The sequence below is a fragment of the Dreissena polymorpha genome, chromosome 3, assembly GCF_020536995.1.
Source record: "Dreissena polymorpha isolate Duluth1 chromosome 3, UMN_Dpol_1.0, whole genome shotgun sequence".
In the NCBI taxonomy this organism is placed as follows: Eukaryota; Metazoa; Mollusca; class Bivalvia; order Myida; family Dreissenidae; genus Dreissena; species Dreissena polymorpha.
Genome location: NC_068357.1, coordinates 57,928,201 through 57,989,148, shown reverse-complemented (window position 1 = coordinate 57,989,148; position 60,948 = coordinate 57,928,201). Strand labels below are relative to the sequence as shown.

The window sequence follows — 60,948 nt, the reverse complement described above, 5'->3', positions numbered from 1 at the left end:
CAGGCGGAAAGTGTCATCCCAGATTAACCCATGAAGATTACAGCGGCTAACCTGGCATGACTCTTTACGCGCATACATTAATCTTAGCTTCAGAAGAACGAGGCTCATATGTTCACCATTGATTCGACGATATAGTGGTCGATTCTTAGTTTTGCCTACCTGGGTAGTGTTTTTGTAACAAAGAAAAAGTTTCCCTCATTAAGCTGGTGACAATATTTCAAATCATACACATATCATGTGACTTTTTGCGTAATAGCGCATGCATTTTCATTCTAGTCTTCAATACGACAACATGTTAACTAACGATTACAGTGCTTGTTCACATTCGCCAACATCATCAACAAATTCTACTTCGTTTCAATTAAGCAAAGCGCATAGTAAGTGTACACCAAATTAGAGGTGGCAGTACATTTTATTTAATTATTAACAGTTGCTTTGGCACAATTGTAAAGCTTCTGTTGAAAAAAATTTTTCGAAAGTATTACTCCTGTAAAATTGGTTCCAGTTCTTCGATTCGCGGAGAACCACTGCGACAACTTCGGCAACATGCGCAAATATAATCCCGAACCACGTCGTCTAACAGACAGAACACAAAGAAGTTCCAGAACCCTTGCCAACTGTCACCAATGCTTTGCATGATGAGTAAAACCTTTTGGGTCAGACTGATTTCCACCGAATCTATGTTGCCACTGACAATAGCAATAAAAAATCTAACGGTACCCCATAATCTCAACATATACAGGCTTATGCAGTAATAGAGGATCTTGTTGTTTTGGGGTCGAATTTCGGAGTTGTCCATGTTTGTAGAATTGCGCGGAGCGTCGTCATCTTGTGCCTGAATTGTATATGAATCAGTTTTACCATGAGAGAAAACATATTTAATATTGAATCGTTTCACCTATGATCATGTATGCTAGCCAGTAAAATTTTGTAAATGAACAGAATTGAAAGGCGTTTCCTCTTTAACAAAACACAACCAAATTGTATAAAAGTCTTTAAACAAAGGGCATGCGTTGGATTAATTAAACAAAAAACACTGTTACTGGACGATTATTTGAAACCACATCTGGTATAACCATCCAAATCTAATTGCTCTGAAAAATACATACATCTAAACTACAAATTAAAACACGACCGATATGCATACCTTCTCGTTTAATTTACAATACTTTGCAATCACAAACACAAGTGCGGTAAGCAAGTAGCAGGCGATTTCCCAGAATTTTCCCGCCAATAACATCCACACTGTCTGAGTGCGATTAGACAAGGAGCTTCTTATCCAGCACCAGCCCCCTGTCCCTACAGAGTTGTTGGCCCCTAGGACATCCATTCCAATGGCCACCGATGTTATAATCACTGCAACGAAAAACTGATTTACTTTGAACCGCGTTTTGTGAAAACGTGGCATCATGCATTGCGTATGGTGCCATCCCAGATCGGTCTGTGCAGTCCGTACAGGCTAATGAGGGACGTAACTTTCTGACTACATGGATTTTCGTTAGAAGAGACCCCCTTGAAAAGAAAAACACCATACAAGCAGAAAGTGTCGTGCCTTATAAGTCTACGAGGACTACATCGGCTAATATGGGAGAATATTTTACGCACATACATCAAGCCCGATTTACACAGAGCGATGCTCATTTTTAAAACGTATCATGAACTCCATGTCCCCACAGAGTTGTTGAACCCTCGCGCGCGCATACCAATGACCATTGTAATATATGCTGATTGGACATTTTAAATGTCCAGTGAATAAATGTTTGTTGAAATGGTTGCCAATCATCCCGGAAGGGATTTTATGATAAATGCTCTCAATGCATCGATGAAATAATAGTAATAACAAAAAGCTAAAAGTAGTAAGCAAATACTATGCATGCCGTGTTTGAAATTCAGTAGTCAACTCCACCAATTGTATTTTGAATTCCAACTTGAATAATTGATATAAATATCGCTTAATGTTAAAAAATAATTGCATGATATGTAAACAGAATAGCATGTTTGTGTTTTTTGGTACTCTGTTTATACAGGGTGCAGAACCACGTGACTTGTGGGGTTAACAATTGAACGCTAATGGATGTAAACTTACCGGTATGTAATGCGTTTCTTTAAATAACTTTGTAATATAATGTTAAGAATTAAAACTATTGCATACAAGACAGTTTTATGCTGCTTATGGCAATGTGAAATACGCCAGAATTACTTTGTTTAATTAGCCTAAGACATATGCACTGACATTCTTAAATCTTAACATATCTGCACACAAAGCATGAGAAACGTCATGTATGCACTAACGAATTTCGCAGATGTATTTCAATAACTTGAGATATTTGCGAAAGTAGAGTTATTAACGGTGTGTTCACATTCTGTCCGACCCGTGTGTAAATCCCTGGAAACCCTGTTGATCCTACACCCTGTATATATACATCTATCAAGTAGATAAAATGGGACTCCTTTTAACACCAGCTACCGCATCGAAAATATGTATTCAGAGATATTTTAGCGTACTCTATATCAGGGTTGTAAACACACAACGGCACTTACTTTGGACAAAGGCATACATAAATACATATGAACCTCGTTCTGAGAAAACAAGGCTTAATGCATGCACGTAAAGTGTCCATCCAGATTGGACTGTTCAGTCGCACAGACCAATCGAAGACCACAGTGTATGCTGTTATGTCATTTTTCGTTTCATGGAAGTCTCTTTTTAGCGAAAGTAAATTTAAGCGGACAATGCTGTCCCTGATAAGCATGTGTGGACTAATCCGGGACGACACTTTACGCACATTCGTAAAATCCAGTTTTCCCTGAGTGATATCATGTATCATTTACAACTCTTTAGTCTGAATCTACACATATTAAGTCCAAGTACATATTTACCTGGAATCCCAGTGCAAACAAGGTTGTAATAAATTAGCCCCATTGCAGACGAGATTCCTGTTTGGACTCTCAGTTGCTGACACAATATGTAAATCGCGATGGCAGAAGTCCAGAAGAATGACGCCATACTTGCAGACGTCGTTATGTAACTCTGTGCTATGCAAACGGCGTCGGAGTGATTGAGATTCGTACACGGGCTGACCGTTCTCTCCAAGAACATGTAGCGGACGCCACCGATCAAATTGCCGGCTGCATTTAAAAAGTCAGCGGCACTTAAGAATAGTAATAACCTTCGTGAAAAGGTTCGAATTACCGGAAGTTTGAGGTACGTCCAGAAAATGACACAACATCCAACGATCGACGAAAAGCAGCTCATGAACAGTAATCCGAATGTGTATCCAGGCACAAAATCCAGACAGTCGTACAGAGCGGATTTGTTTAAAACATCCATGACGAATGGTCAACGGTTAATCGTTGGACTTATTTCCTGTTTATTAAGCTGTTCCTCTGTAACATGACATCCGCCTAAAAGATTAAAAAAATTGTTTAATAGTTAAGCAATACCTTTACATTTCAATACTTAACTTGTATGTCTTCAACCCTCCGCGATAAATGTCCATCTTCATGAAAATAGGACTAAAACAAATTGAGGATAACACGCATTTAACTTTGTTTTTTTATTTATTTTATTTATTAATTTTTTTATTTTTTTTTGGAGGGGGGGGGGTGGGGGGGGGGAATTAAACAGGACACACGTTTTACTAGCAAAAATATTATCTTAATATTGCATACCTGTAACGGGCTGGATGTATGGCTTATCTATAACAAAAATATGAGTGTTTTAAACAAAATACCTGTTGCATTTGCTTAAAACGAGGATAAACATGAGGTTATCGACAGTGAACACTATCTTCGCTTACGAAGGGAAATACAGCACAGCCTCTTAAAACGGAGCGAAAACTACAGCGTTCAAACAAATTAAAATATGAAGGTGGGTGTGTCTTTTCATTGCGGAAAGTCAATACATAATTGGTTCGGGTTTACATTACACGAAGAATGTGAGTTGGTATTCAGCCACTTTTGCAGCGGTGGATTATGAACAGGCTGAGTAGGTATCGGATATCCTCGTTGCTCGATTTTAGGAAATACGTGTACCAAATCTAGAAGAGGTTAGAGTATATTTTAAACAAGAAATATCTTTAAAAAAGATATACGGCGTTGATTGTGGTTGGAGTTTATGGAAGGTAAAGATTTAAATGAATGAGATCAAGGATAGCTAATATCTTTTTCTGTGCAGTTTTTAGCTGCATCAAACGCAGTACGGGATGTTACGCGGAGTTTTCGCGGCTTATTTTACATTATTACATATTGCTGGTCATAAACCTATAGATACAAAAAAGAAAACCAAAGTCAACCGGCCACACGCGAAGTCTCCGTACATATTTTAAATATGTATACGCGCGTTCTTCGAACAAACCTGTTTGAGTGGTTTATCGGGAATTGCTACGTGTATTTGATTCGATTATTAACAGTATCGAGAATCATCGCGCTCATACTTAATACATTAGTCAATATGCTGCAATAATACATTAGTAAATATGATGGAATAATTCTTGTTAATTAATTAAAAATAATATTTATCATGGTATTGTTGAAAACACATTAAGAATCTATTATTGACATGCCATAAAATAATATCGCTGGATATCTTTATTTCACATCTTTCTGGTGGTAAAGAAAATTCTGGTTCACCTAGTTCACGCTATAGCGTCTTTATTATATAACTATTATATAACTGACCGCGAACTCCGAACAGCACAGAAGGTCTGACCTGTATATAAACTCTGACATTCACACTAACCGCGAACTGACCCCTTATACCTCGCGGGTTGAAATGCAACACATTAAAGTGAGGCATCGCTTCCACTGCTCTTTATACTTTTACATATAACATGTTGACAGGAATATGGAAGTCAGTACTAAATATGAGAACATGGCCTTTAAGTACACAACGTTCTCGCGCTGAAAATCCTCTGAAAATAAAAGATGTACGCACAAACTGTATTGATGTCGAGATTGAGTGTAAAACTGTTCTATCTATAAAGCCTTTTTATAAGAGATAAAACTGTTTCATGCTGAACACGCAGTAAAACAGTGTTACAAAGACGCGGACATGTTTCCAATGTTCTAGTGGTATTATCAAATCAGCCAATGCAGTCAATGAAGTGTATTCATCTGTACTTGGCCGCGGGAAGTTTTATTTGAATTCTATTGGACGCTAACAAAGGTCAGGCTAAGGTGAAAAGCTGGCGTATTCAGCTGACGCCGAAAAATGCAGGTCATTGCAACATTTACTTAAAGGCTCTATAAAGGTGAAGATCCGTAATTATTTACCGATTTTTAAATATTTTGTTCATATTTTATTTATAAAGGTTATCAAAAAACAATAAATATATATATGCTATTGGACACTACAATAAAAAATGAGCAATACAACTTGTTTTGAGCTCAAAATAAAGTGTCCTCCAAGTCAATTGTGTTTACAAACAATCAGTTTATTTACATCGCTGTTTACTCGGAAAAGAGAAAGTGAAAGTGACTCAGGTCACCAAAAATATAACGATGATTTTTAACGTTCACCCACAAAGTAGGTCTCTTCTAAATGGTTAAAACGTTTGTAGTGATCTAATAAGTTACTTTCTGCTGGTTAAAAGTTGTTTAAAATAGAATAAAAATTTAATTTTCTTTCGGCTATTTTTAGCATATGTCACCGCTCTGAGGCTACACATCACGTTAGTTGCAAACATTTCTTCCAATTATGAAACGGGTTTATCTTCCATAATTCTTGACAACGTTGTACCTTAGCTGTTTTATTAGCAGTTTTTATGCAAGAGTAACTGAAATCCGGTAAAAATCAGACCAGTTGATATGCATAATAATTGGATTTGTCACCTTTATAGAGCCTTTAAAATCAAAGTTAAGAATCGTGCAATCCAATAAAATTTAGTGACAATCATTGTAGTTGGACCTGACTGCCCCATCAACTATGTACATTGTATACTTTAACCACGAACTTCAAAGTATGTACCATTATATACGATTATACAATTTTACTGTAGGATCCATTTTGTAAACAATTCGTTATGAAACGACTACGCGGATACATCAACTTACCTTGCTGAACCTATACCAGTTTACTATTATATGAACGTTAGCCGCTTTCTGGGCAAACTGGGCTTAATGAATTTGCGTAAAGTGTTGTCCAGGATCAGCCTGTGCAAACTGCATGAACGACACTTTCCGTGTGTATACACTGCTTCGTTTAAAGGAGGTTTCTTCGAAAATCCGTGAGAAAAAGTAGGCGACAAGCCTCGTCCCAGATTAGCCTGTGCTAACTGCACAGAATAAAATGGGTAGGCACTTAAAGCATATACTTTAATCCAAGTTTTCCCAGATTGCTTATTTACTAAGCCAAAAGTACTAAAGTCCTAATAAACATTCAATGACACCCAAAGCGGTTGATCACTATAACAAGTAAAAAGAATATCATTTAACTTTCAAATATAAATAGAAAAACTGTAAAACAATGATAACACTGAATGAACTGGGATTTTGAAATAAACTGTTATAATTTACACTGTCTAGCCACATTTAAAGTTTGTCAAAACAGATCAATAGATAGCACACGCCAGCAACAGTTTATTTGCGCATGCGCTTTACAAGGCTTACAAATACATGATATAGATATATTATAGCCATTTGATTCCGTATAATCAATAGGCATATGAAACTGAACTTTGGCGCGCTTCATAGGAAGGAAGCCACTGTATTACAGTGCTCTTACATTTAGAATTTCATGTCATTGATTTTATTCGTAATCTAACTTCACACAATCGAGTCTCAATCTTAGAAAACCTGATTTTATAGAAAAACATCGATGAAAGGAAGTCTAATCGAAAAGAAAATATAGTCTAGGCCGAAAGTGTCGTCTCTGATTAACCTGTGCGAACTACACGGGCTAATCTGGGACGACACTTAACGAACATGAATTAAGACCTGTTTTCCCAAAGCGCGACTCAAACAACTATTGTCAAGCTTATTGCTGGAGAAGTGAACAGTTAATGAATAGCCGCAAGTTTGAATTTGCAAGACGATCTAATTCTGATATATTAAATTATATAATTGTAATTCGAATATTACCGTTGAAATTCAAATATTACATACAAAATAACAGCATGCGAGTATTGATGTTTCATTCAACAGCATTGAATTCATTGCGATACGCAAAAAACTTATCTACGCAATATATTTGAATTCAGTAGCCAAGAAGCATACCACTTAAAATCGAAAGTGTGCATTGTATTATGTTCTACAAAAAAGGAAAACAATAACTTACTTACCACAGTCATATTACATAAAACAAATATACCGGTAAACGCTTTCCAAAACAGATGAGTCCGCAGTGTACACCGAGTACACACTTCAGTTTTATACATCCCGCGTTAAAATTAGATAGGACAAAACCTAAACCAACATATTTTTAGGTAAGGCCCAACAATTAAAGATGTGTTTCTGGGGATGAGTGAATATACATCGTGGCAGGTTCTTTGACACTTTTTGTATATTGCAAGCTTGAGGCATGTGACGGGTGTTTTGTTTACACATATTGTGCAGATATGTCCCGTATTCCTCTTGGTATGTTTGTGAATGGCGGTGGGGGACATGCATAAACTGTAAAAACTTCTACATTTGAGCCTCGCTCTGGTAAAACGGGTCCAAATACATGTGCTTTAAGTGTCGTTCCAGATTAGTATGTGCAGGCCGCACAAGCTGACCAGAGACGACACTTTCGACCTTTATGGCGTTTACGTGATTCGTTTGAATGTAATCGAGTTAATCTTAAATATGCAAATAATTTCATCTAGTTTTTGTTAATAATATATTTCTATGAGTAAGGATGACAGTTTACATATAATGTTGACAAAATGGTTGATGGCACACTTCAAATGTCGAAAGGCTGAAAACAGAAGTGTGATCTGGGTTACACGTACATCGGATTTCCATCGCCCGCCACAACAAACACCGGAAACCATGTCTTATCTGTTTATCCTTTAAATTAACTTTCGCCGCAGTCGAGTTTAAATAAATTTAAATTCCGTTTCAGCAACATGAATAGCTCTAATGTCAAGTTATAAATCATCGTTATGCTAAAGACGTTTCGCTTCATATCACATCGATGTCATGGGCACCTAGTTTAGATAAAGCACGTATGCGCATTTCGGAATCAGCCATGTATTGTATACATTTTTCTTCCGGGTTCCAGAGGTCAGTGTTTCTCTATTGCTAATGAGCATGCACAATGTGAGACACTAAGGGGTCTTTCGAATGGCCTTGTCGTTCAAAATGTAGAAATACAATGAATCATCCAATCTCGTTTTTATAATATTAAAAATATATTATTATTAGTTTCGAAGGAACTTAAGTTTCAAATATGCGAGTTAAAGGGACCTTTTCACGTTTTGGTAAATTTACAAAATTAAAAAAATGTTTGAGATTCGCAAATTTTCGTTTTAATTATGACATTTGTGAGAAAACAGTTATACTGAACATTTACCATGCTCTAAAAAATGCATTATGTGCATCTTTTGACGATTTAAAAACCTGAAAATTATAAAGCATTGCAATGCGAAACGATTTAATAATTTGGAGAGTTCTGTTGTTGTCGTTATTTTTTGCGATACTACGAGGATTGCTTAAATTAAGTATAAAATACATCAATGCTGGTATGAGCACGGATGGCCGAGTAGCCGAAGCGTTAGATTTTTACTCCAGGGGTCAGTGGTTCGAGCCCAGTTGAGGGTTACTTTTTTTCTTTCTTTAATTTTATTCTTTTTTTACTGGAGCTTTTTAGATCGATTTCTTACATGTATCAACGTAAAGCATTTAATGACAAACGACAATACATGCCAAAATCTGTGAAAAAGTTCCTTTAAGAGAAAAACAAACAAGACTTCGATGAGGAGAGATAATATGAGCCATGGAAAAGATGGGCTAAATGCATGTGCGTATACATGTATTGTCGTCAATATTAGCCTGTGCCATCGCAGATATGAATCAGGGACGACACTCTCCGCTTTTATGGAGTGTTTCCTTTACAAGACATTTTAAACAATCCAGTTTAGACGGAGTGTCGTCCCTTATTAGCCTGTGTGGACTGCACAGGCCAATCACGGACGACACTTTACGCACATGCTCTAAGCCGTCTCCCGGAGCGTGGCTCATTTTATTGGACGGACATTTAGTAAATAAAAGGAGTCAGCAATGCATGAACATATGGATTAGATAGCTAGTGCTATACAGATCATGAGTACAGCTATAAACATTTTAAGAAATGTCGTCTTAAAACATATAGAGGAAATTTGTTGAAAGCGGTGGATTATCGATTTGAATTCACGAGTGATCATAGAAAATAATATTTTCACGAGTGATCACGTTAAACGCAAACAGGACAAATCTGTGTTGTTAGTTGTAAAAATCCTATTTGTTTATTGTACTTATAAATGCGGATTATGTTCGGTAGCTGGGGTATTTCAATACTTTTACTCTTGTAAAAATCGGCACTGAACGTTCGGTCAGACGAGAGCCGACCTAGCATTTCTACGAGTTCGAGAAGTGTTTTTTTGTTGTTTATGTTGGCAAGTACCCGTTCGTGGTCATTTTTCGTCACGAGGCAACCTTTCCCAACAAATTGGTACATAGCTTACGCAAATCGACCGCCATTTAGGCACTTAATGGCTAAAAATGTTGATGTCGGTGATTTTCCTGTGTCAAGAGATACCTACCTTGTATATATATTATATCAGATTTTTTTGTCAAAATGATGAAAATCTTGTTTTATATCATATTGATAGTGTTAAAGTTACTTGGCGACGCGCAAAACACCTGTGGGTTCTCTACTCCATAAAGGAGTACTGTAGTGGCTGCACGGTTGTATTGAAGAGCCTAATCTTGGTGGTGTCAATTGCGCTGGATCCCCTGATGTTTTTCAGCTGTTGGAAGGCTGCTCGTGCTTTAACTATGCGGATTCTGACATCTGCATCGGTTCCACCCTGGTTGTCCAGAATGCTGCTGAGACAGACGAAGAGGTCCAACTCCTCCAGCGCCTTGCCTTAGACAGTGATGGGTGTGTTGTGCGATGCATTGGTCCTGAACACCTTGCTCTTCCCTCTGTTGATGGTGAGACCCAGTCTAGCTGCGTTGTCCGCTACCATGTTTGTCTTTTCCAGCATATGTTGTTGGGTGTGGGAGAGAAGAGCCAAATCATCGCCAAAGTCGAGGCCTTCCAACTGTTTCCAGAGTGTCCACTAAATTTCATTCTGCTTCTGCTCCGTCGATGTCTTCCATTACCCGGTCAATGGCCAGAAGGAACAGGAAAGGTGAGAGTAAGCAGCCTTGCCTCACAACGGTTATAACTCCAAAGGCATCCGTGAGGTTTTGCCATGAACGATTCTGCAGGTCATTCCCTCATAAGACTTCCTGAGGATGTTGGTGATCTTTTCTGGCACTCCGTAGTGTCTCAGAATTCTGCAGAGGGACTCCCGGTCAACGCTTTCGAACGCCTTCTTAGTCAATCAAGTTGACATACAACGGCGAATTCCACTCCAGAAATTGTTCCAGAATGATGCGCATGGCTGATATCTGATCCGTACACGATCTCTCCTTTCAGAAGCCTGCTAGTTGGTCACCAAGATGAGAGTCTACTGCATCTTTCTTTTGGTTCAACAGGATGCGATTAAACACCCTTCCTGTGATGGACAACAGTGTGATTCCTCGGTAGTTGGAGCAGGAGCTGAGGTCGCCTTTCTTGGGAAGCTTGATGAGGGAATCATCTTTCCACTCTGTTTGAATTTCTTCTTCCCATATGTTGCTGAAGAATGGGTGCACTGGTCTCCACGTCAGCCTTAAAAGCTTTTGCCGGTATGCTGTCAGGTCCTGCAGGTTTGCCGTTCTTCAATTGCTTGAGTGCGCTGCTGATCAATTCTTTTGTGGGAGTGCAGCATTTGATTGTCAGATCGCTAGTAGCTGGCAGAATCTCCGGTGGGTTCGCAGTAGCTGACCTGTTGAGTAGCTCCTGGAAGTGCTCAATCAACCTCTTCTTCTGCACTTTGTAATCTGGTATGACTCCTCCATTTTTGTCCCTTACTGGCCTCTCTGGCTTGGCAAACTTTTTTGCTAATCTCTTGTTAATGGAGTACAGATCTTTGGTTATGTTCTGATAGGCCTCTGTTGCAAGTCTCTAGGTAGTTCCACTTGTCTGCACTAATACTTTTCTTGACACTTCTATTTGCTTCGGTTTACTCTTCTTGTACTTTCACTTTCGCGGCACAAGTTCTGCTAATGTTTAATCTTGCCTCCTTTATCGTCTTTCTGAAACCTTCTGAAGCATCTCTGCTAATATCCACTCTTTGTGGATGTAAGACTTGGTGTCTAGCACTTCTTGGAATGTTGAAGTCACTGCTCCTTTCACGTTCTGCCACTTATGCTCTATCGTCTCTTCTTCAAGAATCTTCTCTATGACTGGAACTCGTTGGAGAGACGTTCATGCTTCCAGGTGTCTTTCAGTAAGCAGTATTGTTCCGTTTGCGTTGGCTGGGCCCAACCCCCCCCCCTGCCCAACTCTTCTTCAGCTATAGTTTATCGGGTGACAAGGAGATGTTGGTCCAAAGCCAGGTCTGCTCCTCGCTTGACACGTACATCCTGAGGAGAGCGACGAAACATCCTTTCGATGCACAAGGGGTTCTCTGTTGACAGGTCTTATGACAGCCAAGCTGCCTTGTGTATCCTTCTGTGATGGAAAACACTTCCTCCAATGACCAGGTTACTTGTGGCGCACAGGTTGTCGAATCTCTCCCCGTTGTCACTAATCCTTGCTCCCCCATGATCTCCTAATATCCTCCGTTGTCACTTCCGATCTTGGGGTTGAAGTCACCCATTAGAATGATGATGTTTCTCTTTGGTCTGTCTACATATCTAAGTGGTACTGGGTTAATGCATTTAAGTGTATAGAAACTGTGTTGTATCAATAACTCTGTATTGAAAGTGTGTCTTTCTGGTAGCTACATTATTAACAGTGTATAGATGGGATGAGCTTTTGAGAAGAACGCACATACAAAGCAGACAAAACATTTGTCTGCTTCAGTTATCGCTTTAGAGCATATTTACTATCAGCAATTGCTTAAAAGGAATTTATTTCACAAAATAAACATGTTAACTGCATAATCTTTAACAAAAGTATTATATTTTCAAAACATATGAAATAACTAAGTCAACTTAACATACACAATTATTTTATTCTTTTCTCCTATGCTTATACTTCTGTCGTTTCTTTCTGCATGCGCTTTTTTTAGCTAACTCTGGTTGTATGTTTGCACTCACTGTCCACATTGTGGTTGACCTTATTGCACTTGGTAAACAACATGATACCGAGGTTGAGTCTTTTATATGTTTGAATGTCATTACCATTGATTTCTGCTTACCATTCACTTTACCATTAACATAACGTTCATGTACACCAACAACATTATCTCCTATTTCAAAATCCATGTTTTTAATTTTATCTTCTATTGATAAGTCCATGGCGTTGTTTTTAACCATGTCATCTCCTGCATGTGTCTGCCAACTTTTCTTAATACTTAGCTTGTTCCTGCGTTCAAAACAAGCCACAAAGAACCCATTGGTCAGAGTCTTGTCAGGTGACATTCTGACGCACAGAGAACCATGCTGGTAGGTATCGAGCCCTCTCACTGGCCAGTGGGGCATCACGTGACCGATTTCAAATCTGTCACTCACTTGAGAGATCACTTCCTCAACTACTTGTTCATTCTCCATTTCATGGATTGAACACGTGGAGTAGACGACCCTTCTGACGGCAGGGAATCTGAGTGCATGTTTTAGTATGGAGATTTGGAATTTTGACAACTGTTGCAGCCGCTCAACTGATGTTGTGGAATTCTCGTCTGTTCTTTGCAACATTCCTGATAAATATATATTATGCAAAGTTCTAATCAAATAATTGTTATATTGTTTGTATTATATTGGCTTATAAACTATAAAATAGATCTAGATTAGTTATTTCTGTGATGAAACTTATTTTACTTGTTTATAAATACCATTTTTTTAACATTTATTTTCTGCTGTTACACAAAAAAAACGCTTATAAGATGCAGTTTGTGAAATACACATGGTCATTGATTGCCAAGAAAGAGATCAGGGCTCGACATTAACTTTTGAAGCCACTTGTCAAGTCGGACAAGTAGACCATAATTTCACTTGTCCTGACCAAAAAGCAACTTGTCCTGACCATTATATCTTATTCTGCCCAGTACTTTGCAAAATAATGAAATAATACAAAATGCTCAAATCATAAAGACTTGAATCGTTCAAAATACATGTAAACATAATTGTAGGCAATTTCAATACAAAAAGAACTGACTAGAATAACAGGAAAACTCAAGATTATTGATTTTTAAACATTATACAAAGCCATAATACCTGACAAAAACTTGTGTGTTGCCAACTCAAACAGAAAATGTTAAAAGTGATGTATATGTACAGTACTTAACTGATATTTAAAAAAAAATTAATCATTCTATACATAGAGAGGACGTCACTACGTTTATTGTCTGTAAGATCGGTGTGTACCGGTGTCGTAAAATGCATATTATTTACAAGGGAGAATATTCTTGTTATCTTGGCAAAGAAAAAAATGTTAAGGGTTGCTTCCCTTGTGAACAGTACAGTGTAGTACATGTATCACATGGAACTATCGGAATATCTCGGGCTTCGACATTGTGTACACACCGGTCTTACTGTGTACTACAATAACGTAGTGACGTCACCATCTATGTATAGAATGGGGCTTCGACTATTAAACGTATACAACATATACTCGGAAAAAGTTGAGTGATATCTCCACAGAAGTAATGGCTTTAAAGGCATTTTTTCTAAGTTATACAATTATAATGACCACTTGTCCCATCGGACTAGCAAATTCTTTATTAACTTGTCCGGACTAACCATTTGGTTGTCCCGGACAGTCGGACTACCTTTAATGTTGAACCCTGGAGTTGCAAGATAAACAAACCAATTTTTGTATGACATTCTTTTAATTACACGTGAAATACATGATGTGACTGTTAAGTGGTATGGAATAAAAGATAAAAACAAGGGCTGTTTGTAAAACATGCCTGCCCCCCATATGGGCTGTCAGTTGTAGTAGCAGCCATTGTGTGAATACGTTTTTTGTCACTGTGACCTTGACCTTTGACCTGAAAATCAATAGGGGTCATTTGCCAGTCATAATCAATGTAGATAGAAGTTTTATGATCCTAGGCCTAATTATTCTTGAGTTATCATCAGGAAACCATTTAACTGTTTTGAGTCACTGTGATCTTGACCTTTGACCTAGTGACCTGAAAATCAATAGGGGTCATCTGCCAGTCATGATCAATTTACCTATGAAGTTTCATGATCCTAGGCGTAAGCATTCTTGAGTTATCATCCGGAAACCATTTTACTATTTGGAGTCACTGTGACCTTGACCTTTGACCTAGTGACCTGAAAATCAATAGGGGTTATCTGCCAGTCATGATCAATGTACCTATCAAGTTTCATGATCCTAGACGTAAGCATTCTTGAGTTATCATCCGGAAACCATTTTACTATTTCGAGTCACTGTTACCTTGACCTTTGACCTAGTAACCTGAAAATCAATAGGGATCATCTGCCAGTCATGATCAATGTACCTATGAAGTTTCATGATCCTAGGCCTAAGCGTTCTTGAGTTATCATCTGGAGACCATCTGGTGGACGGACCGACCGACATACCGACCGACCGACATGTGAAAAACAATATACCCGCTCTTCTTCGAAGGGGGGCATAATAATGTGCAGCCCTCAAACATACAGAATAAGGTTAGTTCCAGCTTCAGCAATAGAAATGAGATTTTCAAGGATAGAGGGTTCTTTTCAAAACAAGGACGAAGTGAAAAGCTGGATTAGTCTTAATCCTTTACCACTAATAGGGGTTCCTTTACCACTAATAGGGGTTCCTTTACCATTAATAGGGGTGTGATTGAGGCAAAGTCAGAGGGGAGGAAAATTCTGTCGACCCATTTTGACTACGCGAATGGCGCGCATAACACAATGGCAAACCTTAAAACAGACATTAAAATAAACAACTTCTTGAACTTCATAACAATACTTCTTTCAAAAAAACCCTGTTAAACTTCACATTTAACATACCAAGGATGCAAAGTAAACAGCAATTATTGTGATCAAAAGCAGCAGTTTGTCAATGTATTGAATTACAGTAAATGGACTAAATATAAACAAACACATTTGAGTGTTCTTCTTGTGTTAATGTATTAAACTGAGTTAAATCAATATATTTAATTTGTTTACCATTCAATATCTTGCATTTCACATCTTCAGTTCAATGCTATGTCAGTTATCTGAACAGCGTGACAAACATAATAAAGCAGAATATGCATATGAATCTGATTATACACAGATCCACTAACATATAAATCAAATCATGTTTGTCTATTTCCATGTTCGAACGATACTCTTCTATATTGTTTTTACTTCGCGAGTAGACTGAACTCCAATTTCCAAACACTTGTTGTTTCTGTGACACAAATTCACTGTGCACATTTCTAAACAAAATAGGTGTTGCTTGGATCTAAAACGTAGGCTTTTTCGTTGACAAACACATTTCATTATTCCTATTTAACTATATGATGTCAGTCGTTAATTTGATTGCTATTTGTCATTTCAATAATCTTAAATTTCGCTTCAAAACTGAGCCATTTGCAAGCGGATCAGCTTGGAAATACCAAACACATTTTAAGAAACTGATTTTAATTGGAAGATTGGGAAACGACAGCCAATTTTATCGCTCGTTTTAACAAGATGTGTTTGTGAAACACAATGTCCCCCTATATGACGTTTGACCTTGAAGGATGACCTTGACCTTGACCCTTCACCACTTAAAATGTGCAGCTCCATGAGATACACATGCATTTCAAATATAAAATTGCTAGCTTCAATATTGCAGAAGTGACATTACATGAGCAATTTTGACTCAAATATTTGACCTTGAAGGATGACCTTTACCTTGACCCTTCACCACTCAAAATGTGCAGCTCCATAAGATACACATGCATGCCAAATATCAAGTTGCTATCTTCAATATTGCAAAAGTATTCATAAAATTAGCGATTTGAGCCACATACATTTGACCTCTGACCTTGAAGAATGACCTTGACCTTTCACCACTCAAATTGTGCAGCTCCATGAGATACACATGCATGCCAAATATCAAGTTGCTATCTTCAATATTGCAAAAGTACTCATAATGAGCGATTTTGGCCACATATATTTGACATCTGACCTTGAAGGATGAACTTGACCTTAACCTTTCACCACTCAAATTGTGCAGCTCCATGAGATACACATGCATGCCAAATATCAAGTTGCTATCTTGAATATTGAAATACTGCAAAAGTGTACATTAAATGAGCAATTTTGACCCATATATTTGACCTTTGACCTTGAAGGATGACCTTGACCTTGACCTTTCACCACTCAAAATGTGCAGCTCCATGAGATACATATGCATGCCAAATATCAAGTTCCTATCTTCAATATTGCAAAAGTTATTGCAAATGTTAAAGTTGGCGCAAACCAACCAACCAACCAACAGACCAACAGACAGGGCAAAAACAATATGTCCCCCACTACTATAGTGGGGGACATAAAAATGCTAAGGCAGAATCTACCAGTGTAAAATGCGGAGAGATTTTGCGCCCCGCGGATATTTCGGGCCGCTTATGAAATACGTCCGCGGAATCGGTGGTACCCCCTCCCCCCACATATTTTTTTAATGAATTTACGCGAATCTCATAAGTGAACCCCGGGACAACCCGATCTGTGGAAATCCGCAGATCCTAGGAAAAATCACACCCCTGAAGTCAGTCAAAGATACGTATTTTCACACATTTGTAAACCCTTTAAAAGCTACATTTAATTAAAGACTTGTCTTACTAGATTCAAGTATTTAAGGCTTCATATCCAATCCTAAGATACTGATGAACAGCAAACAGCATAAAACCTGAACAGAATGCAAGTAAATCACAGGTTGTTCTGGTTTTATGCTGTTTGGAAATATTCACTTTGCTTCTGAGTGGGAAAGGGTAAAATCATTTTCCAATAATTTGCTAAGGTCGCCGTGGTGTAAAAGATATGGTGTCCGCCTAGCGACCGGGAGGTCACGGGTTCGATCCCCACCGTTGGAGCGTTCTTTAGATCTCCCCCAAAGACACCAAGTACTGGTTCTAGGCCCAGGAAACAGACACGAGAGCGTTTATATAAGCCCTCGGCTTTCAATGCAATTGAGCTAAAATAAATAGGTTTAAACCAATATTTTGCTAAAAACATGAAACTTGTGCCGGCAAGTCTTCCACATGTAATTACTTTTTTCAAGAATGGAACTTTGAACTTGTGAATAATCTTTGCACAAATGAACTTATTTTCAATCAGACTTTTTCATTCCAGAACTTTGTATAATGTCAAAAACTTAGCCCTTACCTGACCCACTACAGGAGGGGTCGACCAGAATGTATTCAACATCCTTAAACTGAGCGTCTTGTGGGTCGGTGCGCAGGAAATCCAGACAGCGAGGGATGACACATGTTGCTCCTGCCTTACCCACCATCTTCTTTAGAATGTCCAGTCGTTTGGGATCCTTATCAAAGGCTAATACCTTCCTGAAACATGGGAAGAATAGTTCATTATTAAAATTATTATTGCAAGATTGGCTTGGGGCAGCCTCCAAAGAACGATGTAGTTCTCATGAGCTGCCTGAGTGTTTGGATATCGTCGCGGAAAATTCACATGGAATATATTGTGACACAAAAAAACATGAGCAGTACATGTATGTATCTCATTAAATCTATGTTACCATACCAAATCTAGCATTGAAATTTTGGCTATTGCTATAAGGAACACTGATTTTTATGGGTTAATTTATTTTACGAAATATTTGTTGATTTTGAGTTCATGTATTTATGTGGCTTTGATATAAATATATATATATGCATGCCAAATATCAATATATATATTATATATATATATCCATTTATTTATCTATATTCAGATACATTAAACTATGGCAATTTTGAAGTCCTTGGTTAATTCCATGCTTCAAAATATAGAATGCTAATAAATAGAAATATATTCCCACCCATACTTGTTGAGCATGACTATAATTATGCAGTGCTCCAGCTAGGCCTTAATCGAAGGGCGCCGCGCCCTGCCCTCCCGAACCTCCGCCCTGCCCCCCCCCGAACCTGCCCCCCCCCCCCTAAAAAAAAAAAAAAAAAAAAAAAAAATTTTTTTTTTTTTTTTTTACATATGATAATTTATAAATCTATTACTTTAGTATTACATTGTAATTAGTTTAATCCTCATTGTAGACATTATATTTGAATGGTTTAATAGTAATGGGAATAATACAATTATTTATAACATATAAATTAACATGCAATAAGAAGCATTCCAGAAACACCAGCGCGCTCGAACGTGCCCTTTTTACAAAATACTGCGCGTCAAAAGTGCCCTTTTGACAAAATACTGCGAGTCGAAAGTGCCCTTTTGACAAAAAAGCCCCCCTGCCCTTTTCAAATCCTAGCTGGAGCACTGATTATGTGTATTTATATAAATATATTCTAACCCTTTGTTGTTGAGTATGGCTGCCAGGTGTGTGGTTTTATTCCCCGGGGCAGCACAGCAGTCTATCACCATGGAGCCAGGGTGTGGGGATAACACATGGGCAGGAAAACAGCTAGCCTGCAGTGTTAAAAAGTGAAGCTAATCTGATTTTGGTCAATAAATTAGGGACACAAAAAGTTATAAATTAACCTTTTAAGCTACTAGTACTGTATTTAAATGACTTACCATGTTAATTGAAATAATAAAGAAGTACTAAAATATATTTTCAAGCCTTTTACATTGATTGTACATGACCTGTCTGCTAAAATGAAAGTAAAATAACAGCTGCTTGCCTTATTCAGCTAAAACAAGTAAGCTTTAGGAATGCCAACACTCAAAATATCTCATTAGTTTTTTCAATAAGATACCCAAGTTAAACAAAAGAAAAAGCCTTTTTTAATGTAGAATAAGACAATTTACTGTATATATATATATATAGACTGCATCAGCAAAGGAATCTTAAAATAGCATGAGGTCATTTTTATGCCACTTTCGGGGTTTAACAAGCAAATTTGTTGAATTGATATCAACCGCCAATATGCTTCTGGACACAAAAGTATTAAATTTGACCATCAAACAAGATGTGTTTGTGAAACACAATGTCCCCCTATATGACCTTTGACCTTGAAGGATGACCTTGACCTTGACCCTTCACCACTCAAAATGTGCAGCTCCATGAGATGCACATGCATTTCAAATATAAAATTGCTAGCTTCAATATTGCAGAAGTGACATTACATGAGCAATTTTGACCCATATATTTGACCTTGAAGGATGACCTTGACCTTTCATCACTCAAAATGTGCAGCTTAATGAGATATACCTGCATGTCAAATATCAAGTTGCTATCTTCAATATTGCAAAAGTATTCATAAAATAAGCGATTTGGGCCACATATATTTGACCTCTGACCTTGAAGGATGACCTTGACCTCGACCTTTCTCCACTCAAAATGTGCAGCTCCATGAGATACACATGCATGCTAAATATCAAGTTGCTATCTTCAATATTGCAAAAGTACTCATAAAATGAGCATTTTTGGCCACTGTTATTTGACATCTGAACTTTAAGGATGACCTTGACCTTAACCTTTCTCCACTCAAAATGTGCAGCTCCATGAGATACACATGCATGCCCAATATCAAGTTGCTATATTGAATATTGAAATACTGCAAAAGTGTAAATTAAATGAGCGATTTTGACCCATATATTTGACCTTTTACCTTGATCTTTCACCACTCAAAATGTGCAGCTCCATGAGATACATATGCATGCCGAATATCAAGTTGCTATCTTCAATATTGCAAAAGTTATTGCAAATGTTAAAGTTGGTGCAAACCAACCAACCAACAGACCAACCAACCAAACAGACCAACCAACAGACACGGGAAAAACAATATGTCCCCCACTACTATAGTGGGGGACATAAAAAGCATTTTTTCACGATACAAAGGGCCATTACTCCGTTACTAACAGATGGTGTACAAAGCATTTTGGCGTGCATCATCCTCTTATCCATATAAATATTCATACCAAGTTTCAATGATATCCGCCAAAGCACTTCAAAGATTATTGCTCTGACCACACAAAAAAAGCATTTGTTCAATATACAAAGGGCCATAACTCTGTTATTAACTGATGGTGTACAAAGCCATTTGGCGTGCATCATCCTCTTATCCATATACATATTCATACCAAGTTTCAATGAAATCCACCAAAGCACTTCCAATATATGGCTCCGGACAGACGGAAAGACATAAGGCTGGACAAAGCCAAAACAATATCCCTCCGCCTATGGCAGAGGATAATAAGTGTGCACAAAGTGTTTTCCCAGATTAGCAGTCTGCAAAGGTTACTGGTACATGTACATGTAATCAGGAACGAAACTTTCAACTTTTTATAATTTTTTTTTACAGGAAGTCTCCAGTATAGGCACAAAGCGCTGTCCCTTGTGAACATGCATTAAGCATAGTTTTTCCAAAACGATGTCCATGTATGGATTGTTGGGAGAGAAACCAATTGCAAAACAATATGACACACAACACAGATAACAATCAGGACGCAAATACAACAAACCCAACAAAGGAATAAAACTGGTCATCACCTTGGAATAGTTTATGCAATTCATTGGAGATTAAAAGCACTTTAAATAAGTTCCAAACCTGACACCTGGCCCAGAGTTTTAAATCTCATAAATCAGTTTCTTGCTCAAAACCAAAGTAAAAATGGCTATATGAAACTCGCCTGTTCATGTTATATGCTGCTTGCTGCTCATCAATATCATAAGGTTTGAAATGAAGCCTTGAAAACTTGAATCTAGTAAGAAAGCTCTTTAATTAAATTTGCTTTTCAAGGGGCTACAAAAGTGTCAAAATGAGTAAATAAGTGATAAAATGTTAAAATGCATATAGAAGTGAGAAAGTGTTAAAATGCGTATATAATTGGTAAAGGGTTAAAATGTGTATATAATTGGTAAAGGCAGTGTTCTAGATAAGCTGCATATCAGCGTAATATACGCATTAGAAATATCAAGATACGCTAAATTTATCATTTCTGTGCATACATTTAAGCAAGCCAATTTTGGCTTACGCAAATGATGTATGTATACTCTGTATCATCTAGACGCATGGTACATTTAAATAAGTATTGATTTGTTTAAAAGACAATCAAGCTTTTAAATGTGTTTATTAAATTACATGAAGAGATCAGCATGGTTTATTCGAAAACAAAAACAAATTACTTCTCAAAGTAAAATTGATTATTTTTTATACGACAAACGTTGTATCAAGTACAAACATTGTGCTGCCAATACTGATTGATTTTACTTTCCTCTGTTTTCAGATCAACAAGATGTGTTTGTGAAACACTATGTCCCCGTATATGACGTTTGACCTTAAAGGATGACCTTGACCCTTCACCACTCAAAATGTGCAGCTCCATGAGATACACATGCATGTCAAATATAAAATTGCTAGCTTCAATATTGCAGAAGTGACATTACATGAGCAATTTCGACCCATATATTTGACCTTGAAGGATGACCTTGACCTTTCACCACTCAAAATGTGCAGCTCCATGATATACACATGCATGCTAAATATCAATTTGCTATCTTCAATATTGCAAAAGAACTGATAAAATGAGCGATTTCGGCCACATATATTTGACCTTTGACCTTGAAGGATGACCTTGACCTTTCACCACTCAAAATGTGCAGCTCCATGAGATACACATGCATGCAAAATATCAAGTTGCTATCTTGAAGATTGAAATATTGCAAAAGTGTACATTAAATGAGCGATTTTGACCCATATATTTGACCTTTGACCTTGAAGGATGACCTTGACCTTTCACCACTCAAAATGTGCAGCTCCAAGAGATACATATGCATGCCAAATATCAAGTTGCTATCTTCAATATTGCAAAAGTACTTGCAAATATTAAAGTTGGCGCAAACCAACCAACCAACTAACAGACCAACAGACAGGGCAAAAACAATATGTCCCCCACTACTATAGTGGGGGACATAAAAAGGACACACTTAAACTCTAATAAAACAACTGTTGAAAGTTGGCAAAAACGTTTTGCGTCGCTCACGGTGGTGGAAGCCTATAAACCAAGAACAGTTAAAAAACAAAAAACACTTTATGAAACCTATTTCTATGAAGGAATACACATAGTTAATGGTTAATTGTGTTTAACAAGATTAAAGTAGTGTTTCTGTACCCCGGCTATATTCTTCTTTTACTTTTAGCAAATCATCCTTCAAGCAAGGCAAAATTTGACCATTTACCCCCATGCTTTGAAAAGTGGGGTTATTTGCCCCCATGGGTAAAAATTATCTATAACACTGTAAAGGGTTAAAATGCATGTATAAGTGGTAAAGGGTTAAAATGGGTATATAATTGGTAAAGGGTTAAAATGCGTATATAATTGGTAAAGGGTTAAAGGGGCCTTTTCACAGATTTTGGCATTTTTTGTAACTTATTAATTAAATGCTTTATATTGATAAATGTAAATATTGGATCGTAAAAGCTCCAGTAAAAATCAAGAAAAAAAATAAAAAAAGGAAAAGAACATTGCCCGGAGCAGGTTTCGAACCAATGACCCCTGGAGTCCTGCCAGAGTCCTGAAGTAAAAACGCATTAGCCTACTGAGCTATTCCGCCATGTACACATTCCGGACGTATTTTATACCTTATATAAGCAATCTTAGTAGTTTCACAAAATTTAACGACAAAAACAGAACTCTCCAAATTATTCAATCGTTTCGCGTTGCAACGCTTTATAATTTTTAGGTTTTAAAATCGTCAAAAGATGCATATAATGGCTATATTAGAGCATGGTTAATGTTCAGTATTACTGTTTCCTCACAAATATCATAACTAAAACGAAAACTTACGAATCTGAAACAACTTTTTTAAATTTTGTCAATTTACCAAAGCGTGAAAAGATCCCTTTAAAATGCGTATATAATTGGTAAAGGGTTAAAATGCATATATAATTGGTAAAGGGTTAAAATGCGTATATAATTGGTAAAGAGTTAAAATGCGTATATAATTGGTAAAGGGTTAAAATGCGTATATAATTGGTGCAGAGTTAAAATGCATTTATAATTGGTAAAGGGTTAAAATGCATGTATAAGTGGTAAAGGGTTAAAATGCATGTATAAGTGGTAAAGGGTTAAAATGCGTATATAATTGGTAAAGGGTTAAAATGAGTATATAATTGGTAAAGAGTTAAAATGCGTATATAATTGGTAAATGGTTAAAATGAGTATATAATTGGTAAAGAGTTAAAATGCGTATATAATTGGTAAAGGGTTAAAATGCGTATATAAGTGGTAAAGGGTTAAAATGAGTATATAATTGGTAAAGAGTTAAAATGCGTATATAATTGGTAAAGGGTTAAAATGCGTATATAAGTGGTAAAGGGCTAAAATGCGTATATAATTGGTAAAGGGTTAAAATGCGTATATAATTGGTAAAGGGTTAAAGCAGATGTTGTTACCTTATCCTGCAGGATGATGGACCCGTTCAGATAGAGGGGGTGAGTGTGCAGGTCAGTGCCAGATGGGAACACCAGCACATTGGAGATGTGGGGGTCCTCTATTACAGTCCCAGGGTGTAGAATAGCACGCAGACACTGTGGGCTGATGCAAACATGATGAATTTTTTTATCATACCACTACATTGATATCTACCTGATATAACACTGCCTCATATATTTATTTCAGGCCCTGTGGGCTGAAACAAACATAATGTAATAAATTATTATAAGTCACATATAACTACAGTACATGTGGAAAGTTTTTACCTATTTCAACTTATTTGACAATCATGGATTTCAATTGAAACAGAAATCTCTTTTTCCATGCAAGCATTTAGCAATTTTCTCTCTTTTGACTCCTGCATCATTTTGATGGAAATGTAACAATACAAATCATGTCATTTCGCCAAGTGTTTGAGTGAAATATTAAGAAACATTTTCTTAAAATCTTACTAGTATGCACAAACAATAACTTTGTACTTCAGCATGTTTACCCTTTTTTTCAGGGGTTTGTTTGAATCCTGGCTTCCTAATCTATCAAATTCCCTAACGTTGTGACGTCACAATTTTTTTCAACATGGGACAAGTGTAGGAAAACTTCTCAGAACAAATCTGTGTCAGGGGTCAGATTGATGCTTAGACAGACTACCAGGAAGATCCCAGCAGATCATCTTCTACTAAAGCAGGTACAGGAGAATAGTGCTTAGAAATGGAAAACTGGGTCAATAACTACACTAATATATATTGAATCTTCTCCATAATAACATACCAAACATTAAAATCTAAACACCACAGATGGATTTGTTGAAAACGTAAAAAACTCTTTTGAAGACTTAATAGAATCAAGATGGCTCTAGTTCGCTCACCTGAGAGGAGTCGGTTCATTTAATCTTTACCAAATGTCAAACTTGACCTAGATGTTGTCCAAACAAACATCCTGGTCAAGTTTCATCATTATTTCATCTGCGAGTCATGATCAATATACCTATGAAGTTTCATGATCCTAGGCGTAAGCATTCTTGAGTTATCATCCGGAAACTATTTTTCTAAGTTGAGTCACCGTGACCTTGACAGCCATTGTGTTAATACGTTTTTTGGCACTGTGACCTTGACCTTTGATCTAGTGACCTGATAATCAATAGGGGTCGTCTGCGAGTAATGATCAATATACCTATGAAGTTTCATGAACCTAGGCATAAACTTTCTTGAGTAATCATCCAGAAACCATTTTACTATTTCAAGTCACCATGACCTTGACCTTTGACCTAGTGACCTGAAAATCGTTAGGGTTCATCTGCAAGTCATGACCATTGTACCTATGAAGTTTCTAGATCCTAGGCATAAGCGTTCTTGAGTTATCATTCAGAAACCATTTTACTATTTCAGGTCACTGTGACCTTGACCTTTGGCTTAGTGACCTGGGCCCGTATTCACCAAACAATTCTTAGACTAAGTCTAAGAATAAAGAAAATTCTTTAAAGTAGAATATTCAAGAATTTCTTTAATTTTGAGTCAAAAACTGCAGTAAACATCTCTATCTATATTATTTTTCATATATAATATTTTGTTAATGACATAATGACCAGTGGAGGCCTGTATATATTCAAACACTGAACACATTTTCTTGGTTCTAAGTCTATTCTTTATTCTTAAGTCTACGAATCGGTTGGTGAATATGGGCCCCGAAAATCAATAGGGATTATCTTCGAGTCATGATCAATGTACCTATGAAGTTTCATGATCCTAGGCATAAGCGTTCTTGAGTTATCATCCGGAAACCATTTTACTATTTCGGGTCATCTGACCTTGACCTTTGACCTAGTGACCTGAAAATCAATAGGGCTTATCTGTGAGTCATGATCAATGTATCTATGAAGTTTCATGAACCTAGGCATAAGCGTTCTTGAGTTACATGTATCATCTGGAAACCATTTTACTGCTTTGGGTAACCGTGACCTTGACCTTTGACCTAGTGACCTGCAAAATCAATAGGGGTCATCTGCGAGTCAGGATCAATGTATCTATGAAGTTTCATGATCCTAGGCATAAGCATTCTTGAGTTATCATCCGGAAACCATTTTTTTATTTCAGGTCATCATGACCTTGACCTTTGACCTACTGACCTGAAAATCAATAGGGGTCATCTGCGAGTCATGATCAATGTACCTATGAAGTTTCATGATGCTTGGCATAAGCGCTCTTGAGTTATCATCCGGAAACCATCTGGTGGACGGACGAACCGACATGAGCAAAACAATATACCCCCTCTTCTTCAAAAGGGGGGGGGGGCATAATGAGAAAACTGCCCCATTCCCAGCAGCCATGTTATTCAACTGACCGGAACCATTTTTGAACTCATTTCTCGTATCAAGGAAACAAATGTTCTGAGCAAATTTCATGAAAATTTTGGCTAAAAATGTGACTTCTACTGTGTTCACATGTTTTCACTATATACATATAGAGAAAAATGCCCCGCCCACTGGCGGCCATGTTTTTTCACCGATCCCGACCATTTTCAAACTCGTCCGAGATATCAATAAAACCAATGTTTTGACGAACTTTTATGATGATCGGCCAAAAATTGTGACTTCTAGAGTGTTTACAAGGTTTCTCTATAGCCAAATAGGGAAAACTGGCACTATATACATATAGAGAAAAATGCCCCCCCAAATGGTGGCCATGTTTTTTCACGATCTCGATCATTTTCAAACTCGTCCGAGACATCAATTGAACCAATGTTTTGACCAACTTTCATGATGATTGGGCAAAAATTGTGACTTTTAGAGTGTTTACAAGGTTTCTCTATAGCCAAATAAGGAAAACTGCCCCGCTCACTGGCGGCCATGTTTTTCAACGGATCGGAACCACTTTTGAACTCAACCAAGATAACAATAAGACAAACATTTTGACAAAGTTACATTAAGATTGGGCATGAAATGTGACTTCTACAGTGTTTACAAGGTTTTTCTTTTTTTTGACCTAGTGACCTAGTTTTTGACCCAGCATAACCCAGTTTCGAACTCGGCCGAGATTTCATTAGGACAAAGCTTCTGACTAAGTTTCATGAAGATGGGACAAGAAATGTGGCCTCTAGAGTGTTTACGAGCAAATGTTAACGGACGGACGGACGGACATAAGACAAACAAAGACCGGTCACAAAAGCTCACCTGAGCAATCAGGTGAGCTAATAACATTTTTTACAATATCCTCTTATTTTATACAATATAAAGCATATAGCATATAAAGCACTTTATAAAGAAGCAAAACAACAAGAGCTGTCAGAAGACAGCGCGCTCGACTATTCGAGTGCTTGACAGTATTACGTAAGCCATCATTGGGAAATTGTTCATATTCAATAATTGATTATACATCTTTCAAAAATAAAAAAAAGGAAAAAACAAGATATGTGTTTGTCAGAAACACTATGTCCCCTTTTGCGCCGCTTTGAAACTTTATATTTGACCTTGAAGGATGACCTTGACCTTTCACCACTCAAAATGTGCAGCTCCATGAGATACACATGCATGCCAAATATCAAGTTGCTATATTCAATATAGCAAAAGTTATTGCAAAATGTGTAAGTTGGCGCAAACCAACAGACCAACCAACCAACAGACAGGGCAAAAACAATATGTCCCCCACTATAGTGGTGGGGGACATAAAAAAAAATGTTTGGGGGGGGGTTGAGAGGGGATATAATGTGGGGTGTGGTCATTTATTAGACCATCTTTCAAAAATAAAAAAGGAAAAAAAATTATGGGGGGTAGGGGGGAGGGGGTAAGAGGGGGTTTAATGTGGGGTGGGGTTATTTATTAGATGATGTTTAAAAAATATATTTATTTATTTATTTTTTTTTTGGGGGGGGGGGGGTAGGGGGGTGGGGTGAGAGGGGGTTACAATGTGGGGTTTGGTAATTTATTAGATGATGTTTAAAAAAAAATGGGGGGGAGTTTGGGGGGGGGAAGGGATTCTGGGTAGGGGCGTGGGGTATTGTTTGGGTGGAATCCATTGTGGAATTCAGGTAAGTGTTGTTTTGTCAAAGTAATAATAAAATGTGATCATAAATAAAGAAGTTATGGAAATTTAAGCAAAATGTTCAGTTATCTAAGTGTAAAAGGGGCCATAATTATGTCAAAATGCTTGATACAGTGGTCTGCTCTTATTTAGAGGTTGGGGTCATCTTGGTAAACAAGTATGCAATATAAAAAAAGCAATATGTCAAAGGATATAGGAAATATTTGGGGTAGTATGCAAACTTTAACATAGATTTATTAATAATATGCATTATATAAGTATAAAAGGGGAAATTTTATGACAAAATGCTTGATAGAGTTGTCTGCTCTTGTTTATAGGTTGGGGTGATGTTGGTAAACGAGTATGCAAAATAGAAAGCAATATGTCAAGGAACAATAAAAATAAATGGGGTAGTATGAAAACTTTAACACTTGCTGCATATTCTAAGTGGAAAAGGGGTCATAATTATGACAAAATGCTTGATAGAGTTGTCTGCTCTTGTAAATAGGTTGGGGTCATGTTGGTAAACAAGTATGCAAATTATGAAAGCAATATGTCAAGGGACAATGAAAATAATTGGGGTAGTACGAAAACTTTAACATTTGCACACTAACGATTACAGAACAGAACAGACACACAGACGCCGGGGTGAGTAGGATAGCTCCACTATATATATATTTCATATATAATAGTCCAGCTAAAAATGCGTTACATTCCTCCTTACACAATTCTTTACATTTGGTTCTTCTGAAGTACACTCAGAAAAGTGTGACACATTTAACAATGAGCCCTATCAAATCAGAAACACTGGAACAATTTAATTGAATGCGATGCGATAACAATGAGCCCTATCAAATCAGAAACACTGGAACAATTTAATTGAATGCGATGCGATACGTCCTTAAAGTAATTAAAGTGAGTAAACAAGAGCTATGTTTGTGAAACAATGCCCCATACGGCGCTGCTTTAAAGCCATATATTTCACCTTTGACCTTAAAGGATGACCTTGACCTTTCATCACTAAAAATGTGCAGCTCCATGAGATACACATGCATGCCAAATATCAAGTTCCAATCATCAGTATTGCAAAAGTTATGACCAAGGTTAAAGTTTTGGGACACACACACACATACAATGACAGACAGACACATACAATGACAGACAGGCCATAAACAATATACCCTCGATCATTCGATCTGGGGGAATAAAAACAATTTCTGTGTACAATGTACATTCAGAAGATAAAATGCAATAACCTGAAATCTTGAAGGTCCATTGACTGGAACTTGTATTTGGCCTCAAAGGCTTTCTTCACAGTTGTAAGGTCACTTTTCAATGTATTGATACGGACATACTTGGGTAAAGTGTCTGAAATATAAAAACAGTCACTAAAAATTACTTAGCCTTGTGCCAAGACTCATATTGTGAATAAGCTCATTAAAATTTTCTGCAACAGACAAAATGGACCTTTCCACTACATGTAATGTCAAAAATATTTAAACCATTAGCACTATCACAAAGTCATCAAATTTAATATGAAAGTATAGCCTTTTATGGGTAAAAACCACCTCAGATGAGGAAAACGCCACCACCCCTTACAGGGTTCAACTTAACTATTCATTTGTACATGTTTATAGATCCAGAAAAATTAATTAATATTTGTACAATAAGATTGACAAAAATTAAAAGGGAAGAAATCAGCTGTATGGAGAAAAATAACACCCTGCACTTTTTATTAACTATTTTTGGCAGGCTCTTGAGCAAATGAAGAACAGATCTCTTCTGAGAATAGAGCAAAAAGGGAAAAACAAAGAAAGGTTTAGACGTATGAGAACTCTTTGTTACGTAATGTAACTATAATGGGGTTTGATTAACTGTGTGCTTACTTTGTCCTCTTTGGACTTTGGTCTACTGGATGTATCGTTTAATTAAACCTTGTATAACTTTGAAACTTTGAGAAAAACAACAACTTTGAAACATGTTTTGTTTCAAACTTCAACTATAGTTGCTTTTGATCAATTAAACTTATTGCTTTCTAGGCTCCCATTAAAATAGCAGGTAAATTTCTGATCTGTCTATAATCAATTATATTTACAAAATGTACCAGTACATGTGCATTACCTTCAGGTTGTGTGTTTGTTAAGAGCTGTTTGAGATCACTAACCCCTGCTTCTATCTTCAGTCTCTCACATACTGCATGAAGGCCCGTCTTGTGTCTCGCTATAATCACCTGAATTTCAACATCAACGGTCACCTTTAATGCTTAGTCATTCAACCTTTTTGTTGAACAAGCAATTAAGTCATCAAACTCAGAATGTACATTACAAGTGTATATTTACACACTGACATGCATGTTAAACAATATCAAAAACAAAAATATAATGTATATAATAAAAATTTTCAGATCTTTAACAGTTATATCAAAGTTAAATTAAAAAGCACAACTTTATGCTGTATGCTTTCAGTTGGTTTATTGGGAAATATGAATAACGTAAAAATGGTTATTTACAGTTTCTTATAGAGAAAAGTTGCTTATGAATACCAGCTTATGATCATAGGAAAGAAATACTAGCACTTGTGGCTGTGTAAAATGTGAAGATTTTTTGCACTTGATCATTTGTGAATAAAAAATGTTTTTTTTAACAAACACATGCACTATGTACACTAATTAAATTTTCTTTAATAGAACTACATTCCTTTGCCATGCTCAATTAAATCGATATATTATGAACAATAAGAAATCTGAAATGAAAAACTTGACCAGTTTTCCATAAAAAATTAATTAGTAACTTATGGTTTATTAATCAAGCTTCACTGAATTGTTTTCAGACAAAATATTAAATAATAAATTGCTTAAATTGCAACTGGCAGATACATATAAGCTATTGAAATGGTCCTCAATTTTCTAAGTACCTTGAATCTGCCCCGCACTCCCCTACCAAACATGTGTTCATACAGCAGCACCAAGGCCAAGTGTTCGTCATGTTTAAGTTGCTTATCTCGCAGAAAACCCTCACACTTGCCAGCAATCTGCTTCAATATGGGGGCATTCTTCAACACTTCACAGACAACTGCATACAGTGCTTTCTTGTTCTAGAAATAAATAATCTTGTATATATTACAATACATAGCTCTATCATGTGCATCACTCATATATATAGGATCTGGCACGAGTTGTCATATCATACCATATTTTATTAAGTGAGTTCAGGAATTTTGTTTGTAAGCGAGCCTTAAGCGAGCTTACTAACAAATTTCCTGGATGAGTTTAATAAAATATGGTATGATATGACAACGAGCGTCAGATCTTTTTTATCACATGCTTTTAAATGAGCAAAATAAATAAATATTCTGGCAAACATAATGATATTAAATGAGCAAAATAAATAAATATTCAGGCAAACATAATGATAAATCCCAAATGTTTTTTAGAAAGAATTGTCTTATGCGTATGTTATCTCAATTTTAATTCAATTACATCTAACAAAGTATTATATGATTTCGTTCTTTTAATTTGAATGATTATAAAGATCTATATCAAATTTAGCAATTCCCTAATCAGTGGACTTTTTGTGTGGATAAAAAGGCTCATTTATTTATTTTCCCAATTTCATGAAAATGCCGATAAAATTCCCAATTCCAAAGCCATAGGCTATCTTCCCAAAAAGTGGGAAAAAACCCTGAGTCAAACAAAGCTTGAATAGTGAATTTTATTGTGAATTTATACTATAGAACGCGTGTTGTTTTTTACAAATGTCCATCAGGACAAATTGTCTCATTTCGGGACGCAGGGACAAAAGTGGGACTGTCCTGCCAAGATCAGGACGTCTGGCATGTATGATTGATGAACAGAAATAACTTAACCAGGGTTGTGATTTAAGAACCGCATTAGGCTCAGGGGAGATAAATGCAATACCGTGTTCAAGTAAACTCTTCATTCGCATACAGATCAAGTGAAGTAAATAAGTTCCAGGGCTTTTCATCAGGAAATTGGGAAGAGGCCCTAGCCTTTCAAATTGGGAATTTCATGCGCATTAACTGCTCATTTTGGGAAGACCGTGTTTTAAAAGTTTTTGAAACAGGATCTTTTTCATTGTGCAGAAGTATTGAGACACATTGTGGTGCATTCTTAATCATATAGAGCAGTTCATTGTTATTGTTTTGATTCCGGATTTTGGCGCATGCGCAATGCACTGGTAGGCAAAAGCATGGGTTAGCGCAAAACATATGGATAACGACACTCGTTTAGTAAATAAATCGAAAAGAAGCTCCGAAAAAGCAACACCTAAATGATATTTCAAAAATATAATATTTAGTGCAAAAAGAATTTATTAACACATTTATTTGCATCTTAAAACAATGCGTCATTAGTATCAAAGTAAAGATTGTTTGAAGACTGAAAGACCGACAATTTGACACAACAAAGAGCTCTATGCATTAGCCGTATTATTTTTTGCATAAAAGCTTCAATAAATTACAATAATAATACATCTAATTAATAAAATAATAATTTTCAATGGCATGAGTACGCTAGTGTGATAAAAATGAGTGATATAAAGTGTTAGGGGTGCATTGAAAATTATGTACTTCAAAGCCCTATTATAAGCGAACGGTATTTACATGTATTTAATTTTGATGGGTTTTGTACAGAGAATGACACTATTGAGGAATATTAACATACAACTGAAAAACACAACTTTACATGATGCAAATTGAACTGTGTATTCATGTATATTGAAAACTCGTTACTAGTGAGTATGCGTGAAACATATTTAACATTTGAACACACATATATCTATATACATATTGTTTTATTATTATTTTTTGAAAACATTATTTACCCCCGTTGGTGTCAAACGTAATTTCTAGTTTTTATGATGTTTGTGCATTGCCGTAACATTAAATCATCATACGGAATCATTCCTAATGACGTGGTTTTAATTAACTGATACCAGCTAAATACATTAAATGTTTTCTACGAAATTATATAATTATTGAATACTTTATTTTTTATAAATTAAACGGGCTAATATCTTTACGGTTTACAATTTCTGAAAATCCATATTGGACATGACTTTTAATTTGTACAATATGTAACATATCTAATTTAAGCAACTGTTAAGTATTTCGGCGGTAAATTTTTCAACCAAATGACTGCTTAATACTACCAGAACGAGAAGACATGGTGGTATCCTCAATTGTGTTGAATGCCCAGACTGTCATCTGCCACCCAGTGTGGTTTATGACACCATGTTGTTAGTGAAGTCTGGACAATATCTGATCAAAACACGATAATCGGTTTATGCAGAACTTTAACACCCGAATACAAAGGCTCAGTGCTCCAGATAACATGCGTAAAGGCGTAAAAACAAATTAAATTTCTTAAATAATGATTTAGATTTACAATCTTTGCGTTAAGTTACGCATTGAAAAAATAAAACAAGAATTCAAAATTTTCAAATGTGCGTAAAACTTCCAGTAGCAAATTTTATACGGTAAACATTTCATCAAGGTTCTGTGACTCGTCTAGGCGCTCAATTAAAACTACAGCTTTAAGTCAACATCACTCAAGCATTTGCTGTGAGGAAGAGCCACAACTAAGAACGGTCGAAAGGCCAAACGGTCTCGATTCTGTTCTCCTTGTATTGCAGGCGAGTCATTACTGTTTATTGTACCTTTTTAATTACCCTTATCGTAATTTTTATACACAAGTAATATAATGTATACCTATTCAAAATATCATGAAAATTAAATGTTAAATATAGTTTTGATATGACTTTTACGGGGACTAAAAGGCTATTATGACCTAAGCCGAAGTGTCAGTGACCGTTTTACATAAAAATCAAAATGGCCGACCAAAGCGTGGAAGGCATAAAAGGCATTTCAGTGTCAAAAGTCCACGCTGCATGCATTCTTTCAATTAGATTCAAATACCCAAAGCATGGTTTCGTCAATAATTGATGAATTTATAAGCTCTTGCGTAAATGACTCAATTTGTTGATGCGTCAAAAACAATGAATAAACAATTATTTTGTAATATATTGTTAAGAATCAATTTTATAAATAGGGGAATAATAAGAATTAGGTTTTAAAATAGGGAGTAAATAAGAATATGACCCAAATTTTATCTGGAGCTCTGCAAAGGCTTACACGATTTTAAGATTGATGCAAACAATGAAATGAAAAATATTGCATTTAATTTAATTTAATGTTTATTTAATGTGTCAACGTGTTAGTTTTCCCAGACAAATACCATTTTGGTTAATATTTATATGTTGTATATTTGGAATTGATCTATTTATTGCTTGTTTTCAATCTGTGTTTCAGTAAAGTAGAACAACATAGCATGTTCAAAAATACAATCTAAATAAAATCGTTTAAATATAAACGATCACGCTCTATTTCTTCCCATCGATTGTGTCTTTCTTTTGCCTACCAATGTAGTCCGGATGTAAACACACAGGTGGCGTGACGTCACACATGAACTGGTCTATTAGAGCTCCTCATTACTTTCAATTTGGGAGATGCCCAATATGTCTATGTAAAAAACAAAAATTATTTTTTTTTACAATTTGGGAAATTCCTCTATCAATTTTGGGGAAAAATGACATTATTTTTAATTGGGAAGTAGCCGAATTTCTGCCTCTGTTATATAAGGGTGAAAAGCCCTGATAACTTTTTTTGCAAACTAAGTTTGACATTCAACGGGAGTAAATCAGCTGGAGAAAAAATCACGATTCTGCAAAACACTTCTTGTCCGAAAATCATGATTATCCGAAGCATACATCCAGATAATTATATCTATTATTGACATGTTCTGCAATGAAACGCTTGCACAACGAAACACACCTGTAACGAAGACGAATAAACTTGAGTCTTAATTGACGCCTTTTTGCTTAAGACAGTCTGTAAAATACGACTCGCTTCCACATAAACATCCATGCTGTTTGCAGTGGCAGGTTAGAGGTCCGTCTAAAATGCGTATATGACTAATATCCGCGGATATGGACGAAAAGTGCGAATATGAACAAATATAGGCAATATTTTTGCGTTCTTTGCAGCTTTTTTTGTTATGAACATAGGGCCTATCACTGTTGAATAAAAAATTCACAATATATGATAAATCTTTTAAAACTTCCTCAAAATAGAGCAATGTTATAAAAGCGGTGTTCTGACTCGTCGTTCATATTCGCGGATATGAATTAGGAGTTACTGAAATTAAAATGCCAATGAAAAATGCTTTTGAATTCATTCGATCGTAACATTACACATGAGCGACGTGAATTTTTGTCACAGAACGATTTTCATATAACAAAAATAAAGGAAAATACATTTAAAAAGCAGTTGTCTACTCATATCCGCACTTTTCAGTCATATCCGCGGATATCAGTCATATATGCAGTTTAGTCGTACACGCAGGTTAGACATGGTACAATCTACATGATGAATCGGCTACACTACACCAGTTTGTACCTCAAGCTTTTTCTGGCAAACAATATGCATGCATACATGTCTTCAAGGATTTTTATAAACCTCAGTATTGATAAAAATAAGAAACATAATGAAATCCACCACTATGTCACATGTAGAATATATCGAATTCATTACTGAAATCCATATTCGCTAAATCATTCGTTTAATACAAACCTAGCTGTGCCAAAGATATAATAATAGTTATTATTATTATTATTATTATTATTATTATTATTATTATTATTATTATTATTATTATTATTATTATTATTATTATTATTATTATAAAATCTTTGGCACAGGTTTGTATTAAACGAATGATTGGTGCCTCGCAAAAGCGTTTTGAAATGATTGTCCGTAACAACACCAAACGGTAAGAAATTGATACTATTGTGAACCGAGATATGACACGTGGTAAGTATATTAGAATCTTCCAGTCCACAAAGACTAACCAGGGACGACACTTTTAGCTAGAAAGTAATTTTTCGTTTATGTTAATTCTTTTCCCTGATCATCATGTGAGGATAACATTTTACGCACATGCATTAAGTCCAGTTTTTTTTTTCTGTAAATCGGCTCATATTGTCGCCGAAAGCTAGGTTCACGGCTGAACTCAAACTCTTGTATCTGGTATATGTTACCAGTAACAAGGTATTCCTTCGCGAGGGCTAGTTTCAGACCAGGCTGTAAAAGTGTCTGATATTTCTGGTTGGATTTGATTTTTCAATTTTGTACGTATACCTAGGTATCAAGCATATGCGGAGTGGATTACGTTAACAAATGCATGCTCACATCGCAGCTGTTCAATCCTAGGAAATAGCTATACATAGACTTAACTAGTTACTTTCTTTAAACAAAACATAACTTAAAAGCGTATAGTGGTTCGTCCCTGTTAGGCCAATCTAGGACGACATCATACACACAGTCCCGGTTTATCCAGAGCGATGCTCATATATACTTAAATACTACATTGTACGGACTAAGTGTGTACAAAGTAAGCGGTGCATATCCATAAATTACGCCGCACAAACTTCAGTGCAGAAGAAGGTCGACCATGAACCCAGGAAAGTCATGCAGCAGCCCGGACATGGTCTTGGAAGGGAAAAGACCTGGACGAAATGAGCGTAACACGAACACATTTCAAGCATAGTGAATACGCATCGATAGAACTATCAAGTCCACAAGTCAGCTAAACATCAGTGCCACACTCCGGAATTCTTTACCATGTTTCTCTTCCCTGTCTTAACTATGTGAATGCGATCTCTATAAGGTTCACAATACGTACATAATCTTCAAGGTTCTCTCCGTGTAAGTATTGCGCATGCTCATGACGTCGCCACATCTGCCATGGTCTCGCCACATTCTAGAGAATGCTCGCCACGTCTTCTGGGGACTATGTGTACGTTTTTTTTCGACTTAACAAACACTCTTCTGGAAATAAATCTTAAACTAGAAATGGCGCGGCAGAGGCCGACGCGTATCCCAACGCCGCATGTTTGCCCCACGGGCGCCCCATGGTTGGTAATGGGGCCATGCATAGTTGAGATTGACTGTATTATCATAAGAGATGTTCAGTACCAATTTGAAGTAAATCGGTGTAGAAATAAAGAAGTTAATGTAAAATAACCTAAAAAAATGAGTGAAAATCTCTAACCCGGCCTCTATCCAACCCCCATAACTTTTGACCCCGGGGTCAGATCAAAATGCCAAATAATGCACTGTCGTACCTATGCTCATAGCAACCATGTGTGTAAGTTCAAGGTTCAAGTGCTAATAGTGTACCTGGTGATAGTGGCCAGGACGAACGAACAGACGGCGGAGATAACCACATAATAGATTTCAAAATCTAAACACGGACCCTAAGTTCAAGGTCACAGGGGTCAAAACTTTTATGCGCATGGAAAGGTCTTGTCCAGATACACATGCGCACCAAATATGAAAGCAATATCCGAAGGGACACAAACGTTATAAGCATTTTTTGAATTGCGGTCGCAGATTTCGAAACCTGTACACGGACGCAAAGTTCAAAAAGAGATGTGTTTGTCAGAAACACAATGCCCCATCTTGCGCCGGTTTGATTTTATTTTTTTATCATTTGGCAGGTACAGATAATTATCTCCCTTTAAAGCTTTTACTTCCCTAAGATTATTTTTTCACCTTTGACCTTGAAGGATGACCTTGACCTTGACATTTCACCACTCAAAATGTGCAGCTGCATGAGATACACATGCATGCCAAATAGCAAGTTGCTATCTTCAATATTGCAAAAGTTATGGCCAATGTTAAAATGTTCGGACGGACTGACGGACGGACGGACAGTTCAAATGCTATATGCCACCTTACCGGGGTCATACAAATTTCATGCGCATGGAAAGGTGTTGTTTAAAAATACATGCAAACCAAATATAAAAACAATATCTGAAGGGACACATTAGGTATGAGCCTTTTTCGAATTGCGGTTGCAGATTTCGAAAGCTGATATCAAGTTCAAGTCAAGGTCACGGGGGTCAAAACTTTTATGCGCAGGGAAAGGTCTTGTCCAGATACACATATATACTAAATATGAGAGAAATATCTGTAGGGACACAGTAGTTATGAGCCTTTTTCTAATCGAGATCGCAGATTTCGAATACTTAACGCTGACCTTAAGTTTAAGGTCGTTTTATCTTCGTTCTCTGGAGTGCTAACAAGAAAAATTGTATTTGTTGGGCCCCCTTGTGGTTTAACAAACGGTAGTGTCTTTTACAACATAGACATACTTACTCTTTTCCGAGAAGTCAACTCAATACCGCACTAACGAAGACTACCTGATAACCCTAGTTATGGGCTCAACTATCATTATCTGATAACCCTGGTTATGGGTTCTGCTGAAATGGGGATTTGGGAGCTATACGCGAACCTTCCCACCGCAGCTGCAAATTCAGCTATAAGAACGTATTAACGATATTAAAACATTTTTTTAAGTAAAATTCATTTGAATTATTAAATACTTGCCTGCTATCGGTGAGTCGCACCTCCCACACCGCTCTTCGACTAATATTTTTGTTTATATTGGAAGAAGACTTCAATAGTATTTTTCGATAAAAAGGCAGTCTTTAGCCGGACACCCAGTTTAGGCGGAAAGCTTCGTCACCGATGAGCATGTGCGGAATGCTCAAGCTTATATGGATCGACTCAGAGCGAGGCTAACATTATTTGTATTTACTTAACAATGTGCGCTCCCTCTACTTCTTCGCCCGTATAATTGAAAGGCAAATATATCGCAGATATTTGCCTTTAAACGCAAGTAGATAAGTGCCAATCGACGCCTCCCAAAGTATAACAACGTAGTACATGTATAAAGAATGCTGTCAAAAATACCACGATTGCTTTTTTGTTTCAAACCGTTAAACGTTTGTTTTAATTAACCGTGTTAAAAATGTGTGGACACATTGACAAAACGAACCTTAATGCATGTGCTAAAAATGGCGTCCCGTATTAGCCTGTGCAGTCCGCACAGTCTAATCAAGAACTTTACTTTCCGCTAAGACTGGAATTTTGTTAAGAAAAGAGTTCATTTAAACGAAAAATTCCGTAAAATTAACCATGTTTAAAGATTGAGGTCGAGTTCTTTGCGTGTATGTGCATGAAAATTGCACTGAAGGCTTAAAGCGACTTGTTCAGTACGTTGAATTTACGTTTTTCAAAATAATTGTCATAGATTCAAAAATGAATGTACACACAATATTTTAACAAGCAAAATAACAGCCTTAACGAACAAAAATGTTAATACATTGGTTCGTTTACGGATGATCATCATTCGAATCCGGTAAAATTATAAAGCATTGTAACGCGTTTCCGCGATAATTTGTAAAATATGTTGAATTCTAAAATAGCATGAATGTTTCAAATCGAAATAATAAAACCTGCGTTTCAAAGTGCTAACATATGATTTTGCGTCCATATGTCCCTTGTTCGAATGCCAGGGCAGAAAGTTTTTTGCATTAAAAAAAATCTTGCTATAATTAGTTTAGACTACTCGATACATTCTGCGTGTGTAAGTCAACATATGTAATGACATTTGTATGTCCCTAACGTTCTGGATAAACATTTTTATCCCCGACATTTTTTCTTTCATCGAAATTTACCAAATCTACTTGTATCAGAAATTTAATCATGGTTATAATAATCAATTACTCAACGTGTACTTAATATGTAACAATTAGGTTCATTTTGCTGCAGGTTTCATAAAAAAAGAATTATTTATAAATGTTTTATATATAATTTTCCTTATATGGCTATAGTAAAACCTTGTTAACACTCAAGAGACCACATTTATTTTCCGATCTTCATGTAACTTGGTCAGAAAATTTGTCTCATTGATATCTTTGATGAGTTCGAAAATTGTTTCGGTTGCTTTAAAAACATGGCCACCAGGGGGCGGGGCATTTTTCCTTTTTATGGCTGTGTGTTGGTTTAGTAAAAACTTGTTAATACTTTAGAGGCAACATTTATTGTCCGATCTTCATGAAATTCGGCAAGAAGATTGGTCTCAATCATATCTTGAATGAGTTAGAAAATGGTTACATTTGCTTAAAAAAAACATGGCTGCCAAGGGCGGGGCATTTTTCCTTATATGGCTATATATGGCTATAGTAAAATCTTGTTAACACTCTAGAGGCAACATTTATTTCCGATCTTCATGAAACTTGGTCAGAAGATTAATCCCAATGATATCTTAGACGATATAGAAAATGATGCCGGTTGGTTGGAAAACATGGCCGCAAGGTGGCGGGGCATTTTTCCTTATATGGCTCTAGTGAAACCTTGTTTACACTCTAGAGGCGACATTTATTTTCCGATCTTCATGAAACTTTGGCATAAGATTTGTCCCACTGATATCTTGAATGAGTTCAAAAATGGTTTCGGTTGCTTTAAAAACATGGCCACCATGTTAAACTTGTTAACACTTTAGAGGCAATTTTTATTGTCAGATCTTCATGATATTTGGCCAGAAGATTGGTCTCAATGATATATTGAATGAGTTCGAGTAGTAGTAGTAGTCGGTAGTTGCAGTAGAAGTAGTAGTTGTAGTAGTAGAAGTAGTATAGTATTAGTAGTATAGTAGTATTATTATTATATTCTTATTTATTCTTATGATTAGTCAGTTAGTAGTAGTAGTAGTAGTATTAGTAGTAGTAGTAGTAGTATTAGTAGTAGTAGTAGAAGTAGACGTAGAGTATGTAGTATTAGTCGTAGTGTAGTAGTAGTAGTAGTTAGAAGTAGTAGTAGTAGTAGTAGTAGTAGTGGTAGTAGTAGTAGTAGTCGTCGTAGTAGTGTCGTACGTCGTCGTAGTAGTCGTCGTCGTCGTCGTCGTCGTCGTCGTAGTCCGTAGTTGTCGTGTACGTGTCGTCGTAGTAGTGTCGTGTCGTCGTCGTCGTCGTAGTCGTCGTCAGTCGTTCGTCGTAGTACGTCGTCGTCGTCGTGTCAGCACGTAGTCGTCGTCGTCAGTCGCGTTCGTCGCCGTCGTCGTGTCGTCGTACGTCGTCAGTCGTCGTGTCGTCGTAGTAGTAGTAGTAGTAGTAGTAGTAGTAGTAGTAGTAGTAGTAGTAGTAGTAGTAGTAGTACTAGTAGTAGTAGTAGTAGTAGTAGTAGTAGTAGTAGTTGTAGTAGTAGTAGTAGTAGTTGTAGTAGTTGTAGTAGAAGTAGTAGTAGTAGTAGTAGTAGTAGTAGAAGTTGTAGTAGTTGTAGTAGTTGTAGTAGAAGTAGTAGTAGTAGTAGTAGTAGTAGTAGTAGTAATGGTAAGAGTAGTAAGAGTAGTAGGAGTAGAATGTTTTCTTGAAAAACATGGCTGCCAAGGGGCGGGGCGTTTTTCCTTATATGGCTATATATGGCTATGGTAAAATCTTGTTAACACTCGAGAGGCCACATTTATTGTCCGATCTACATGAAACTTGGTCAGAATATTAATCCCAAAATATCTTGGACGTGTTAAAAAAAATGATGCCGGTTTGTTGAAAAACATGGCCGCCAGGGGGGCGGGGCATATTTCCTAATATAGCTATAGCAAAACCTTGTTAACACTCTAGAGGCCACAATTATTTTCCGATCTTCATGAAACTTGGTCAGAAGATATGTCCCAATGATATTTTGGATGAGTTTGAAAATGGATTCGCTTGCTTTAAAACATGGCCACCAGGGGGCGGGGCATGTTTCCTAATATGGCTATATATGACTTGAGTTAAAACTTTTTAACACTCTAGAGGCCAAATTTATTGTCAGACTATCATGAAACGTGGTCAAACTATTTGTCCCAATGATATCTTGGACAAGTATGAAAATGATTCCAGTTGCTTGAAAAACATGGCCACCAGGGGGCGGGGCATTTTTCCTTGTATGGCTTCATGAATCTTCATGAAACTTTGTCAGAATATTTGTTTAAACGATATATTGGATGTGTATGGAAATGGTTCTGGTCTGTTGAAAAAATTGGCTGCCAGGGTGTTCACTAGTCATGAAAGTTGGTTAGAACATTTCTTATAATGACAGCTTGGGCTGCACAGAACAGGTCAGTTCCTTTGATTCTCAGGTGAGCGACTTTAGGCCTTTCAGGCCCTCTTGTTTCCAATTGTCAATTTACCAAAACGTGAAAAGGCCCCTTAAACACGCATATTTGAAATTAACTTTCTTCAAAACTAGTAATAATATATTTGTAATATTATAAAAATGAGATTGTATGAATCAATGTTTGTTTTCATGTATGTTATATACATTTTGAACGACAAAACCCTTCGTACGGCCCTCTTAGTGTCTGACATTGTGCATGCTCATTAGCATTTAAGATACATCGACCTTCTCCGGAACCCGGAAGAATCGTTTGCTGATTCAGTTCGCAAACGTGCCCCTGACATCGATGTGATATGAAGTGAAACGCCTTAAGCATAACGATGATTCATACATTGACATAGAGCTATTCAGGATGCTCAAACGGAATTTGAAGTGATTTAAACTCGACTGCGGTGAAAGTTAATTTAAAGGAAATAACAGATAACACTTGGTTTCCGGTGTCTGTGGTGGTGGACGATGGAGATACGATGTAAGTGTACCCCAGGCCACACTTTTTTTCCAGCATTTCGAGATTTCTATTGTGGTATCAACCATTTTGTCAACATTATATGTTAACTGTCATCCTTTCTCATACAAATATATTATTAACAAAATCTGCACGAATTTTTTTGCAAATTATTTAGATTAAACCCATTACACTAAATCGTAAAACGAAAAAAAACAACAATAAAGGTCAAAAGTGTCGTCTAATAATAATAATAATAATAATAATAATAATAATAATAATAATAATAATAATAATAATAATAATAATAATAACAATAATTGAAAATTGACACACTTGAAAAATCATTGATTAGAAAATAAATGTGGTTTAAATCCACTTTTAAAAGCAGAGATAGAGCATGTCATTCTTATTCCAATTTGTATACTGTTCCAAATGTCCATGCTATGGTATGAAAAAGCTCTGGTCTCTGGTCAGTTTGTGCGGTCTAAACATACTTATTTGAAACGACACTTAACGCACATGTATTTAGACCCGTTTTACCAGAGCGAATCTCATATGTAGAAGCTTTTGCAGTTATGCATGCCCCCCACCGCCATTCACAAACACACCAAGAGGAATACGGGACATATCTGCACAATAGGTGTAAACAAAATACCCGCCCCATGCCTCAAGCTTGCAACATACAAACAGTGTCAAAGAACCTGCCCTGATGTATATATACTCGTCCTCAGAAACACATTCTTAATTATTGGGCCTTACCTGAAAATATGTTGGTTATGTCCTTTCTAATTTTAACGTGGGATGTATAAAAGTGTGCACCCGGTGTGCAATGCGGACTAATCTCTTTTTGAAGGCGTTTATATTTGTTTTATGTAATATGCCTTTGGTAAGTAAGTTATTGTTTTCCTTTTATTGTAGAATAGAATACAATGCACTCTTTCGATTTAACGTGGTATGCTTCTTGGCTACTTTATTGAAATAGATCGAGTAGATGAGTTTTTTTTGCGTATCGCAATGAATTCAAAGCTGTTGAATGATACATGAATACATACAAGGTATTATTAACTTTGTATCTAAAGTTTAAATTGAATGCGTTTATTGCAATAATATATCATTTATTATTATTAAGAAATAGATAGTATTGCAAATTCGAACTTGCGGCTATTCGTGAACTCTTCATTTTCATAGAAAAAAGCTCGACAATAGTTTTATGAGCCTCGCTTTTGGAAAACAGGTCTTAATGCATGCGCGTTAAGTTGCGTCCCAAATTTGCCCGTGTAGTTCGCACAGGTCAATCAGAGACGAAACTTTCGGAGTAGACTATATATTTTTTTATTAGACTTTCTTTCATCGATTTTTTTTTATAAAATCAGGTTTTCTAAGATTGAGGCTTCGATTGTGTGAAGTGAGATTATCAATATAATGTATGACATGAAATTCTAAATAAATAGCACTGTAATAAAGTAGCTCCGTTCTTATGAAGTGCGCCAAAGTTCAGTTTTATATGCCTATTGATTTTTCGGAATCAAATGGCTATATATATATATATATATATATATATATATATATATATATATATATATATATATATATATATATATATATATATATATCTATATGTACTTGTAAGCCTTGTAAAGCATATGCGCAAATAAACTTTTGCTTGCATGTGCTCTCTATTAATTTGTATGACAAAGTTCAAATGTGGCTAGACAGAGTAAATTATAACAGTTAATTTCAAAATTCCAGTTCATTCTGTGCTGTCATTTTGTTACAGTTTGTCTATTGATATTTGAAATTTAAATACTGTTCTTTTTTACTCATTATGTTGGTCAAACCTGTTGGGTGTCATTGAATAAATATTATGACGTCCGTACCTTCGGCTTTGTAAATTAGCAATCACATGAGCCTCGTTATGGGAACACTGGGATTAACGTCTATGCGTTAAGTATCTACCCAGATTTATCCGTGCATTAAGCACATGCTAAGTATTGAAGTTTTGCAGGTATTGCTTAACTTTCAATAAACATTTTGGACAAATATTTTAGGCGGATGTCCTTTAACAGAGAAACATTCTAGTAAACAGAAAATAAATCTTACGATTCACCCTCGACCATCCATCATAGATGTTGTAAACAAATCCGCTCTGTACGACTGTCTGGATTTTGTGCCTGGATACACATTCGGATTACTGTTCATGAGCTGCTTTTCGTCGATCGTTGGATGTTGTGTCATTTTCTGGACGTACCTCAAACTACCGGTAATTCGAACCTTTTCACGAAGGTTATTACTATTCTTACGTGCCGCCGTCTTTTTAAATGCCACGGGCAATTTGATCGGTGGCGTCCGCTACATGGTCTTGGAGAGAACGAACAATCCGTGTACGAATCTCAATCACTCCGACGCCGTTTGCATAGCACAGAGTTACATCACGACGTCTGCAAGTATGGCGTCATTCTTCTGGACTTCTGCCATCGCGATTTACATTTTGTGTCAGCAACTGAGAGTCCAAACAGAGATCTGCAAGGGGGATTATTTGTTGCAATCTTGTATGCACTGGGATTCCAGTTAAATATGTACGTTGACCTAATGAGTGTAGATTCAGACTAGGAGCTGTAAATGATATATGAGCTTGCTGTGGGAAAACTGGGTTTAATGCATGTGCGTTAAGTGTCGTCCAAGATTAGTATACACAGGCTTATCAGCCTGACACCCCTCCAGCACCCTCCCCAGTTAAGTCCCCCCCTCTGAACACATTCTGGATACGCCTCAGTCAGAGACGGCATTTTCCGCCTAATAATTTTGCTCTCTAAAAAGAGACTTGACGTTCATTGATCTGTGCGACTTAACAGTCAAATCAGGGGCGACACTTTACGCACGTGTAGTATGCCCAGCTTTCTCAGAACGAGGTTCGTATGTGTATTGATGTAGTCTTTTTCCTAAATAGTTGTTAATATACAGGGTGTAGGATCAACAGGGTTCACAGGGATTTACACATGGGCTGGTCAGAATGTGAACGCACCGTTATTAAAATACATTTGCAAAAGTCCTAAGTGCATAAATGACGTTTTCATGCTTTGTTTGCCGATATCTTTTTATTTAAGAATATGGCATTGCATATGTCTAAAATCGGTGCCAAAATTACACGTTGCGTGCAACATAATCATAAACATCAATGCATTACACATTATTTTTTGGCGAAGAACACAGGCTTATTAAATTAAGTAATTCTGCTGTTTTTCACATTGCCATAAGGATAATAAACACTGTCTTTTATGCAATAGTATTAATTCTTAACATTATTTTTAAAAAGTTATTTGAAGAAAAAAGCACCATACCGGAAAGTGTATATCCGTTAACGTTCATTTGCTAACCCCACAAAGACACGTGGTCCTGCACCCTGTCTAAACAGATTACAAAACTAACATGCTACCTGTATTCTGTTTACATATCATGCAGTTATTTTTTAATATTTAGCAATATTTATATCATTTATTCAAGTTGGAATTCAAAATACAAGCGGCGGATTTGACTACTGAATATCACACACGACATGTATAGTATTTGATTACTACTTTTAGCCTATTTGTTATTACTATTATTTAATCGATGCATTGGGAGCATTTATTATAAAATCCCTTCCGGGATGATTTGCAAGCATTTCAACAAACATTTATTTCCTGGATATTTAAAATGTCCAATCAGCATATATTACAAAGATCATTCTTATGGGCGAGCGAGGGTTCAACAACTCTCTGGGGACATGGAGTTCATGATACGTTATAAAAATCAGCTTCGCTCTGTGTAAATCGGGCTTGATGTATGTGCGTAAAATATTCTCCCATATTAGCCGATGTAGTCCTCGTAGACTTATAAGGCACGACACTTTCTGCTTGTATGGTGTTTTTCTTTTCAAGGGGGTCTCTTCTAACGAAAATCCATGTAGTCAGAAAGTTACGTCCCTCATTAGCCTGTACGGACTGCACAGACCGATCTGGGATGGCACCATACGCAATGCATGATGCCACGTTTTCAAAGAACGCCGTTCAAAGTAAATCAGTTTTTCGTTGCAGTGATTATAACATCGGCGGCCCTTGGAATGGATGTTCTAGGGGCCAACAACTCGGTAGGAACAGGGGGCTGGTACTGGATAAGAAGCTCTTTGTCTAATCGCACGCAGAAAGTGTGGATGCTATTGGCGGGAAACTCCTGGGAAATCGCCTGCTACTTGCTTACCGCACTTGTGTTCGTGATTGCTAAGTATTTTAAATTAAACGAGAACGTATGCATATCGGTCGTGTTTCAATTCGTAGTTAAGATAAGTTTAGTTTTCGAAGCACTTAGATTTGGATGGTTATACCAGATGTGGTTTAAAGTAATCGTCCAGTAACAGTTGATTTTTAAATGAATCCAACGCATGCACTTTGTTTGAAGACTTTTATACAATTTGGTTGTGTTTTGTTTTAGAGGAAACGCCATTTAATTATGTTCATTTACACAATTTTACTGGCTAGGATACATGATCATAGGTGTTACGATTCAATAATAAAGATGTTTTCTCTCATGGTAAAACTGATTTATAAACAATTCAGGCACAAGATGACGACGCTCCGCGCAATTCTACAAACATGGACCTCTCCGAAATTCGACCCCAAAACAACAAGATCCTCTATTACTGCATCAGCCTGTATTTGTTGAGATTATGTAGAACGGTCAGATTTTTTATTGCTATTGTCACTGGCAACATAGATTCGGTGGAAATAAGTCTTATGTTTACCCAAAAGGTTCTACTTATCATGCAAAGCATCGGTGACAGTTGGCAAGGATTTTGGAATTTGTTTGTGTTCTGTCTGTTAGACGACACGGTTCGGGATTATATTTGCGCATGTTGCAGAAGTTGTTGCAGTGGTTCACCGCGAATCGAAGAACTGGAACCAATGTTACAGGAGTAATACTGTCGCAAGTTGGTCTTCAACAGAAGCTTTACATTTGTGCCAAAGCAACTGTTAAGAATTAAATAAAATTAACTTCCACCTCTAATTGAATGTACATTTACTATGCACTTTGCTTATTTGAAATAAAGTAGAATTGGTTGATGTTGACGAATGTATACAAACATTTCGCTTTACCAAATGTAATCGTTAGTTAAGATGTTGTCGTATTGAAGACTAGAATGCAAATGCATGCGCTATAACATAGCAAAAGTCGCATTATATCTGCATGAAATGAAATATTGTCACCAGCTTAAGTAGGACAAGTTTCTTTAGTACAATTACATTACTCGGGTTATCAAAAGCCGGCATTAACCGCTATATCGTCGAATCCAGGGTGCACATATGAGCCTCGTTCTGCAAAATCTGAGCTTAATGTGAAGAGTCACGCCAGGTTAGCCTGTGCAATCCGCATGGGTTAATATGGGAAGACACTTAAGAGGATTTTCTCTAAAACGACATTTCATATGAACGAAAACATCCACAAAAGCGGACAGTATCGTCCCTTATTAGCCTGTGCGGACCGCAAGGGCTTACCTTGCTTGACATTTTACGCACATTCATTAAGCCCCGTTTTCCCAGAACGAGACTCATATATTCGCTCATTGCTACATGAATGCTTTGCTGTTATGCGAAAAAACACGTTTATGTATTGTATCTGTTTGAATTATGTATAACTGTGCACCATTTAAACCGAATATATACACAAATACTTAGCTGTCGACCCAATGAACATTGGATGAGATTGTTGCGGAACAGACGTGACTTGTTCATTTGAGAAAATTATGACTTTCCAAGTGGACGACCGAACAAAGTGATAAAATCTGTCAGATTCGCGAGTTTAAATGTTTTCAAACGGCGATTATTCTGTTTGGTTAATTACATGGTTACCAAGACTTATTTTAGTCGCCACTTCGACTGTTTTGTTCCAACGGGTAAGTTATGTCTTTCTTCCGAGATATCTATATTGTTACGAAGCCATTACCAAGACTTTGTTTAAGTTCCGATCACTTAGTTACATCATGCACACAACCTAATAAGTCGAGTAAACGAGTTTAAAGGTCGTTTGAACGAAATATATTGAAACAAGCACACGTCACATCTGTGCCCTCCAAAATCACGGTTTTCAGAAGATTTGTCTGTGAGTTTTATTAAATTACCAATGGCTTTCGACCTACATTCGTTAATATAACTTTTATTATAAACCCCATAACGTATCGCAATATATTGTCACGCTGTTTTTGGACAGTTAAACACAGGTATTTTAGTATTATTATTATATTAAATTTTAAACACCCGTGCGACCTTCTATTTATACTTTCTATCACACAGTCGGATGTTTTTGACATCATGGGTAAACCTGCATGAAAGCAGAACAATATGAAATTCACAATGCACGATAACACGCTTTGTATTTGTGTGGATAGTCTTGGATGAAACATATGAATAAATATCCCATGCATTACCGCATACGGTTGAGTGATTTGCTGTACAATAAATGTTCATCTACATTTGCTTCTAGAGACATATTGGTGTGTTCTGTAGGATTGTATTGGTCTGAAAAAATGAGCTTACGTCTCACCTAACTGCAAATGCATAAAATTTTAAGGCAAATATTGTTGCTTTTATGTTATAACGATCACACACGGAATGGTAAAATCACCCATGAAAATAATAGAACATTTTTTAATTTCCATCAAGCATTGTTTTTTTAAAAAAATATAAAAGTTATATTATGGACTTATTATAAAATGTGAAATGATGTTTGTTTGTGTCTTACTTTTTAAGTCCTACCAATTTAAAACAAAGGAAAGTTTATTACTTGATTGGCTCACCATCAAAGCATGACAGTAGCTTTTTTTGTTTTATTTTCGAGGGTTTATTTGTTTCAAATGTATTGGTAAAATAAAAACACCATACTCTTTATCAGGTGAGAAAGTCTGGTCCGCTGGTTTATTTTTTTCATGCAAAGGCCCATTGCATATACTATACAAGAAATACAATTCCCCAGCCCAACATTTAACAAAATCATGACTTAAACTGTGGTCACATCCATGTAACGATCAGCGCAAAGCACATAATAGGTGTTAAACCAATAACTACATACTAGTACACGACTCGGCAATTGATAAGGAGTAAAAAGAAAATGATTGTGATTTAAATAAATATAGGACACGATATAGAATATTATCGACATAAGTTTGGTTGTGTATAAAACACCACATCAATGTTGAATCCTTCTATTGAGAAAAACACTTTGACATTTCCCAAACGCTCTGCGTTGTTCTTAAAACGTTTTGTTTTTAAATAACACCAACAAAACAACAACTACACAATTTATTTAACAAAACTTTCTCTTCCACTGACAAAGTAAGGTTTCTCGCCAGCATGCATGGTTTGTTATCTTTCCAAACTAGTGATATAACATTTACAATTTACTCGCGCAGTACATCTTTATGCAAGTTTATTAGATAATTCAGAAACTAAAATAACTAAACGTTTTTTGTCTAAAATTTGTGTTTCCGTTCAGCATATTAATCTAGAACAGTCCGGAACGCATCCACAGTACACAGGGCATTCGCGCCCTCGAATGATGTAGCTGACGATATTAGTGGCCACACAGTATGGGTCGTCCGGGTTCGTCGTGGGACACGTGAGAAGAAGCGCCTCCACGGTGGAGCAACACCAGTGCGTGCAGCTGTACAGACAAGCGGTGCCGTTCATGTTATCGTACACGTAGGACGACACACAGTCGATGGACGGTACGGGCAAACACGGGGGCCGACCAGGGCACACATCTAACAGTGGGCAGAAACAGAGGGCTCTTTTTAAGGCGGCATTATATGTGGTTCAATTCAATAGGGATAATAGCAAATACAAGTTCAACAATTGATACAAACATCAGTGAAACAAGTAAACGTATTTACATATCCCTGTTTGTTGCGAATGACATACATTTCCAATCTGAACGAACTCGAATAATTTTTACCAATATGTTCTTAAATGAAGAACACGTTTGAGCCACTAATGAAAGTTATATTATTTCTGAATTACTAAACTTGACTTATTAAATACGTTTCTTCAAAAAATAATATTGTAGCTTTGGAGTTTAAATTAAACTATATTTATTTACAGAATTCAAAACGTCAATAACTTAAGAATTAAAAATCAATAAAACATCTGTGCGACCTCACCAATTGGCGGCACTGTTGCCACTGTTGGCACTGTTGGCAGTACAGTTGTGGTCCTACGCCTGCGCCCTGAAAATGCAAACGAATACGATCAGTTACATACATTATTAGCTAAATTGATAAAGATTTCTTTTATCAATAGCGATTTGGGTCAATTGTTGTTTTTTTACTTGCTAAGCTCAGTTGGAAACGGCATTTTGCATTGTTTCTGTAAAAAATATTGTTTCTGTAAATGACTCGTTACTTTTAACATTAATTTCTGGTTTTCAACTCACAAACCCGTGAGCATAATACTTGCATCCACGTCATATTGTGTAGGTTCCCGTTCGCCTAAATTTTCACATATTCGTTTGTTCTTTTTCAATTTATTTCGAAATTAAATATTTAAAAAAGTGAAGGTAGTAAGATGGCATACTTACCATGTCCTTCCCGTTCATTATCACCTCCACCTGTAGGAAATAAGACAGCACCACGTCCTTCCCGTTCATTATCACCGCCCCCTGTATAAAATAAGACAGTCAAATAAACAGTTTAAAGTACAAACCACAGATTAATATGTCAGCCACTGATTTTCCTGCCGTTCACTGCCCTACTTATATAAAGAAAGAGCACACATATACGAATTCTTAATCAACCATATGAAGCGCAAAGGAAAGTTTTGAAATATAGTAAAATAGAACATGTTGCTAACATTTCAATTATTCAAATATAAGTACATAAATCGTGGCGAAGCACTAGTAGCACATCCTTGTATATTGACCCATAAACGACGCTAAGATACATTTTACTGAAATGAAAACATTAATTATTAAATGATGGTTATTCACTTGATATATCAAGAAAATTAATAACAAAGTTAGTAACAATATAATTGAATAAGTAAATGAAACGAGGAAACAAAATTCATGAAATTATATCTGCTAACAGTGTATGGACACTAGAATACCGTGAGTGAGTCCGGCGAAAAGAACTATTACAACGAAGGATGGCAGTAGAAAACGAAGCATTCTGTCATGAATCCGGCGTTGAAACTGGAGAGATAAATATGACGCCTTCGGATTGTAAAACTAATAAACATCCAAAACAAATGTCCGAACAAGAACAATTGCATAAAGGGAAATTAAAATTATAGTTGTAATTGCACATTAATCTAAATATTTTTCTAGCTATCGTGACGAAAACAATTAAACAAATCTGTGTCGTTCTGAGACAAGGCAATTACACGCGTGCTTTTATAAGTCTGAGACAATACAATAAGACACGCGCGCGTCCTTATATCGTTCATAAACAAGGCAATAAAACGCACAGGGGATCAGCAGACGATTTATTGTAACAATCGTATGAAGATTTCCTGAGATAGTCGTTGTATCACGTTTGGCCTTCTTTCATTCTCGCGGTTTAATTTATTCCCCTCAGAACTTCAAAAAGTTAGGTTTTCACCGATAAACGACAATATAAAAAGTTATCTCTTACACGTATCAATAAGAATGTCAAAGATTATTAACCCATTTAAGCCCAGTGGACTCCTCCATCCTTCTAAATTGGATCAATTTATTTCCAAAATTAGGGATGTCTAGTATATTTATTTCTATATTTAGAATATTTCTTACAGAAATTCCTTTAAGCAAACAGTGCAGATCCTGATTAGACGCCGCATCGTGCGGCGTCTTATCTGGGTCTACGCTGTTTGCCAAGGCCTTTTTTCTAGACGCTAGGCATAAATGGGTTAACCGATAAGTTGCAATAATTTCGAAATTTGTCTTATAAACTTTCGAATAACGTGTATGAACGACTCGTCTAGAAATTTCCTTAATACTTATCTATGCTTTCTTGTATTCATCGGGCTTCTATACATTTGGATTTATATTACAAAGCCTTGTCAACATAAAATTAATCGACAGATATGCATGTAGATGTAACAAACGTCATCTACTGTGAGTATGTGATTTACTTATAAAGTTGTTTTCTTTCTTTCATAGTTTTGAGAGCGTACAATCAAAACATAATTGTATCGAACATTGCGAAAATGAAAACCGAATAGACGAACCGTTGATGTTATGTTAAATTGATTAATATATTATTTAAAACAAAATAAGTACAGTGTAGAACCAACACAGTGAATACAAATCATGTTGTTGGTATCTTTTTATAATAATAAGGTATTGTAACTTACCGGTCCAAGAATCCTTTTTAAATGAGTTATTTAAGAATTAAAAAGACCTTGAAATATGTGGCGTTCTGTTACATCCTGAAGTAAACCACTGGAGTTCGCATACATCCGGTTCGCATTCATCTTTCATTTGGCGTAATTTAAATTCCGTCTCAAATTATGCGAAGTAGTTGTCGTTGTGTTGATTTAATTGTCAGAGACTAAACACACTCAAGGACACATTGCATTAAACACACTCAAACACGAAAAGTATATATATATATATATATATATATATATATATATATATATATATATATATATATATATATATATATATATATATATATATATTCATTGACCAACATAGCCATTACAATGATTTTTTATATTTTCATGTATCACCTTTTTTATCAGCTGTGTCACGCAAATTTTCCCGCCAACAACATATAATTAACCTGAAAATTTCAAAATTTCATTAAAGAATGTTCTGATTGTCATGGTGGTTGCAAAAAGCGAATCAAGACATTTGCATATACTGAGTTTCTTTTTCATGTTGTCCCTCGTGAAATTATAAACATTTATATAGAGTTTATTATAGACTTTATATTTGAATGCAAATTATTGTCTACTTGGGTTGTTGGCCATTTGTCTTTAAAGTCATAAACCACAAGCATCTAGTGCAATGGTACTTTTTGTGTTTTCATATGTATACATAAGTATTTTTACACTGTTGGTACTTATTTAAATCCAGCACTGAAACTTTGAAAAATAATGATGTCAATATTCGGTCATATAATAGAGTTTGTATTATTATTTAAGTTGATTTCTTTTTTTATTTGGGCAGTGGTTAATTACTGCGTCACAAAAACAAAAGCTTTACATTTGCGTCAAAGCAACTATTGTGAAATAAATAAAATGTACTGTCTCCTCTTGTTGGATCTATATTAACTATGCATTTTGCTTAATTAAAATGAAGTAGTTGTTTATGATGTTGACGACTGTATAACAAGTTAGCTTTATAAAATGTCATCGTTAGCTGTCATGTTGTTGTTTTGAAGACTATAATGCAAATGCATGCGTTATAACGCAACTCAAGTCACATGATATCTGTATGATATTAAATATTGTCCCCAGCTTAATGAGGATAATTGTTTTATCTCTATTACAAAAAACACTACACAGGTAGGAAAAATCCAGCATTAACCGCTAAATCCTCAAATCTATGGTGCACCAATGATCCTCGTTCTTCGAAAGTCGAACTAAATGCAGGTGCGTAAAGAGTCATGCCATATTAGACTGTGCAATCCGCACGGGTTCATCTGAGACGATACTTTCCGCCTTAGGACAATTTTCTCTACAACGAGATTTTATAAAACGAAAAAATCCATAAAAGCGGAAAGTATTGTTCCTTATTAGCCTGTGCGGACCGCAAGGGCTTACCTTGCTTGACATTTTACACACATTCATAAAGCCCCGTTTCCTCAGAACGAGACTCCGATACTCGCTCATTGCTACAAATTAAAAAAGTTTTAAACATGCAATGACTGAACAACAGTCATTCTATCACGGCAAGCGACTTGTTTTCTATAGACAAAGAAGGAAATCAAGTGTGGGTTATTTAAGAAATAATCGACGGGTAACCGTTGGTTATTGCGGTAATAACCAACGGTATGGAGTTCCGATGCGTTGGAAATAAACCACGAGGGCGTAGCCCGAGTGGTTTGATAACAAGCATCGGAACGACACACCGTTGGCTATTACCGCAATAACCAACGCTTACACGTTGATTATTTCGATTCTAACACGATTTCATTAATAAGTTATCCGCGATTTAACGGTTATAAATGAGAATTATATTAACCGAATGTCCTCCAATTTTCCGCGAAAACGCGACGTCACCACAACAATCAAAATCAAATGACGTCTTCATTAAAAAATCAGTGTGCGGACAATCAAAGTGACGTCATGCTTATATCCGTTGGTATATCGTGGTAATAACCCACGGTAGTTTTCCTTCTTTGTATATAGAAAACAAGTCACGTGCCGTGGTAGAATCTGCAATAACTTATGGGCGGAGCTTAATGTTTCGAAAATAGTTCCGAATAAATAAAGAAATTATTGCAGTAAAATGCACGTGCTAAAACCCGCTCTAAAAGAAATGTAATAAATGTAGCATGTATATAAATGTAATGAAACAATAAATTGTATATTTAGTGATAAGTGGCATAACCACGTCTACAAAGAATGTTATTTATTAGGAAACGTAATTCAGAAAACATTTATAGCATGTCAGCTTTTCAGTAGCATCAATAAACGTGACGTCATTTAGTTTCTACGATTGTTGTTTTTAATGAAAGTGACGTCATTTGCAAAATATTTATGAATGAAAATGACGTCATATGTTTGTACAATTCAATGACGTCACTAAATTGTGAACTTAGTACTAAGTAGGGCGGAGTATTGACAAATATAGTTCACGTCCTAAAGCTTGAACCAAATCAATCAGAATCGTGTTAGAATCGAAATAATATTTTTCTATGATGATTTGTTGTCGAATAACCCACAGTAAGTTGTATAGATGCGTGTTATCAAATCACTCGTGCTTCGCATTCGTGATTTAATTCCTACGCATCTATACTCCTTACTGTGGGTTATTCGACAACAAACCATGATAGAAAAATATTATTTCTTTATTAAACTTTGACTGACAATACCATGATCTAATAAAGCAAGAAGAGTATAATATGTTATTATTCATGATGTAAGAAAAATCGTGCATATATTGAAATATAATTATCGTCAAATATGTCAAAATAAAGTTCTAATGAATATATTATGCGATATGTATTGATTTTAACATTTGAATTGCATAATATGAAAATCATATGTATCCTTATTTCAGGGTTCACAAAGAAGACAGATGGAAGAGTGCAATCAGATAGAGTGACACAACTGACATAAGCAAACATGGAGAAAGACATAGAAAACTCAACTCTTAAAATTAATAAACTAACAGAACAAATCGAACAAAATCAATTGAAGAAACAGTTACTGAGTTAAAAATGAAGAACAATAATTCACAATATTTTTCAAGTCAAAACATTGTACTACAATAGCAAAGTGTTTAACAGCTTGTAGAAAATAAAGATGCTGAATATGTACAGTTACATCCTTGATTTTCAAGTGAACACATACTTATTAAACACATACTACACTAATAATGAACACTTATAAAAGATCTGACGTCATATTAAAACTTCTTATTGTTATATTGCATATAAATATAGCCATTCAAAAGTAATGTTTTTAACGAAATTTACACAAATGATCTATGAATAATTTGTGGATTGTGAGGCATTGCCAAAAATTGTTTGAAAAGAGAATACATTTAAAAAAGATACAGATTCAGCATCTTCCATAGTCAAAGCTATACTATTTACCCAAACGTCGGCGGCTGCATAATGCTCTGGTTAAGGTCAACGTGCCACATATCCATACCACTGTTTCTACAACAGTTATTCAAATGTGTGCCATAACTGACCAAGTTGTTGATATACATGTATATTTATATATTGACAACAGAAATATATATGTTTGTTCATGGTATTCATGAACACGTCTTATTATAGAACAAATATTTGGGTCAGCAAGGATGCATTTGGTAGAACCACTAAAATACTGGAAACTTAAGAATTAGTATGACCCCTTTTGTACTTAAACATTTCTGGTTAATGTTTGTGTGTTAGAAGAAATGTAGGTAAAGAATTGCATTGGTCTTTGTGTTAGGCTATCAAAGCGGAATAATAGTCGAGGGCGCGTCTTTGCACTTGTCTTGTTGTTATTTGTATTCAAAATATAAAACACTGATAATAATGAATGCTACATTCGATGAACTGAATGAAATTACAGAATAATTGTCAAAATGTTATGTGACTTTGAAATAAGATATCAAAACTTGATTTAACTGTAATTTCAACAATACTGTTTATGAATTTCTACGTATTTCATTTTTTTATTTTGAAAAATTATGCGTATAATATACAGATTCATAAATATGTGTATCATCATTAATTATTTTACCAAAAATGTTATGATTGTATGCATTTAAAACAAAATTCATATATAATGAAAATGTGTTAATGTATGATTGAACAAAGATTAAAAACACAGTGAAATTTATCATATACTTTTACTGCTATTAAAGTGTCTACGTTTTTTTATTCAAATTTAAATACTGTTAAAAAATTGTTCAGATTTATCCTTCAAAATATATCCTGGTCATGTAATCCCTCATTGCCCTTCAATCCATGTTATCATCATGATTGCCTTGATAGTTGTTTATTGGCAAGATATGATTTTCTTCTTGAATCTCATTCAGCTCATCATAGTTGTTCGCTATATTGTGTAGAACAATACACAAACATTTAATTTTCAACGCCCTTTGTCGATTGGTTCTTATTTTCCACAATATTCCAAACCTGTTTTTTCAAGATTCCAAATGTTTGTTCTCTATTATAACACGTGTTCTGCATAGTGAACGATAACACTTTTACTGTGCTGCATTTGCTGGTCGCAGATATGGGGTCATAAGATGCCTTGAGCAGCCATATCCACTGTCGCCGATTAATATTCCAGCGTGTTGACCGTTTAGAAATTACAATAGAAAGTGCATTTATTATATTGCATTGATTTTGAGTTGATTATTAAAATGTATTTATTGATTATCATAAAGTTACAGTAAAAATTATTTCCGCTTGTCTATCCATGAGAAATGGCTGAATATTAGCTTAAATACATTGATGCACATACAATCTTTATATACATTGTCAATACAAAATGTGTTCAATAGTGTTTGTGGAATGACAGAAAACCTAGCATTTTTAAACTGATCTTTTAGTTCGCAGTTTCTCAAAATACTGGCATCATGCGACCGCCCTGGCCAGTTGGATATGAAACGTGTATTTTTTTAGTGTGCATCACACACAGCCTGTGAAAATTAAACGTGCATAACATTGTTTAAACATAGTACATAAATTAACTAAATAATACCTTTTTTTTAAATATTTCTATGTAAGGTGCTATTATAAAACTGATGACATGTTTCTTAGTTCACGAATTACAACCGGCTTAAATTAGCATGTGGTTGTTTTATAAATTATTTTTGTTAACAATAAACCTGTATCATAGAACAACAATTAAATTAAGTTTTAGCATTGCACAAAAATAATTGTTAAGCCATACCTGAACATTGATGGTAGGAATACCCTTTCGCCCAATGAGGTCTTCCAGGTGATAATTTGGCTCTTTTTATTTGAATTCCCAATACATTAAAGAGCTATAAACAATAATCAAAATAATCGGTATTTGCAATGTTTAAAAAAGAGAACTATTTGAGATTTCACACCACCGACTAGCATGCAAAATTTATTTGAGAGAATCAAATGTGCTACCAAACGCGTCACAGCAGTTTGAATAATAAAAAATAGTGATACTTTAATCGATAACAAAAATGAACCTCTTAAAAGGAGAAAAGCATAACAAATGAGCATGTAATACGAATGTGTATAATTATATAAACAGCAATTCCACAACAAAGGTGGTGGGAACATAGTATTATAATAGGTCTGCAAAATATGAATACATGAAAATGTCTTTATCTACAAATTACAAAATGATAAGCCCATAATCAATATTTGAATAAAAACACGTATAAGCACTTACGAAACACGTCATGTTTAGATTTGACAGTATATTGCTACGCACCTCTGGCTTGAAGTACACCTTTTAATCACGCGGTGAACTGAAAACTTTCAAATACTTGCTAATGTAGTGTCTCCGCGTTTCATCTGATTTTAAAAAATGACACGAGGCTTTAAAAACGTTCAAAACAATCATTTATTCTAAAGAAAACTATAAATTGCAGTGTAAAGAACCCGTAAAGGAAAAACGCAATGTAGGTTGTTTGTAAATCTGGGCAGGTGACTGACCAACTATAATGACCACGAAATTGTGGAAAAAAATGCGAATTATTTAGAACAAGGATGAAAAGTACACGGTATTACATATGGATTTACATTGATGTGATAAATCTTGCTTTAACAACGAAGTTGGTCCCTCAACGTGATTTTTTTAAAGAAAATTCCCCAGATGTCGCTAAAAACAAACGGCTGCAAAAATTACAAGGTGTAACTTGAAATAAATAGGTTAGCTGGCAGAAACTGTAAAATACTGGTATGCACCCCAAATAAGAAATTCCATAACACGGATGGCTCAAACATACATGAAAGTTCTGGTTAGATCATATACTAAGTTGTGAATTTGTGTCAATTGATTAAGTAACGTAATGTCACCAGTATGGACAACTTTACAGTCCATAAAAAGGTATCTGCTACTGTCACACCTTGTGTGTATCAATATGGTATTTTTTGTGTGTTTCAAACAGCAAAAACGTAAAACTTCTGGCATTTAAGAGCTCATTCCGCAAGGAACTTAACAATCGTCTTGAGCCTTTCTGTTAGTAGATTAATGGTTTGTTTGCATTCCCTATATTTTAGAAACATTTCTCCACTTGAATGGCGTTTAATTTTACTGACTATAAATGTCCAACAAATCTAAGACAAAAGCGTTTTATTAACAATTAGTCATGCTAAACAATACAGTTTTCATTAAAAAATGTATATTTGTGCATTAATATTTATGAAAATATTTCGACGAATTACATCTCTCTTTCACCAAACATTACTGAAAAAGAAACGTCTCTGTAACAGTAATTGGATAAAAAAATATGTGCTCGAAGAGTAAAATCGTGTATTTCCAAGCGAAAGTTGACGAAGAAAACCTTCTTTCTATCAATCTTGATTTCATTCACAGACTGGGAATTAATTAACAACGGGATTTTATATTGTTTTTAAAATATGATATTTGGGAATAAAACCGCAGAGAAGCAAACTAACAACCCGTGAATTGCAGAATTAGCAACTTGAAGTATGAAGTTATTTGTTGCGAAAATCCCACAAATCTGCTCATACATCAAAGCCAATCCAATTAAAAATAATTGAACACAATATGCCCTATCAAACGTGATTCTTTTAATTAATTATTATATGTAATAAAACTTGTCAAGTTGTTAATAATATGTGTGTATTAAAAGAATTCCGATATCTTACACGATCTGGATTATATCTATATATTGAGATCGAGTGTCGTTATTGTTAAGGCTAGGTTTAAAACAAATCTTGAATCTAAATAGCATTCTGGTCATAACATTCTTTTATAGCTATTATTATTGAAAAAATATGTTTAGTTCAACAATATATGTCGAAAGAATGAATTCTTTAAATGATTGTAACTTCTTATTAAAGCCATTATGTTAATGTAATCTCCAGGAGTTAGTTTTATACACTAACCCGTTGCTGTACGTTTGTATTCCCTTTTATGGAATGGTTTGTACATAACAAGGCCATGTCAGAATCGAATAATATTTGCATTATCTCTATTTCTCGTCAATTTAACCACTCTTTGTCGTTCTGGTGCGTGGTTATAAGACCACACTTGCGTACGTTCTCGTTGTTTAGTTCATACATGGACTACCACAATTAGATAAACAACACTCAATCATATACCATGGCAGTGAAGGAGAATTGTTTACCGTTGCTGCAGTCTCGAATGTGCAAAACGGTGTTTCCTACAAAACAATGGTGGTGTCGTATATTTCAGTTGTGTTTATAATTCCTTTGGTTATGCATAGTTTGATCTTCAATGAATACAAAGCATATGCAGCATTGCAACACTTAACTCGTAAGCAAACCGGATTTAGATGCGTAAAATAGGTGACTAGTGAATCATTCGTATATAATATCATTAAATTATGTTCATACAATAAGTAGGGTGGAATTTGTCACAGGTATGCTATGCAAAATATGTAACGGGGTTAATCATTTTACTAATATTGTTTTTCCTTGAAACTTTACCACTAAGTTTTTCTTCCGCAAAAATTATTTCAAGCGGATCCACTGCATACTGAATTATATATATCTTTTGTATTTTTTATTTCACGCAAAGATACATGCATACCGTATGTTGAAAATGTTTCGATCATGCAGACTCGATAATAAGGTGCTGTACAATTCTTGATAACATGAGGTTCTCCTTTCCTTTGAACGACCATCTTGTATGTTTAATAATTCTCGCACGTGTTATTCGTCCCTGTTGCTCCACAAAAACAGCAGGTCAACCCATTGGTGACATTGACTGAAACATATTCATGACATATTTTTTTTGCGGGTGCAAGCTCAAGTCATTGAAAAGCGTGTAA

General features: G+C 35.9%; 2 protein-coding genes across 7 annotated transcripts; both read right to left on the bottom strand.

The window, feature by feature from the left end:
• Positions 1–393: 393 nt before the first annotated feature.
• On the bottom strand, positions 394–7,399 carry LOC127874598 (G-protein coupled receptor 157-like). 6 transcript variants are annotated; one of them, XM_052418990.1, is made up of 6 exons: positions 6,055–6,576; positions 3,925–4,040; positions 3,673–3,699; positions 2,881–3,405; positions 1,148–1,356; positions 394–835 (listed from the first exon to the last, which is right to left on the bottom strand). In XM_052418990.1, the coding sequence occupies exons 4-6, from the start codon at positions 3,329–3,331 to the stop codon at positions 482–484; spliced, it is 1,014 nt and encodes a 337-aa protein (XP_052274950.1). In that variant the 5' UTR covers positions 3,332–3,405; positions 3,673–3,699; positions 3,925–4,040; positions 6,055–6,576; the 3' UTR covers positions 394–481. The 6 variants fall into 6 exon arrangements, with proteins under 6 accessions (XP_052274950.1, XP_052274951.1, XP_052274948.1 ...); XM_052418991.1 differs by having other exon boundaries at positions 3,930–4,040; XM_052418988.1 differs by lacking the exons at positions 3,925–4,040; positions 6,055–6,576 and adding an exon at positions 7,281–7,399.
• Positions 7,400–12,109: 4,710 nt separating this feature from the next.
• On the bottom strand, positions 12,110–34,748 carry LOC127874315 (28S rRNA (cytosine-C(5))-methyltransferase-like). Its single transcript, XM_052418560.1, has 8 exons — positions 34,623–34,748; positions 30,687–30,866; positions 29,895–30,003; positions 29,030–29,141; positions 23,721–23,862; positions 18,674–18,789; positions 17,530–17,708; positions 12,110–12,914 (listed from the first exon to the last, which is right to left on the bottom strand). The coding sequence occupies exons 1-8, from the start codon at positions 34,713–34,715 to the stop codon at positions 12,229–12,231; spliced, it is 1,617 nt and encodes a 538-aa protein (XP_052274520.1). The 5' UTR covers positions 34,716–34,748; the 3' UTR covers positions 12,110–12,228.
• Positions 34,749–60,948: the final 26,200 nt, after the last annotated feature.

Bases quoted from the DNA above. Each gene is read 5' to 3' on its own strand.
- LOC127874598 (XM_052418988.1), bottom strand. From the start codon at position 3,331: ATGGATGTTTTAAACAAATCCGCTCTGTACGACTGTCTGGATTTTGTG. The intron at 1,357-2,880 runs GTAAATATGTAC...TTTTCGTTGCAG, and splicing joins TGTTTGCACTGGGATTCCAG to TGATTATAACATCGGTGGCC. The intron at 836-1,147 runs GTATGCATATCG...TATACAATTCAG, and splicing joins ATTGTAAATTAAACGAGAAG to GCACAAGATGACGACGCTCC.
- LOC127874315 (XM_052418560.1), bottom strand. From the start codon at position 34,715: ATGGATGTTTATGTGGAAGCGAGTCGTATTTTACAGACTGTCTTAAGC. The intron at 23,863-29,029 runs GTTATTGCATTT...TGTTTGCATCAG, and splicing joins ATGGACCTTCAAGATTTCAG to CCCACAGTGTCTGCGTGCTA. The intron at 12,915-17,529 runs GTAAGGGCTAAG...TATATTTATCAG, and splicing joins CCCCTCCTGTAGTGGGTCAG to GAATGTTGCAAAGAACAGAC.